Here is a 72,089-nt window from a genome sequence, read left to right as displayed (position 1 = left end):
TGCACACCTGTGCCCCTTTTTTTATCCAGCTGTATTTTTCTGCACTCACGGGCAGAATTTTCTGCAGTCTTTTGGCTTGATTTTGGATTATTTGTTGTAATTAAGCCTGTTCGAAAGCTGTAACGATGATTTATCTTTAAAAAGGTGAATGCATTAGTCAAAAAGGCAATGATCTCAATCCCACCGAGAGTCATTTTATCTCGTCATGCTTAGTAATAGCCAGAGCCAGACGGATTCTGAGTTTATAAGGCTGATACAGATAATAAGGATTTTAAAAATGTGATAATGATATCAGCAGATTTTGATTGTTTTCTTTTTATGCCTGCTGGAAGCATTATGTTTTTGGGTTGTCGGTCTATCCGTCCTTTCTACAGATTCTCGTGAAAGTTATATCTATAGAATGCATTTGGGGAATTTCTTTAAATTTACCACAAACATTTACTTTGGACTTAAGGATGAACTGATTAGATTTTGGTGGTCACAGGTCAAAGTCACAGGAACCTTACATTCGTCTCATTCTTGTGAAAGCAATATCTCAAGAATAGCTTGAAGTCATTTCTTCAAATTTGACACAAACATTCACTTGGACTCAACGATGAGCTGATTGGAATTTGGTGTTCAAAGGTCAAAGTCACTGTGACCTTTCATCCTTTTGATATTCCTGAACGCAATATCTGAAGATGGCCTTGAGGGAGTCTCCTTTAAATCTAGCACAAACACAGACTCAAGAATTAACTGATTGGAATCTGGTAGTTGAAATCAAAGGTCAAGGTCATGATGACCTCATAAAGCATGATTTTGGCATTTCCACAACTTCCTCTAAACAGAGGTGAGAAGAAAGCGAGATGTCTCACACCTTAGCTACCCCGATTAGCTCTGGAAAAAAACAATGTGTTTAATTCTTTTTTAGGGGTAACTGAGTTGCTAGATTTACTAGCCTAACATGGCATTTTACTTGCCCTGGGAAATCAATTAATCCTTGTTGTTAAGCCCTGCCTATACAAAAAGGGTTAGACTTCAAAAACAATGCCATCTGAAGACCTCTTTTGATGCATATCCTGTACATTGATTCATCATGGAAATTTTCAGAAGTCTTGTGTAATCAGACTGGTAATTATAAACAATGTATTTTCAAAATTGTGCTGTCAGAAACCATGGTTGATGTTGGCTATAGCCAAAGCCATGCTTGGGTTATCATTCTTTGTTCCTGTATCTTGGAAATTATTTTTTCTCCTGTCAGAGTGTAAAATGATTGTATGTTGCAGATGATTCATTGTCACTGTGGGTAAGGACAGAGCACATAATATGATGTTGATAGTGCTCCATCCATCTTAACACGTGCAAATGTGGATATAAATACACTGTAGCTGTGTTTAAATTGTCTGCTGAGCTATTTATGCTGAGCTCAATAACCTACTTTTTCTTCTGTTGGCAATTGGTGTCCCCACTTCAGGGTGTTACACAGCACTTCCTGTTTATCTGATTAACCCCAACAGTTTCTGCATTTCTGTGAACGCTGTCTGAACTCTGTTCACCTAATCAGAGCTATGGGTGTACTTAATGATATCTGTATTTCTTTGGGCTCAGGGTTATAAAACTGCCATCAGTAGTAATGTAAATGCATTTTAGTCCCCAGTCTTCCCAATGAGATCTCATTTCTCCGGGATGCACAGTGTGTTAGTCCTGTAGGACTCAGATCTACTCAGAGGCAGCCTTTCTGTGCCTTATTTTTCATGGGGCAAACAGTGTATTATGGTCCTCCTACTGTGCCCCAGGTTTGAGGCTGTTGTCACCATTAATTCTCAGCTCAGCGTAGTGTCGTTGTGGCCCATTACAAACCCACACCTCCATCTTGGCTCTGTGGTGATGCATTGCTTCACACTTCTCATTAATAAATCCCCGCTGCATATAGCTTGGTGGAGGGAGAGACGCTGAAAGTGGGCCACAACAGACGGCAAAGCTTACAGTTGCTGGTCCACATAGGCACACAGAGGCAAAAGCAATTGATTACACAACATTGGAGGGAGAGTAAGACCACCTGCATAGTCTAATCATTGTGATGATTCAATTGTTTGGCTAAAATAACATCCATCTTCCATTACCTATTCCTACTGATGCTGCTGAAAAATGGATTGCTAGTATCTAATCACTGTGTGTCGAGTAGAAAGAGGTTCTGAGATATGGCTCTACATTAACCTTTTATGAGATAACGATGGAGCAAAAGCGGTTGAACGTCTGCAATATAAGTAAAAATAGCATCCAGGTGGGCCTGGACTCTGCAAGACTAGTTTGTTACTTTTGTTGGGCAGCCCATTTTCCAGAAAAAAAACATTGCAACAGTACCTTTCAACAAAATACAGATACTTTTTCACATTCTTATGTAGCGGATATGTTAAAACCGTCATGTTTCAACAACACTGTGGTTAATGTGTGTTTAGGTTTACGCTCAAAATCCACTTGGCCATAATTAGGAAAAGATCATATTTTGGCCTAAAATACCCAGTTTTGGTGGCAAAATCCAAGCGTGAAATGCAGCGATGTCCCTGTAAAAAAAACAACTGTTTATTGGTCGGTACAAAGCAGCCAGACCTAGAGCCTAAGGTGGCGATGGGAACATAACAATAACTTGCTAAAACATGACAAGTTTTGAATAGGTGACACGCCATCCAACATCCCCTCTACCTCCAAATGACAAAGTCAGCTCACACTGTATATTACGTCACTTTAGAAACCTTCATGTTGATACATATGAAACATACTAATATAAGTTAGTTAGTTAGGTTTGCAGAAATGTACAATGCCAATATTTTCTTCCGGTGACTGGGGATGGGTGTGTTGGGGGTACTCTGTGCTCTGTGGAGTCCTGTTGTTTTTAATAGAGAACCAAGGGTTCTTTTCCTGGTTCTTTTCCCAAGTTTGGGGTTTCCTCAAACTATTTCAAGATCTAGCTTCGTTCTGAGTTAGTCTAATTTCCAATTGTAAACAAAAAAAGAATGAAATCATGAGGTACTCTCATGCACAATTGTAATTAAAAACATTGCCAACATTGAAGGGACAATAAGGTCCAGGTAGAGCAAAAATAATTATATGTTTGGTGTTTGTCACACCATAGAAAGATGTGTTATTAATCCCACCAAAAGTTAAATGATTACAATTAATGCAAAGTATATAAAATTAGGTTTCAAAATAGTGAAAAAAATAAGCAGTATTCTCTGCTCTGAAATACTGGGCCATGTCCCCTGAGGGCCTTTAGCCCTTTCTGATATGGCAACAACACTGACATGTCGCAGCAATGGCCAAAGCAGTGTATACATGTTGAATATGTAATCCTACTAGAAAATATCACAGGTTTGGGCAGGCAGGTCGAAAAATGACAAAACAGCATTCTGAGTAAGTTGGTAACAACTTACACAAGTATTGCATACAATAGTCAACCTTCCACCTTCTCATCCCTTTCTCTGTTTCTTTCAAACACAGATACCATGTCTTTGTCTGTGTTCCAATTGTGCTAGTATAATGCATAAGTCTGTGAGCCGGGTTGAGGTGGTTGAGTAACACAACTGTAGGCTCCAGTAAGTAAGTGTTACAACATGCTATAAAGCTGGAGAACCACTGATGCTATGCTCTCTAGTTTTAATATAGTTAGGGGAGGGGTTATGATAAGGATGGCGCCAGAGCATCATCGAGCCACAATTTTAGGGCCGGTCCAAAACATCCTAAACACTAAAATGGTAAAAAAAAAAAAAACAAGTTAAACGGTCCACAATTTAGTACCATATAATTCCCAGTCTTTTCACGTGTTCAGCAATTGTATTGTAACCAGTAAAATGTGATTTTAAATAATCTCTGTTTTAACTTTACCAGTACTTTAACACGTCATTTATAAGTGACAGACCCATAGCTAGCAACAAAACTAGAACAATACAGCAATGATTATAAACTGTCAATAAGATCTGTATCCAAAACACATTATAGGATAATACAGCATTTATTTGGCAAAGGAGGCTCTAATGCTAATGCTACTTGCTAGCACCTGTCGTCATATTTTTTTGCATTGATATTTGGTGGCATTTCCCTTTAAAATGTCGTCTGGCCTCTTATGCAGCCTCTCACACAGGAGCAACTTTTTATAACATTTACATTGTGTTAGGAAAGTGAATAACGATGATGTGCTCATGAATCAGTCACTCTGCCGGATCACGGAGCTTTGAGATTTTCCAGTCTGACATTAAAGTTTTCTGGAACATGTCACATGAATGTTTTTAACAATGTGTTGAAACATTTGTGGTGTTTTTCAGGAGAAATTATGCTTTACCAAAAACTCCTCTCTGGACAGTTGCTAAACAGAACATTTTTACTGCATACCATTTAAATGTTTTATTTAATGTGTGTTACAGTGTGAAAACAGGATTTTAATTATTTTCCCTTCACTTTTGTATGTGGATGCCTGCTACAGGGTTTGTTAGCAGTACGCACTCGATCACAGGTCATGTCATCGTGTCTGCTGGCAGCTAAGTTCTGCTATTTTAAGGCTGCTGCGTTTACAAACTGTAAGTGCAGTTATGAGCATTTGTATTGTACATGTAGTGGCAAAGCTAATTTTTCCTTTGATTGTTGTTGGCACATAAACAATGATGCTTTATGCTGTTGATATAATTAACGATATTCTTTAAATCATTAGATCTAAACAGCTGAGCTGGGTCATTGCCAAGATGCACAGCATAGATGCCAAATATCAAAACTGTGCACAATCTGTAGTGTTATAATATGTAAATCCATTTCAGCCATACAACTGGGGCCAGAATCATAAAACTCCAAATTTAAATCCACGATTAGAACTGATTGTAACCACAAAGACAGAAGTGTGCATAAGTATTTTCTTTTCTTTTTTTTTTATCAGATTCTTAAAACCATGCCCACACCAGATTCTTTTTTTATAAATCTCTGTCATTGTGGTGCCTGCCACATGTGTACAAGCCTCATTCCCACACCCACATTTAGCAATAAATGGATATAGAAACACCCATAAAAATCAGTTTGCATATTGATACTTGTGCCGCTCTACCAATTATCAGACCTGTCACTGAGATATATGATAAAAAACAATACAATGTCAGCGACTGTGTCACATCAGTGAGGTTCTCCAACATGGCCGGAGCAGCTGTCATTACACTCGACTGTGGATATTTGTAGTGTCCAGACCACATATTCATTACATTTCTGCCAAACAAGAAATCTTGATCATAATTATTATTACAAGTCAGAAATATGATCAATGATTGATTCGTAGCGCTCATGTTAAAACAGACTTAAGAAATGCTTCACAGGATAATAAACAATCTCTAATAGAGAGATAATGTAAATAATAGAGCTGCCCCTTGAAAATTGGACATTTGAATCATCAATTGTAGATTCATCAGTCAACTGAGATTGCTTTAAGTCAAACAGTTTTTTGGGTTTTTTTCGCTTGTCAGTGTGCTGTGCTGTGTACCTCTGGGGATATTTTTAGTCCCAGATTTTGCTGCGGAGTGAATGTTCTTGACTTTCATGCTACTCTGTGGTACAGGGAGCTGCAGACGTTCAGACAGAGGCACAGAGGAAGAGAGAGTCTGCACCTTAAGGGTCTGAGATGACAATCTTCTGCTCTCTGCTGAGGAGTGGTGAATTTACAGCTCACACCAACCTAATATGACACTGTCTCTGGCTTTTGCTTCATGTCTTGTCCCTACAAAAAATGCTGTTGCGCATTTCGAATCTATTGTTAGTCACTTTGAACATCCCACTAAACCCGTTCAAACTGATATAGTTCTAAGTTGGGCATAGCTCCAGTAAATAAGAAGAATAATAAAATTAATTGCTTACATGTAATTTACAATAACTTTAGAAATGCTTATTTGATCGACATTAAACAGATCACTGTGTAAACAGCAAAAATAATGACACAATCAGTGAAATTTGCAAACAGTCTAAACACCATCATTTGTCTCTCAACATATATTTAATCTGCTCCTTATCATTTCACCAGCAGCTACAGCTGGTAAAACCATGTGTATGCCTGGACTACAGAATACATGAGGTGCGGTTAACTAGCACAGCAGTTTATGTCTAGGAAAAGGTATCCATCCAGTTTTAGTGCATACACATTGTTTATCTGGCCCCTTGAGTTGTGCTACTTTACATATTCCACTCATGGGAACATCTAGTGCAGTCAGAAAATACTAGGACAGTGATACTTTTCGTCCACCATTCAAACTAAAATGCTAAATCAAATCTGCAGTCCAAGATCTGCAGTAAAATATTCAGCCCAAACCACAATTTTGTCCTTGGCACTGATTTTCAGTACTGTTTAAATTTGCAGTGAATAAATACTGCACCCCAAAGATGCCATAATCACTTACACTCACACATATCAGGGATGAAATGAGATTTTTAAGAAAGAAGAATTTTGTGGTGGATAAATGAGGTCTGTGATCACGTTTGTCTGCACATTTTAAGGTTTTTGAGGCCATGTCCTGAGAAAAAGTCTCATACGGTGAAGATAACAAAAAGGCTTACAGGAGGAGCTGAAGAAACTGTGCAGCTGCTTATAGGAAAAAATAAAGCATTAAACTTTTCTTCAAATCCCAGTTGTTTTGGATGGTGATCTCTCCACCACATTGTGTTCCATTTTCTTTTTCCATTATCTCTATCTCCGCCTGGATCACTTGGGAAGGCTTACCTGTTTCAGCTTATTCTGTATTTGTTCGAATGCAGTCCTGTCAGTAATTCTAAATGAAGCTGAGACTTTTCTTTGTGCTAATCACAAGCATGTGTCACTTGTCACCAGGGTGACTGGGAACCTCCGTGGCAAGGCAATTTGGCACACCAGAGCCCCCAGAATTAACAGTGTGCTGAGTGGCACTGCCAGGACTCCTCCGTGGCTCCCTCACATTGTCACTTAGTGGGATTCACAGAGGCTTCCTCATTATGTCAAATTATTGTGGCACGGCCAGCTATGCTTTTCAACAGTATATCAACTAACATGCAACAGATTTTCAGTGGTGGTATCATGTAGAATAAAGACTGTCAACTAGGTATTTGATCACTAACACAAATTTAACAGACAGAGTAATAGACAGTAAACCTGTCAGTTATCATTGCAACACTGTTAAGTTGTCCATTCTAACACAATGCATATGCGGTTTACAAGAACAGTTGCAGATTTACCTCTAAAAGTTCTTAATATTTTGATAACAATAGCACATAGGTGGACAAAAGCAGTGCCGAATATGCTCTTGTTGGCCATGCATCATGCTTAAAGACTGAGGCTAAAGCTGCATGTCCCAGCCGCTCCAGGTGATGATCCATGTGGAAAAATGGAAATAATAAAACTGAATGTAAATAATAAAACTTCTTCAGTCTAGAGCGGATTAGTCCTGAGAGTATTATAAGGAAAAATGTAAGATCAAACTGTTACAGTATTTTGTAGTAATTATTATTTCACATTAATAAACTGAAAATTTCACTTCTACCTTTACAAGAGAAAAAGTTTTCTGATGTGTTTGGCAAATGTAATGCTATCACAGTGAGGTTGCTCAGATTCCATGAAGAGCAGGACAGAGCTGCTTTGAAGGTATCGATAAGAGGTTAGCTCGTGGGCTTTGATTTGATTTGCAGCCTATATCAGCAGATAAACACAAAGTAATATCCATTCATAGGGCCTAACTTTAGGGGAAAATAATTTAAAAACATATCAGCTTTTATCTTCCATACACAAGCAATTAATCATTCAAGTATGGGTAACACAGCATTGAATACAGTCAGCATATAAACCGCTCTGTCATGTAGACTAGGCCTATGTGTTATGATGAAATGAGATCAGCTGATGCATTAATTGATTTAAATAACAAATGTATTATTTACTGAATTGTAAAATCAGAATATTTTAACTTGTAACCTTAAGCCTTGTAAACAAGGAAAATCACAGCAGGACAACAGGACTGATGTGAATATCAACATATAAAAAATAAAAATGAATCTTACTGATCTACAGCCAGTTACCATAACACAGACATAAACTAAAGTGCAAACTATGGTTCTGCCCCTCTAAAAATGCTGACTCAAACTCAAAGCCTCATTGCTAACATGTTGTTTAGTTGGGTAGCAAGACACACAGAGGTTTTCTGGGTCTTCCTGCAGCATTAATTAATGGACAAACTGAAACCTACATTATACATCTGTTCCGATCGCCAACACCTTGTTGCTCACAGGGCATCCACCATCAATCTCTACCAAATCCAGTTTGATGGACCTGCTTGGCTTAGTTATGGTTTCCAAGTAGTGATTGGACAAGTGCTTTTTGGTAGAGAGGTTAAGAGAATGAGTGAACGTATGTCCCATTGTTATGTAGCTCAAGTCTGTTGAGTAGTAGGTCTATATACACTTTTTTTGTGGATTTGTGGATCTTTAGTCTCTGATGAAGCATTTGCAGCTCGACACTAAAGCCTTTTTTTTTTTTTTTTTGCTGAAGAGATTTAAAGAGTGTGGATTTCAACGCAGGTCTTGCAGAGATGGAAATATATTTTTTGCCCCTCCTTTTGCCTCTAGCTTATAAATATTAAACCATGCGAGGATACAGCATCAGTTGTCTAAAAAGATTAACTTCTGAAGTACAGACATCTGGGGAGACTTCCTCAGCAATTCTGATGAGAGCTGTTTGCTTTTGACTCTTCCCATATACACAGCAAATGCCTAACAGCCTTAAAGTGCCACCACTTATAGCTGACAGCTAGATCATCACCTATTGTAAGTGTGAAAGTCCAGACATGTCGCTCCATCTGTTGGGAGGAAACGGTGATTATTAGTTTGTGTTAGGGTTCTTATCGCCGCTTTGGCTGGCCAGTAAGCCAATGTGTTCAAAGCTGGTAGGATTTATGTGCCTGCATCAGGTGAGAAGAGGTCAGAGTGTTGCATGTGCCTTTCAAAAACAGCAGTGATATCATCATCCCAAAAAAGAGCGATCGCTGATCATTTTAAAATCCATTTTCTCCAGACTGAACCCCGTTGCTCCAGAAATAACAGTGGCCCTGTTTGTTTGATAGTGAATCAGATAACAAGCAAGGGCGCCGATACAGTCGCCTCGTTCCCGTCTTTCTGATCCCCAGAGTGTAACTGACGTCTGTGGCCCAAGCTCAGTTTCTTAGTTTAGAAGATCTTGTTTCCACATGTGCAGGCTGTGCCTGTGTTTCATCTTTCATCCTCCCTCTGCACGGCCCTGAACCGGATAACCTTTAAGAGAAGTGGTGGTAGGGGAGAGAATGGGACAAAACATTGCCCCCCCACAATTGATCACAGAAATATAAGTTCACGCAAATATAAGTCATATTATATTAGACAAGGGCATAGGCTTTGTTTCAACATTTGAGGGGAATCGTAACAAGCGGTGAATCTGGGTGTCCTCCCTCAAGTAATTTTGGGTGCCATACATCTTATCTCATGCTTTGTAGTGAATTTTTATGCTTCAATTTGTGCCTTCTCTGCATTCATTTATGGTGGAAGTGTCATCCTGCTTCAACTATGCTAAGTTGGCTCTTATTTCTGTTGTATGGCAGATTGCATCCGTTGCTTTTAAGGTGCATACTGCCACCACTTACTTACTGCTGTTTAATGAAGGTTCTGAGTCAAAAGGACGGAAGGATTTAGATGTGATTTGGGCCAGCCTAGTGTCAATTAAGGAAAAAAAAATAAAAAACAACGGGCCTGTTTAATAGGTCAGTCAGACAAAAAAAAAAACATTTGTATTGGCACCCCAGGAAAGAAACCGGTCTCCCAAATGGTCAGCTCAGCCATGTGGAGAGGTAATCAGATTTTATCTCCACCTTTATGTTAAGTGGGGACATTTGTGTGTAGTTTGCTCTATGGCTATTGTAAGTAACAGTAGCTTTGTCTTTCACTGTCCACATTGTTATCGTCTATGCGCTGGAGAATAAAAACATTCATTCTAAGTAAGCACAAATGCGTGTGAGAATAGACACCAATTACTCTTATAAAATGTATAGCATGGGAAACAAGCCAAAAATGCACTTGTTTATGTTATCACTCCTAAAAGCTATTAACTTTTTTTTTCGCTTTATAATTCAATTGTGAAAATCTCTACAAAATAACAAATCGGTGACACTCTTAAAGATGAAGCCAAATTCCATCTATCCAGCCAGACAGCCTTTAGAAATTATTGATTTCTGATTGAGGTCCAGGGGTGCGACTAATGATTGTTTTCATTATGGACAAATCTGGTTATTTTCACAACTAATCAATTAATCATTTGGTCTATGCAGTGTCAAAAGAAAAAAAGTGGAAGAATGATCATGACAGTTTATCTGAGCCTAGAGTGACATCTTCAATTTGCTTCTTCCATTCAACAGTCCAAACCCAAAGACAATTTGTTCAGAAATCTCAAATTTAGGTAGCTCAAAACAGTATTTGTGTGTATTTTTTTCTTGAAAAAAAAAAGAGAAAGAAACAACGAAAATAATCAAAAATAGTTAAGTAATTTCCTTGGAATTGACTTACCTATTCACTGACTAATGTTCCACCTTAATTGAAGTCACAGAGTTACATTTCAACCACAGCCACCTTACCAATAATTAGAAGAATTATCACCTCCATCATCAACCTTTCCACCAAGACTTCTTAATTGCCCAACTGGTTGCAAAGTGCATGTTTCTAAGAATATAACTTCAAATGCCAGTACGCAATCTGTGCATTATTCGCTTTTTAGAATTGTGAGCTGATGAAGCCCAAAAAATAATAATATTAATCATCTCAGGCAATATGTAAGCTAAAAAATTGTATCGCCATCGTAGTCTAACTGCTCAGTGAACTGAGGCTATATGGGTAGAGTTCACTTCAATAACATCATAATCAGTGTGCTGTGTGCACAGCTCTTTCTGGAGTTTGATAGAAGTAGCACCTGATTCAGCTGTATATTGATGCAAGTGTGGAAATCCCTCTTTATGTAAAATGCTTGCAGCCAGTGATCATACTCAACCCCGGATGCAAAGAAGAAGCATTAATGACAGTAATGCAAATAAAATGGAAATATAGGGATTATTTGCTCAGGGTGTATCTATCATGTCATACGCAGATAGAAACAAACCTTTTACCGTATCGTAAGCAGGCATAATTGTAAACCCTTCCAATAACAAATATCAAATATTTAGTTGAACTTTAGTTGAATAAATTGACTCATTTAACATCGTATTGATCTGTCATTGAACAACAAGAAAAACATTCCCTATGACTCCCCCTCCGAAGCAAGACTCTGCTCCAAATGTAATTTTTGGTCTAAGGCTCCAAATCATGCCTATGGACTTTCTCTAGGTCAGATTTTATTTTCCCACAATTAAGTTTCTTATTAAAAGGTACATTTTTATATTGAAATTATGAGAATTAATTAATTTTTTTTTTCAAAATTTCCTAGCTTAACGCCCTTTACAACCTTAGTCAGCACTGATGGATGAATTTTCTCGTGCTTAGCACCATGACATTACTTACAGGGTATCATTATATCATAAAAACGATACACTGTACCAGCTGTCTTACACTGGTACAATGAGGGGAGAGCTGCTGTGTAGTCCACAGCTATATTTCAGCCTGACAGTCAAATAAATAAATAAATAAATCTCAGAATCAATTTTCTTCAGAGGTGTGTGTCACACAGTTCATCACGCTCCATCTCTGACCTCCAAAACTGAAGTGAGTGAGCCACTTACAAATGTGACAAGTGTGTAAGACCTTCCTTTTTACATCTCCTCTACTTAAACCTGTATTATATTGTGTGTGGTCAGCTGTGTGTCGGTGGTCCTGAGAACATTCATAAAGGTTTTCTCAGGCACATTTACTTTAAACCATCAGTGTATGGCTGCACAGAGAGGTCCTGTAGGAGGTGAATGAGGTAATGGCTTTATGGTTAGCTGGTGGCGGGAGTACTCTTAAATTTTACTTCCCTAGGACAAAATAAATGTGTAATGTAGTTGTATCTTTAATTTCACAGCCATTCAGGCTGATGGCTTTGTGTAGTGTTTGGTAGTGATTTTATCAGAGATTTGGAAGTCTTCCTGTTTGAGCCTGTAGCCTATTTTGCAGAGAGAAAACCTGATCTTACTTTTTCCTTTTCTTTTTTTTTCGAGAGCAGCTGGCTGTGGAGTTCACTACAAGGAGTCAGGTCAGTTCCCCTTTTATTCTGGCTGCTGTAAAGATACCAGCCCTCTGCCATCTTTGATGAACTAATAATAATAATAATGATAATGATAATAATAATAACTTTATTTATATAGTGCCTTTAAAAACAGAGTTTACAAAGTGCCTTGACAAACAAAGCAGAGCACAAATGGGATACACAGATGCCCTGTTGAACACAAGCAAGGAGAAACTAGGGCAGATAAAATCAAGGATTCAAGGAAACTTTTATGTCATTCTGGCCATGTAAACATGAAGAACGAAATTCAGTACTCAGGACTCGGTGCATCAATAAAATCACAGTACCCAATTTGAATAATTAAAAAACAAAACAACAAAACAGAGGACAAATAATGCAAGAAGCAGGACACAAGGTATCAACATAAAATAATAAGAAATAGACCAAAAACAAAACCAACAGAAACAATAAAAGCAATCAAACCAGAAAATAAAAGGAAATAAAGTAGACAAAACATAAATGAAAAAGTTTAAATAAATAACAAAGGAATAAAAGAAATAAAGAGAGAAATAAAAAGACGACATCACATGAAAGCAAGTCTATAAAAATAGGTTTTGAGAAGTGATTTAAAAGAAGTCTGCCAGCCTTATCTCCTCAGGCAACTTGTTCAGTGAATCTTAAGATGTGAGTCTTAAGACATGGGACTGTAGTGTAACAACAGTGAACAGTGGACTACAGTGAATAGTTAAGAGCCTTAGTAAGTGGATCACAGCACACCTGGGTTAAAACAACACAGTAGTAACGCTGCTGCAGAGTGATAATGACACACGTGGTAAAAAGTGCTACAATCACAGCTGATGTTGTTTAATTAACTGAAATGTTATCTTTACCGCTTTATCGGTAATAGAGGTGTTTAGGGCAGAACAGCATCTACATGCTGCATGTAGGATGTAACCACCCAGAAAGTGATAATAGTACAACCAGCAACCTCTAAAATGTCTCTGGTAAATCCAGCAGAGACCTCATGTCAGGCCACATCTCTGACAACCAGAGCAGCAGTTCTCTTGGTATTTCCCTCACACTTTCACATTTTCCTTATGTACTGGATCTGAAAAAAAAAACAAAAAACTGGGCTAGTCTCCCTGGCACACGGAGCTCCAGAAATACCTGCAGGTGATAACTAGCTGAGGTTTTGTAGCAGGTGTCCTGTCACCTCCGCCATTATGTATGCAGCATACCTGTGGGTGGAGGTGGTAATTAACTGTTGCTTTGTCATTTTTAGAACGTTGCCATGACAGCTCTCTCTGTGCTCTCTCTTTCTTCTCACCTTTATTTTCTCAATAACTGTCAGCTACTTTCAGTGTCGCTCTCTGTTCCGTTTCCCCTGTGTGCTATTACAGTTTTTTTCTTTTTCTATCATCTTTCTTTTTTTTTTAGATTATTTCTCTGGGCTTAATTGACAGGACAGTGTGCAGCAAAGGGCCGAGGCTGGACTCAAACCCGCGGCCGCTGCGGCGGGGACACAGCCTCTGCACACGGGGCGCCGCTCCATCCACCGATCCACCAGGCGCCCCTCATCTTTTGAATATATTCAGCGTGTAGTGTGTCCGTGACATATAGTAGGAAAGCAGTTGCATTGAATCCTCCCACCTTATATACCTGGTGCGTATGTTTGTGTGCGTAGCAGTAGTTTGGGGTGGCCCTGACGGACTGACGGTACCATCCATCATGGTCACATCAGGTCACAAACTCTGCTCATTGGGCTGTGACCTGCAGGTAGCAGCAGCTGCAGCACAGTGTCTCAGCTGTCACCCATCTACAGAATGTCAGCGAGACAATCGCTGTCCACTTCAGTCAGCAGCAGTTTACAGGACATCGATGCAAGTAAAACAACTGGCCTTTTTTTGCTCAATGCCTGCAAATAAAAGCAAATTTTGTAGTGTGATTGATGCTGATATCCAGTTCTGTGGCTGATGATTTACAGGCTTGTTGGACTGCATTTTTTAAGCTTGTGCCACCATGTGTGTATTCACCACTTTTTGAGTTTTTGTCACAGTAATTATAAAGGTCCAGTCTGTAGGTTTTTTTTATTTTTTAATAATTTTTTAATTTTAATCGATTAACTTGCGATGCTTGTATTCTGGGACAAGGACAGAAGTCCAATCAAATGACCTAATCGAGTAACCGTAACCGTAGCTGAACTTAATAGTGCATGTAAACAAACTGACCGTTCCTTTAAGTTCAAACAATTTTTTTTTATATGACTGATATTTTTATAGTCTGGTCTCTTGTATAGTTGAAAGGATTAGTTAATTAATCTATTACAGGGTCTACAACAGGGCTACCCGCTTGAAGTTTTATTCTTTAACCAATGACGCACTTCTTAAATCAGTGACAGCACCGTCTTTTGCACTGTTTACTGTTGATTGTGCAACGATTGTTGGCAGCTGGCTACTTATCATCACTGATTTTCAGGTTGTTGTTATAATATTACTTGTCATCCAATGCTTAATAATTGAAAAACGAAGACAGTAAGAGTGAAAACAATGTTGCTGAACTGTTGCTGTACAATAAGCTCATCTTATATCACCGCTGCGTTGGGCTTGTTTTAAACTGGTGATGGCAATAACTGTGGTATGGTTTGATTCCATGCGGCCAAAATGCCAATGGAAAAACGCTAATCTGGTTCCAGCTTCTCTGACATGTATATTTGCTACTTTTCTCCGTAATCATGTCAACTGAATATCTTTAAATTTTGGAGAATTACTACCAAAAAAATGTTAAAGATGTGTGACCTTGGCTTTGGGAATATGTGATGTGACATCTTCAACATTTTCTTATTTTCATAGACTACATTTATACTACATTTAGTTTAACTACATTTATTTAACTACATTTATTCACTTTTGATAAATGAATCAGCAAATCATTCAGTGATACAGATAATTGTTATTTGAGGACTAATATTCAACTGTCTAAGTTTATGTTGTAAACACTATAAAAAATAACACTTTAGAATAAACTTGAATAACAGGTAGCCCTTCTTCAAACACTGCTTCCTGCACAGCCTTTTCTTTGTGTAGACTGCATGATAGATGGTAATGCAACTTATATTTAAGACCTTCATTTTTGCTTTTTGCATTGTAATGTGTACCTAATTTATAAGCTTTTGTAAGATTTTACAGTATCATGCAATTAACTTCAACAATACCACAGATTATAGCCTCAGAAATTAACCCGCACAATACCTTTCTTATACAGTCTGAAAAAGTAATATTGATATAGGCACTATTTATTTGTTTTCTATTGTATTTCATGTCCTTACCTTATAAGGTGCCGTCCCTTTTATGCATCAGGTACAATTTGTCACATTAATATGATGATTCCCCTTTCACGTCCACTGCCAACACTCCCTGACAAATGTAGTAATAAAATGAAATGGCTGCCCATGGTGAAATATTTAATAACCAGGAGAGCAAATATTAATGTTTGAAAGTAGAAGTGAGATATCATCAAAATGTGAGCATTAGTTTAAGAGGGAGACGACGTTTGAGTGATGATATCTGAGGTCTGTGAAAGCTCTCCTCTGTCTGTTACTGCACTGGAGAAGGAGAACAGAGGGGATGTAGAGCAGACATGTCAGCATTAACATGCTACTGTAAATCAATCATGCTTTTACTGTTTTTAGGCCCATTTTGATGATCGCTTGCAAGGCTCAATCACCTGTAAAGATTTTAAACACCTTCGAATACCTGATGGTTTCTTTTAAATGTAATTGCTTACTAGGTGCTTAAAAGGATAGTTCACCCAAAATAACAGTCCAGTAATTATCTTCTCACCCTCATACCGAGGAAATTTGGTTTTCATTTTCCAAAAAATACTGCAGGAGTTTCAAGGGCAAAGGCACTTTGCTCATCTCCCAAACCAGTGAAGCAAATGGTGACCAGGATTCAAACATAAAAAAATAAAAACATTTCTCCATACTGCATGTCCGAAATATTCCAAGTGTCCTGAAGCCCCAACGTGTCAAGTTGTTTAGAAAATCATCACTGGCATCATGTTTTTAGCCTTGTTGCACTTTGTAGCCTGTAGCTCCTGGTGTGGAAGCTGCGTTCACATTTGCACACTCACCCAAGACTAATGAGAGCTTTAGTAGTAAACATGCTACTGGGAAGTATTCCCCACATACAGGGAGAGACTCATGGAGTTACCAGCAAGCAACAAGTCCCTTTGTCAGATTTAAAACTACTGTATGAAGTAATGGGACTAATGTCTGTCTTTGAATAGAGCATGGATAATTATCACTTTCAGCTTAGGTATGAATGGGAAGATATTAGTTCAATTGCATCAGTTAAGTACTGAGCTCAAGATTGGATAAATGACATTTGGATTGTACTGTGACAGTTTGTGAAAGTTTTGATATCGTTTTTCAGTTGTTTATTGTGGTCCACAGTTTATCAGTAAATCAATATGTTTGCCAGTTTCTGCAGAGGCATGCAAGAAAAACTTTTTTAAAAACTGAATTCAGGGTAACACAGCATGACTAATTGATATAGAAATGGTCATTTTGTAGATGAAGTATTCCTTTAGTTAAGACAGGATTTAATGTTACAATAATAAACAATACATTTTTAAAAAAGTAAAAACAATTGTTTAAAGAAACACATTTCAAGGTTTGAGCTTGTTAAATGTGAAGTTTGCTGCTTTTCCTTCTGATAATTTCAATATATTTTTGATCATTTTGAGGCTTGAACTATTGGTTCAACATAGCAAGCATTGTTTAAAGGGTTGGAAATTAAGTTTTTTTGTCCACCTTTAAGTCCATTTTCCTGATTATGCTTGCATTCTTTTACTCAAGAAAAGGATCTAATTCTTCCTCTACCGCCGCATATAGTGCTCAAATGCAGAGCGATCAAACACAAGGCCACCTCAGATGACTGACGAATGATATAACAGCATACAAATGGTGGCAGCGCAGGACATCACTCTGTGGTGTGATATACAGTATCTGCAGCACCATTACACAGATAGCCAATCTAAATGTTACAAGGCTGTGAGGCCATTAATGTCTCTGGGATGATCATCTTTGCCATCATGGATGTTTTATTGAATTTTGCACACAGCACTGCTAGAACTACACAATAAGCCACTAAGCTCACATCATGCAGACCCAATTCTTCACCTTGAAAAAGCCAAATATGTTTCTAGTGGAGCTAAAACCACTAGGCTGATTGTTAGAAAATGGGTTGCTATTATTGATAATACTCAATAATTAGAATACAAAAATAGCAAATCCCAAGCTCTGAGAAATATGTAGTCAGTTAAGGCTTAGAAAATCAGTCTCCAAAATCGCAGCCGGTCTCCGGCAAAACCTTTTGGTTTTATAATCTGAAATTGCAAATGGGGGAAAAACACATAATTGAGAACAGAGTTGTGCCAGTGTTTTGGAGGACCAATGTTGGATGTAATATACACACGTGATGAGCAGACTAGATATCAGGGATTTACCCATACCACAGGCAGGCTTAGAGCAGCAGCCTATTAGGTTTTCATTGATGTCTTCAGAGATTTAATAAAAGATAAGACACTCAGATCCAAAGCAGTGCGTGCTTACCTTCCTCTGTGTCCTTGGCACGGGCTAATTCTCACTTCATGGTGGCATGTTTATGGTGTGAAGTCCAACTTAACTGCCAGGTTATTGAATTCATCTTTTACCTTGGAGTCTCATTAATTTATTTGGGTGTATTTGGTTGTTGTGAGCAATGTTATAAATTAGTAACTAATACTGTTTTATGACTGTATGTCATGTCATGCCATGTCATGCCATGTAGCCCAGCTAGCGTGGGGCTCCATGGATGGCAACATTGGTCGGCCTGCAACTTTGGTTCAGACTAGAATGTTCTAATTATAATGATAAATAAAAACAGTGACAGATGTTGTTCTGGATGAGAGATGCCGTCTAGTGAGAAGTTTTACACACCAATTAAATTGTACTTCTACAAAACTACAATGAACTTTGATGTTTTTGACTTGCAAAATTACATTTTAAACTGTCAGGCATCATATGTATAATTCAAGGCACAATGCAAACTGGCTGAAAAAAGGGTTAGGGTTTGTCTCTCGTTGTTGACCACTGTGCATATTTTGGGCTGCTCTATAGAGATTCTAATAAGGCTTGCATTGTTAGTATTTATATAGAATATTTTGGCATCAAAGTGATTATGTATATCAATTTGTATTGAATATACAGAATTAGCCAAACACAGATATCCTCATCTGTTTATTTTACATTCCAACAGTTTTTGATTGATCTTAAAGAACACCCAGTTTAATAGTATACATCACAGTGTATTGTATATTGATATTTAAAATTGTATATACTGTTATAGAGAATTTTGTCCATACTCTGCACATTTTAAAAAGCATACAGTCATTGCATCTTTGCAAGAGAATGCAAACATGCTAGCAGCCTTCGCGGTGCACTCAGTCTTAACCACTGGCATTTTCTTTCTAATTGATATGTAAATATGAATTAGAGTTGTTGTTGTTACCATTTATGCCTGCCCTCCTTTGAAAATGAAATGATTTCCCACTACACAGTCGCAGCTTAATTACAAACTTGCTGCTTCTCTGTGGAGATCTGCAGTACAGTCAGTCAGTGGCTTGTGAACTAGTCCATGACCCATTATCATCTCTGTAGTTGTGCGTAACTCTCAAATACAAAGTACGCCCACACCACCTAATGATTGTAACAGCCTGTCATACCCCCGACAGCTGTTCTGCTGCAGTGGATGTCCTGTTAGAACCAGTAGCTTCTCTGTTTTGATGAATTAGTCGGCTGCATAATTTCAAATATCTTTATCTGTCTCCTGATAGCACTGCAGCTCACTTCAGCCAAACAGCTCAGACTACTCACGAGGCCTCCAGAGCAAATAAGAAGGCAATAACATTACATGAGCCTGCAAAAGTCAGTTAATGACAACAATCTAATTATCTTTTAATTCACCCTAAAATATGTCAGCAATCAATGAAGAATTTCCTGTAGAGATCTCACTAACTGGCATTTTATGGTGCCCTACAGAAGAAAATATATTTATTAAGTCCCCATTCACTCTCAGTAAATCACTGGAGCCAGTGTAAGTAGAGTCAGGTGTCTGTCTCTGTCTGTCTCTCTTTCTCTCTGGTATGCATGATGTCTCATTATCGGTGTGCTCGAGAGTCATTGATCCCTGGGAGACGTTAATTACGTTATCAGAGCTTGAGTTGTATCTTTCGATATAGTAAACACAGGAAATGAGGATCTGGGGCTTATTATGTTTACCCTTTTCAGTCATCCACTGGCTTGAGCCTCTGTCTGAACCCTGCCTATGATTTCTCAGAAAATATTAATCGATTGGTGTGCATGCAGTAATAAAAGCTCATTACATCTCGTTCTATGACCATTTTCACTGAAAAAAATAGCTTTTGGTTTCTAACTTATTTTATATTAGGGCTGCGATGAACAGTTATTTTCTTTATCAACCAATGCAAAATGAATTTATCAATTACGCTTTCAGACTCTATCACAGTTTCTAGAGATGCACAAATCCAAGGTTTTCTTTCCAAGAGCAGTCCCAGTACCCAAACTCTGGGTATCAGCTAATACTATGTACATATCTGATATAGTACCAGACTACATTCCAAAAAATGAACTGTCATCAGCACAGTGTGGATCTGATTGGCATCACACCATATGCACATTAACATAATGTAATAATCTCACATTTTTATAAATTGGGCCATTTTAGGTTAATAGTAATTTTACAGTTATATTGTACTACTGTACTAGACAATTGTTGCGTTGTTTAAATGCATTAACCTGAGATTTTTATCATCAATGAGACTTGAGGGCAGACATCACATTCAACTTTAGCAAACAGGCAAATTTTATGAGTAATATACAGAATATATAGAGATTTTTTTTAAACTGCTTTTAATCTGGAACTGTGACTTCTGCTTGATATCTACTCTTTCTTAATAAAGTCAGTGCATCCCTAAAAGGTTCCCAGAGCCCAAGGTTGTGTCTTCAAATGGGTTTTTTTTCTGACAGTCCATCCATGCAGTACAAATGTATTGCATTTGTTTTAGCCATGCCTCTAGGGATGGTCAGTTGTTAAATTTGGTAGTTTCAAGTTTCAAGTTTATTTCTCACATGCACAATCATACAAGTACAATACAAAGTAGTAAAATGCCTTACTTCAGCACAGACATTCATGAATCCTACTGTCTTTGGTGATCATCCAACATGTCCTTTTTAGCGCCACCAGACATTTTTTGCCTTTAGTGAATTATCTTAACAACTGGTGGCTGGATTACTTGGAAATTTCATGCAGACATTCACGGTCCCCAGAGGATGAATACCAATGGATTTGGTGAGCCCCTGAATTGTCATTTTAGTACTTTAACTTGGTAATATTAAGTCAGAATTATTTTTTCCCCATTACTTTGGTTTTTGCTAAACTACGATTGTGAGCATAAGGTGAATAAAATAGTGGAGCCACTGTGACCCCACCAACTGGTTTGTGGGCTCCTGTTTTGAAGCCTCCAGTTTGGCATTTTGACCCTCCAACCTGAAGTGACAATGTTTGGACGACTGGGTGGAGATAACCCTGACAGTAACTGCTAGCTTGGTTGGTTAGTACAACCTAATGCTAAAAAGACTTTTTTGGGGTAAACAAAACATTTTAGTTAATTTTAGTGAACTGAAAACACACTGAAATAGTGACAGCTGTGGCTAAGCCTGTAACCTTTGAATCTGGGGTTACACTATGGCTGCATTAACTAACCAACCTTGTCATTCATTTTGCTTTAAGCTTTTATAACATTTACAGTTGTCATAAATGAGGAATTAAGCTATAGAGACCAAAACTTTTTTTTGTACCAGGCTGTAAATGTTTATTTCTGCAGTACATTTGGGTATTTCAACATGGGTGTTAATGAAGATTGACTTGCTTTTGGAGTCAGCCTCAAGTCACCATTAGAGAAACTGCAGTGTTTTGAACCTTCTTCATTTTTTAGCCCTGGAGTTAACCGCTCAATTGTGAGAACATGTAGCTGTTTAACATCAGCTACATGTTAGGATTGCCACATCATTGCTTGATAGGTAACTTAAACAATTTATTGATTATCAAAGCAGTTGCTGATTCATTTTCTGTTGATTAAATGATTATTCAATTGATTAATCCATTCAGCACTACTTTATATTGTATTAAAAGGTTATGTCATGCAGATGTGATGCAACCTTTTGCACTACAAAAGCATTAATCTGGAAATGACTCGGCCCAGTATTAGCTGGGCTTTTCTGTGTCTACATTAACAAATATGTAATCCAGGGCAGCAGCTACTGTATGAGCATTAGTGTGGATTAGTATGCCTTGCAGCAGTTGTGTACCCGGCCTATCTTGTTTGACTCTACTGAGATTTCTGTCCCCTTGGCTTTTCTGTTGTTCAGCTGTCAGACCAAAGTGCAAATTCTATCAGCAGGGGTTTATTCAATTCAGTTCTTCGCTGCCTGAAACCTGTGGACCAAGAAAATGGAATGATTTTCCCCCTTTCACAGTGTTCACACACCATCCAATTAGGGCTCCGAAACACAAGGGAGAGAGCAATAGGCAGGCAGAGATGTGGGCAGTATAAAAGGACAAAAGACGAACAGAAGTGTGACAGGTTATAGAATGTAGTTAGGGAAGGAAAGAGACAAAAGAGAAGGGAAATACGGTGCTTTTCAATACCATCATAATCTATTGTATATGTGTCTTGTTAAACTGAATTTATGCATTACTCTTGGTCACCGTTTTTAGTCAATCACTTTTACTGCAATTTACACTCAAATGGGAGTTTTCTGTATTATTCAAAAGTCTCTTCAAAAGTACCAAAGCTGGACCAATGTGTCAGCCAATATTAGTTTATTACAGATATTTTTTGTATAATGAAGGCAAATCAGACCATTGCTTTGCTATACTAGGAAGCGCAATTCACACTCCTGAGATAGTCCTACAGCACTGTGTCAACCTATGTAATGGCAGCAACAGAAAGCTTGCTGATTTTTCTAACGTTAACTTTGAGAAAAAAAATATGTGTGTGTGAGTGTGTGTGTGTGCATAAATATATACTCTGTAATAATTTATTGCAAGCACTTGAATATATAAATACCCATTCCTAGTGTATAATAAGTGACAAGAAATTCCTTTATAAAAATGTCAAAGTTGTGTTTGGGATCATCCTGAAACAGTGTCTCCATTAAAAAAGTTTAAACAAGTTTATTGATTTAAAGGAAGGCAAATTTAAAGGATCCTCAATATCAAAAAATGTGTGTACACTATGTTCTTATATAAAAAAAAATTGGAAAAAACTATTGGTAAATTCTTCAAATTGTTTTTAAACTCTTAAATATCTATTAGTTTCATCCACAGAAATCCTGTAAAGGTTATAGTTATAGTTCTTGTTGGTTGGTTTTAAATGCATAGAGTTAAAAATCACAATAAGTCATATCAAATCAGGTCAAACTTTATTATCTCATCAGGGGAACTTTGGTTACAGCTAGGTATCCAAAGCTATTAAATAAAATGTTTTTTAATAAATCACATAAAGCAGCAATCTAGACAAATAACAAGGACAAACAGCACAAAACTGAGATCACTTCAAATGAAGACAGAAACAGCTGAATGCTGAATACGTAAAGTGCTTAGGTGCCAAGATCACATTTGCAAATAATTTACCCACTGTCAGCATCAAACACAGATTTTTGGCAGCACTTGAACACACATAAAAAAGCAGCAGATTTCCAAATGTGTCCATTTTTTCAACTTCAGAACATGGTACATGAACACACATAGGCTATTAGCTATAGGTCAAGCTCAACATGAAAAAAATGGTTGTTTGAAAGGAAGGGGGTAAAACACATTCAGCAACGATCGATATAGTGTTGTATGTGTTGGAGAATGATCATCAGTATTGTAAAGAGTAGAAGATTTAGAGGGTTGAACGTGTGAAAACTCTCATTCCATCCGATCAGGAAACCAAAGTGTTTTCCTCACTGCAGCGGGATCTTGGCTTTGGCTTCATCTGTGATCCATACTTCAACATCAGACACAGTTTCACCAGCATCCTGCTGCTTTGAAGAGCACTTGGTATCAACAGCCCACTCCTGAATGAAGGTGAAATTCAGTGAGCACAGATTTCTGCTTGTTGCTCAGTGTTGCCCCCTTGTAGCCTTAATGGGCAGAACCACTGCACCCTGTGTTTCTGTACTGGGTGACTGAGTGAAAGTGACAAGATAACATCCACTGTTCTTCGCTGTCCTCATAATGGGCTGAAAAAAGTGAAATACTGACATAAGTGTTTTAAGTGTTGAGCTGTCCATCACACTAATGAAAGTCACAGTGTTCAGCAACAGCATTATGACAGTATTTCGGATAAAAGGATAAAAGTAAAAAAAAAGAAAAAAAAAAGTACTGTAGCATTGCGCTTTAATCCAGCTAACAAATTAATTATCCGTGCACGCACAAAAGTATATCTGTTAGGTTTGAGGAAAGGTAGACACAAAATAATTACATTTCCACACGACTTGATTATGTGGACTGTTACAGTCCCGGAATAAGATAAAACAAGCCCTTTTGTTGCTCACTCCTGTGCGTCATGTTTCCCATGAACCTGCAGAAATCCTTTGCTCTCTTTAAATGTCATGGCACCTTTTGAGATGCCAGTGACGGCTGTGAAGAAAGAGAAAAATCCACTTATCTTTTTTTTACCTGCAGTCGTCTCTTTAATGTCAGCTCCTTTTTCTCCTAAATTGACACAGTGGCTGCATTTCAAATTTCTTTTTACTTTTAGTACATACTGCAGCTGCCCTTACAAAGTATGTCCTGTTTCATGCAATATGCACACAACTGGGACATACTACTTCATCATAGCATTGCGCCCTGAGCTTTGACCTTCTTGCTCATATGTATGCTACCTTAGAGATGTAACAAAATGCCATTCTTCCAGAGACGTAGGTCAACCTGGAGAGCTATTTAGTTTAACTTTAACTAGTTATGACTGCATACAGTATACTGCATACAGTATACTATATTCATAGGAGTAAAATTAAATATGCGTGTCAGTTGTTTTATTTTTGTTTTGTGTTTTAAGAATGTACGCATTGTCATTGACTTGACAATGCGTCTCTAGCAATGTTGCAAAGTAATGCAGGTAGTGTAACTAATTCCTTTCTTCGGGGAGTATTTAAGTAAAGTAATGCATAAATCTTTTTAAAAGTAACGAGTAATGTGTAATACATTTCTTTTTCAGAGTAACGACCCCAATACCGTGCCACAGTAGCTCAGAACAGATAAACCAACACTGGCACTAGACTGGGCCATTCGTACTTTCACTTCAGCCACCGTAATTTTCAGCCCCTTTTTTATCAAGAGCATTTGAAAAAAATAAATGTTTTTTTCAAAGTAAAACTGCTTTATCCAGTATTTTTAACAGTTTAAATCACTGAGTTTGTTTGTTTTGAAGAGGAAGAGACCTCTGAGGATATTTTGGCTCCTGGTAAATATCTCCTGAATGTCTGGATCTTAAATTATCAGAGAAAAGTGGTGAGCACACACTTGCAGGTGCTGGGCTTGATGGACTAGCAGTTTTAATCTCCTGGTCCGTGTTTTAGAGGGGAAGAGACCTCTGTGGATAATTGAGCTCCCAGTAAAAGCTTCCTGAACAATGAACACTTGAGAAAGTCCAACCAGAAAAGTTCCAGCTGTTGCAATCTGAAATCCTTACCACTAAATGCCGCTAAATCACACTCAAAATTCCTTGGAAAAGGTAAATATTCTTATTAATACTTTTGGACTGGTCATCAGGTACTTGAACACGCTTTGGTCCATCACTGCAACTTCTAACAGTTGTCAGTGAGCCATGATCTGTTTGCAGCTCATTCAATCTTTCGCTGCACAGAAGATTGTGTGTCAGAATAGCCAGCAAAGCATTCTGGTTTGCAGACTGCACAATGCGACTGGATGCAGTAGAGCATCCTGGTATTTTTTGTATACTGCATCAGATGCACTGTGTATTTGGACCATAGCTTGTATATAAAGATGGACCACATTGATTGACAGCTGTGCCAGCCAATCTATGCACTCGCTTTCAGTGGAGTTGCTCGTAACTGGTCAGACGGGTGTTTCCACGTTATATCCCCCACCGTGGACTCTGGCTCTCAATTACATCACCAGCTGATGGCAGTACCCATATCCCCGATGTTTTAGCTTTACTTAAGCATAGTGGGCTTAAGTTAGGGCACGTCATCCATCTTTATATATAGCCTATGATTTGGATATACTAAATCTTTTTGTGGCATACTAATTAGAGTGATAGTGTGGGTATAGGAATACTCTTAAACATTAGAATATCTTAAACATTGATATGAAATGAGTGATAAATGTGTGTAAACATGCAAAGAGAATCTTTCATAGTGTTTCATAATACATTTGTTCAAGTTCTGGATAATGCACTAAATGAGGGAAGGTACTGTATGAATGCAGCTCCCTTTTTGTTTTAACACCTTATATAGAAAATTGTGCAAGATTTTTGTAACCAGTGTGAAAAAAAAAAAATCTGGTATGTATTCATGACGAAATACCATTTACAGATGACTGCTAGACACTAACGCCTTGCTCTAACAAAGACACAGAGAATCTGCTAACTCTCAGTGAATTACTAAAGCTAATTACCCCTAATTAGAAAGCCTTGATTAAGGTGCAGCTTCTGATTTAAGAGGAAGCCAGCAGCAATGATCCCTGTCTTACCTTCTCTCCATACTAATTGTTCATTTTAGTATTCATTTCCTCTTTAATTGTTCCTGTCAAAAGATCCTATGCATAAATGTAAGCCATTTATGCAAGACAACACCTTGCTCTGCTGATTTCCAACCACTGACATGAAATGAACAACATTGTGGCTTTTTTTTTTGGTTGCACTTAAGTCCTCAAAATATAATTCTTCAAGAAAAATTATTTTTAAAATTTAACTCGCCGCAGCTTAAAATAAACCCTTGATTGTCATGCTCTAGATATTTTTATGTTCTCTTGTGTTCTTGGCTGTAGTAGCAGATTTTTTAATCCTCAACCTTCAGAAAAGAAACATAAATAACTATTTTAAACAAGGGTCAAATTTCCATTAAAAAAATATAGTATGCCACAAAAAAGGCCATAGCATAAAAAAGGAATTAAAAATGTGATTAGAAATGAATGAAAGTATAGTGTGTAATAAAAAAAGGAATAAATATTGTACAGTATGCCAAAAAAAGACGTAATAAATGTCCTAAAAAAAAAGTACAGCCTGCCATAGACGTTTCCTAGTATAACATGCCATGAAAAAGTCTTTGAAAAGTCAAAGTATATGATTTAATTTAAAAAAAAAAATAGTTTAGTACACCACAAAAAAGTTATTAAGCAACACAGCAGCAAGGCAGTAGCGATGGCATATGTGTGAACACCACATGCATGAAACACACTGCTGCTTGTCTTGCGCTTATGCGGCGCGCTGTGTTAAACAGGCCTGACACCCTCCTTGCAATAACATGTTAGTATAAGGAACGAAAAATGCCACAATAGTATGGCAAAAAATATATCAAAATATGACATGTCCAAAAAACAGCTGAATGCCACATAATATAGCATGTCGTGACATGTCAGAAAATAGAATGTTGAAAAAACATCCAAAAGGATCATAGAACTGACCAACTTTTTGGTCGTTTTTTCATATATTTTTTTTAAAGTGCTGTATTATGGTGTTTTTGGTCATTTTTTCGACATGCCAAATTACAATGTTTCTGGATGTTTTTTTGACATTCTGTGCTATGTCCTGTCTCGACATGCAATTTTATGTGGTTTTATCTGGTTTTCAGCTGTCTTTTGGATGTGTCATATTTTGACATTTTTCGCCATACTATAGTATGGCATTTTCGATTGTTTTTTCAACATGCTATATTATGGTGTTTTTGGCCGTTTTTGCAACTTTCTATGCTATGACGTGGTTCGGCATGCTATTTTTAAGTGGTTTTCAATTGTTTTTGGACATATCATATTTTGACATTTTTCACCATACTGTAGAATTGAATTTTTAGTTTTTTCTCTATACTATACTTTAGCCTAAAATGCTAAAAATATTGACTGTTTGGACAATTTTTCCAGCTGGCTATACTATAAACAACCTAAACATGATAGTCTATGACTTTTTTCAGCATTTGGAGCGATCACTTTGTTGATCATTTTTCCCTGTACTATAATATGACTTTTTTTCCCAAACTATACTTTGGTCTAAAATGTTCAAAATACTGATTTTTTGGACAGTTTTTTCAACTGGCTTTACTATAAAAGGCCTCAAGATGCAGTTCTATGGATTTTTTTTCAGCATTTAGAGCGATCACTTTGCATTGAAAGTGGCAAAAACGGCGAAAAAAAAACATAATATGGCAAGTTGAAAAAATGACCGGAAAAGCAAGGGTATAGTGTGCTAAAAATGTCAAAAAATGACCCATCCCAAAACCAGCTAAAAACAACTGTAAACCACAATAAATAGCGTCCAGAAACACGCCATAGCATTGAAATTTGCAAAAACAGCCAAAAACACCATAATATGATGAGTCAAAAAAATCACCCGAAAAGAAAGGCTATAGTATGGCAAAAATGTCCAAAAAATTACCCGTCCCAAAAACAACTGAAAACAGCTTTCAACCACATTAAATAGCGTGCCGAGATACGCCATGGCATTGAAAGTGGCAAAATCGGCGAAAAAAAACATAATATGGCAAGTCAAAAAAATAACCCCAAAAGCAAGGCTATACTATGGCAAATATATAAAAAATGATCCATCCCAAAACCAGCTAAAAACAGCTTAAAACCACAATAAATAGCGTCCAGAAACACGCCATAGCATTGAAATTTGCAAAAACAGCCAAAAACACCATAATATGGCAAGTTGAAAAAATGACCCAAAGAGCAAGGCTATAGTATGGCAAAAATGTCAAAAAATGACACGTCCCAAAAACAGCTGAAAACAGCTTTAAACCACATTAAATAGCGTGCAGAGACACTCCATAGCATTGAAAGTTGCTAAACGGCCAAAAACACCATAATATGGCAAGTCAAAAAAACGAGCCGAAAAGCAAGGCTATAGTATGGCAAAAATGTCAAAAAATGACATGTCCCAAAAATAGCTGAAAACAGCTTAAAACCACATTAAATAGTGTGCAGAGACACTCCATAGCATTGAAAGTTGCAAAAATGGCCAAAAACACCATAATATGGCAAGTCGAAAAAATGACCCAAAGAGCAAGGCTATAGTATGGCAAAAATGTCAAAAAATGACACGTCCCAAAAACAACTGAAAACAGCTTTAAACTACATTAAATAGCGTGCAGAGACACTCCATAGCATTGAAAGTTGCAAAAATGGCCAAAAACACCATAATATGGCAAGTCGAAAAATGACCCAAAGAGCAAGGCTATAGTATGGCAAAATGTCAAAAATGACACGTCCTAAAAACAGCTGAAAATTGCTTAAAACATAATTAAATAGCATGCTGAAATACGCCATAGCATTGAAAGTTGAAAAAACTGCAAAAAAACCATAATATGGCAAGTCGAAAAAATGACCCAAAGAGCAAGGCTATAGTATGGCAAAAATGTCAAAAAATGACACGTCCCAAAAACAACTGAAAACAGCTTTAAACCACATTAAATAGTGTGCAGAGACACGCATTAATATTGAAAGTTACAAAAATGGCTAAAAACACCATAATATGGCAAGTTGAAAAAATGACCCGAAAAGCAAGGCTATAGTATGGCAAAAGTGTTAAAAAATTTCACGTCCCAAAAACAGCTGAAAACAGCTTTACAACACATTAAATAGTGTGCAGAGACACTTCATAGCATTGAAAGTTGCAAAAACGGCCAAAAACACCATAATATGGCAAATTTAAAAAATGACCCAAAAAGCAAGGCTATAGTATGGCAAAAGTGTCAAAAAATTACACGTCCCAAAAACAGCTGAAAACAGCTTTAAACCACATTAAATAGCGTGCAGAGACACTCCATAGCATTGAAAGTTGCAAAAACTGCCAAAAAACCATAATATGGCAAGTTGAAAAAATGACCCGAAAAGCAAGGCTATAGTATGGCAAAAGTGTTAAAAAATTTCACGTCCCAAAAACAGCTGAAAACAGCTTTAAACCACATTAAATAGCGTGCAGAGACACTCCATAGCATTGAAAGTTGCAAAAACGGCCAAAAACACCATAATATAGCAAGTCGAAAAAATGACCCAAAGAGCAAGGCTATAGTATGGCAAAAATGTCAAAAAATTACACGTCCCAAAAACAGCTGAAAACAGCTTTAAACCACATTAAATAGCGTGCAGAGACACTCCATAGCATTGAAAGTTGCAAAAACGGCCAAAAACACCATAATATGGCAAAGTGAAAAAATGACCCAAAGAGCAAGGCTATAGTATGGCAAAAATGTCAAAAAATGACACGTCCCAAAAACAGCTGAAAACAGCTTTAAACCACGTTAAATAGCGTGCAGAGACACTCCATAGCATTGAAAGTTGCAAAAACGGCCAAAAACACCATAATATGGCAAGTCGAAAAAAATGACCCAAAAAGCAAGGCTATAGTATGGCAAAAATGTCAAAAATTGACCCATCCAAAAAAAAGATGAAAACAGCTTTAAACCACATTAAATAGCGTGTCAAGACACTCCATAGCATTGAAAGTTGCAAAAACGGCCAAAAACACCATAATATGACAAATTGAAAAAATGACCCAAAGAGCAAGGCTATAGTATGGCAAAAATGTCCAAAAATGACATGTCCCAAAAACAGCTGAAAACAGCTTTAAACTACATTAAATAGTGTGCAGAGACACGCATTAATATTGAAAGTTACAAAAATGGCTAAAAACACCATAATATGGCAAGTTGAAAAAATGACCCAAAGAGCAAGGCTATAGTATGGCAAAAATGACAAAAAATGACACGTCCTGAAAACAGCTGAAAATTGCTTAAAACATAATTAATTAGCATGCTGAAATACGCCATAGCATTGAAAGTTGCAAAAACTGCCAAAAAACCATAATATGGCAAGTTGAAAAAATGACCCGAAAAGCAAGGCTATAGTATGGCAAAAATATCAAAAAATGGCACGTCCCAAAAACAGCTGAAAACAGCTTTAAACCACATTAAATAGCGTGCAGAGACACTCCATAGCATTGAAAGTTGCAAAAACTGCCAAAAACACCATAATATGGCAAGTTGAAAAAATGACCTGAAAAGCAAGGCTATAGTATGGCAAAAATGTCAAAAATTGACCCATCTAAAAAAAGATGAAAACAGCTTTAAACCACATTAAATAGCGTGTCAAGACACTCCATAGCATTGAAAGTTGCAAAAACGGCCAAAAACACTATAATATGGCAAGTCAAAAAAATAACCCAAAGAGCAAGGCTATAGTATGGCAAAAGTGTGAAAAAATGACACATCCCAAAAACTGCTGAAAACAGCTTTAAACTACATTAAATGGCGTGCAGAGACACTCCATAGCACTGAAAGTTGCAAAAACAGCCAAATACACCATAATATGGCAAATCGAAAAAATAACCCAAAGAGCAAGGCTATAATATGGCAAGAATGTCAAAAATTGACATGTCCCAAAAACAACTGAAAACAGCTTAAAACATAATTAAATAGCATGCTGAAATATGCCATAGCATTGAAAGTTGCAAAAACTGCCAAAAAAACATAATTTGGCAAGTTGAAAAAATGACCCGAAAAGCAAGGCTATAGTATGGCAAAAGTGTCAAAAAATGACACGTCCTGAAAACAGCTGAAAACAGCTTTAAACCACATTAAATAGCGTGCAGAGACACTCCATAGCATTGAAAGTTGCAAAAACGGCCAAAAACACTATAATATGGCAAGTCGAAAAAATGACCTGAAAAGCAAGGCTATAGTATGGCAAAAGTGTCAAAAAATTACACGTCCCGAAAACAGCTAAAAACAGCTTTAAACTACATTAAATAGCGTGCAGAGACACTCCATAGCATTGAAAGTTGTAAAAACGGCCAAAAACACTATAATATGGCAAATTGAAAAAATGACCCAAAGAGCAAGGCTATAGTATGGCAAAAATGTCAAAAAATGACACGTCCCAAAAACAGCTGAAAATTGCTTAAAACATAATTAAATAGCATGCTGAAATATACCATGGCATTGAAAGTTGCAAAAACTGCCAAAAAAACATAATTTGGCAAGTTGAAAAAGTGACCCGAAAAGCAAGGCTATAGTATGGCAAAAATGTCAAAAAATGACATGTCCTGAAAACAGCTGAAAACAGCTTTAAACCACATTAAATAGTGTGCTGAGACAGGCATTAATATTGAAAGATACAAAAATGGCTTAAAACACCATAATATGGCAAGTCGAAAAAATGACCCGAAAAGCAAGGCTATAGTATGGCAAAAGTGTTAAAAAAATGACACGTCCCGAAAACAGCTGAAAACAGCTTTAAACCACATTAAATAGCATGCAGAGACACACCATAGCATTGAAAGTTGCAAAACGGCCAAAAACACCATAATATGGCAAATTTAAAAAATGACCCAAAAAGCAAGGCTATAGTATGGCAAAAGTGTTAAAAAATTTCACGTCCCAAAAACAGCTGAAAACAGCTTTAAACCACATTAAATAGCGTGTCAAGACACTCCATAGCATTGAAAGTTGCAAAAACCTCCAAAAAAACATAATTTGGCAAGTTGAAAAAATGACCCAAAGAGCAAGGCTATAGTATGGCAAAAATGTCAAAAAATGACACGTCCCACAAACAGCTGAAAACAGCTTTAAACCACATTAAATAGCGTGCAGAGACACACCATAGCATTGAAAGTTGCAAAAACGGCCAAAAACACCATAATATGGCAAGTCAAAAAAATGACCCAAAAAGCAAGGCTATAGTATGGCAAAAATGTCAAAAAATGACACGTCCCAAAAACAGCTTTAAACAGTTTTAAACCACATTAAATAGCGTGCAGAGACACACCATAGCATTGAAAGTTGCAAAAACGGCCAAAAACACCATAATATGGCAAAGTGAAAAAATGACCCAAAGAGCAAGGCTATAGTATGGCAAAAATGTCAAAAAATGACACGTCCCAAAAACAGCTGAAAACAGCTTTAAACTACATTAAATAGCGTGCAGAGACACTCCATAGCATTGAAAGTTGCACAAACGGCCAAAAACACCATAATATGGCAAGTCAAAAAAATGACCCAAAGAGCAAGGCTATAGTATGGCAAAAATGTCAAAAAATGACACGTCCCAAAAACAGCTGAAAACAGCTTAAAACCACATTAAATAGTGTGCAGAGACACGCATTAATATTGAAAGTTACAAAAATGGCTAAAAACACCATGATATGGCAAGTCGAAAAAATGACCCAAAGAGCAAGGCTATAGTATGGCAAAAATGACAAAAAATGAAACGTCCTGAAAACAGTTGAAAATTGCTTAAAATATAATTAAATAGCATGCTGAAATACGCCATAGCATTGAAAGTTGCAAAAACTGCCAAAAAACCATAATATGGCAAGTTGAAAAAATGACCTGAAAAGCAAGGCTATAGTATGGCAAAAATGTCAAAAATGGCATCGTCCCAAAAAACAGCTTAAAACGGCTTTAAACCACATTAAATAGCGTGCAGAGACACTCCATAGCATTGAAAGTTGCAAAACGGCCAAAAACACCATAATATGGCAAGTTGAAAAATGACCCAAAGAGCAAGGCTATAGTATGGCAAAAATGTCAAAAATTGACCCATCTAAAAAAAGATGAAAACAGCTTTAAACCACATTAAATAGCGTGTCAAGACACTCCATAGCATTGAAAGTTGCAAAAACGGCCAAAAACACCATAATATGGCAAGTCGAAAAAATGACCCAAAGAGCAAGGCTATAGTATGGCAAAAATGTCAAAAAATGACACGTCCCAAAAACAGCTTTAAACAGTTTTAAACCACATTAAAAAGCGTGTCAAGACACTCCATAGCATTGAAAGTTGCAAAAACCTCCAAAAACACTATAATATGGCAAATTGAAAAAATGACCCAAAGAGCAAGGCTATAGTATGGCAAAAATGTCAAAAAATGACACGTCCCAAAAACAGCTGAAAATTGCTTAAAACATAATTAAATAGCATGCTGAAATATGCCATAGCATTGAAAGTTGCAAAAACTGCCAAAAAAACATAATTTGGCAAGTTGAAAAAATGACCCGAAAAGCAAGGCTATAGTATGGGAAAATTGTCAAAAAATGACACGTCCCAAAAACAGCTTTAAACAGTTTTAAACCACATTAAATAGCGTGTCAAGACACTCCATAGCATTGAAAGTTGCAAAAACGGCCAAAAACACTATAATATGGCAAGTCGAAAAAATGACCCAAAAAGCAAGGCTATAGTATGGGAAAATTGTCCAAAATTGGCACGTCCCAAAAACAGCTGAAAACAGCTTTACAACACATTAAATGGCGTGCAGAGACACTTCATAGCATTGAAAGTTGCAAAAACGGCCAAAAACACTATAATATGGCAAATTGAAAAAATGACCCAAAGAGCAAGGCTATAGTATGGCAAAAATGTCAAAAAATGACACGTCCCAAAAACAGCTGAAAATTGCTTAAAACATAATTAAATAGCATGCTGAAATATACCATGGCATTGAAAGTTGCAAAAACTGCCAAAAAAACATAATTTGGCAAGTTGAAAAAATGACCCGAAAAGCAAGGCTATAGTATGGCAAAAATGTCAAAAAATGACACGTCCTGAAAACAGCTTTAAACCACATTAAATAGCGTGCAGAGACACGCATTAATATTGAAAGATACAAAAATGGCTTAAAACACCATAATATGGCAAGTCGAAAAAATGACCCGAAAAGCAAGGCTATAGTATGGCAAAAGTGTTAAAAAAATGACACGTCCCGAAAACAGCTGAAAACAGCTTTAAACCACATTAAATAGCATGCAGAGACACACCATAGCATTGAAAGTTGCAAAACGGCCAAAAATACCATAATATGGCAAAGTGAAAAAATGACCCAAAGAGCAAGGCTATAGTATGGCAAAAATGTCAAAAAATGACACGTCCCGAAAACAGCTAAAAACAGCTTTAAACTACATTAAATAGCGTGCAGAGACACTCCATAGCATTGAAAGTTGCACAAACGGCCAAAAACACCATAATATGGCAAGTCAAAAAAATGACCTGAAAAGCAAGGCTATAGTATGGCAAAAATGTCAAAAAATGACACGTCCCAAAAACAGCTGAAAACAGCTTTAAACCACGTTAAATAGCGTGCAGAGACACTCCATAGCATTGAAAGTTGCAAAAACGGCCAAAAACACCATAATATGGCAAATTGAAAAAATGACCCAAAGAGCAAGGCTATAGTATGGCAAAAATGTCAAAAATTGACCCATCCAAAAAAAAGATGAAAACAGCTTTACAACACATTAAATGGCGTGCCGAGACACTTCATAGCATTGAAAGTTGCAAAAACTGCCAAAAACACCATAATATGGCAAATTTAAAAAATGACCCAAAAGGCAAGGCTATAGTATGGCAAAAGTGTCAAAAAATTACACGTCCCAAAAACAGCTGAAAACAGCTTAAAACCACATTAAATAGTGTGCAGAGACACGCATTAATATTGAAAGTTACAAAAATGGCTAAAAACACCATAATATGGCAAGTCTAAAAAAATGACCCAAAGAGCAAGGCTATAGTATGGCAAAATGACAAAAATGAAACATCCTGAAAACAGTTGAAAATTGCTTAAAATATAATTAAATAGCATGCTGAAATATGCCATAGTATTGAAAGTTGCAAAAACGGCCAAAAAAACATAATATGGCAAGTTGAAAAAATGACCCGAAAAGCAAGGCTATAGTATGGCAAAAATATCAAAAAATGGCACATCCCAAAAACAGCTGAAAACAGCTTTAAACTACATTAAATAGCGTGCAGAGACACTCCATAGCATTGAAAGTTGCAAAAATGGCCAAAAACACCATAATATGGCAAGTCGAAAAAATGACCCAAAGAGCAAGGCTATAGTATGGCAAAAATGTCAAAAATTGACCCATCTAAAAAAAGATGAAAACAGCTTTAAACCACATTAAATAGCGTGTCAAGACACTCCATAGCATTGAAAGTTACAAAAATGGCTAAAAACACCATGATATGGCATGTCGAAAAAATGACCCAAAGAGCAAGGCTATAGTATGGCAAAAATGTCAAAAAATGACACGTCCCAAAAACAGCTTTAAACAGTTTTAAACCACATTAAAAAGCGTGTCAAGACACTCCATAGCATTGAAAGTTGCAAAAACCTCCAAAAACACTATAATATGGCAAATTGAAAAAATGACCCAAAGAGCAAGGCTATAGTATGGCAAAAATGTCAAAAAATGACACGTCCCAAAAACAGCTGAAAATTGCTTAAAACATAATTAAATAGCATGCTGAAATATGCCATAGCATTGAAAGTTGCAAAAACTGCCAAAAAAACATAATATAGCAAGTCGAAAAAATGACCCGAAAAGCAAGGCTATAGTATGGGAAAATTGTCAAAAATTGACACGTCCCAAAAACAGCTGAAAACAGCTTTAAACCACATTAAATAGCGTGTCAAGACACTCCATAGCATTGAAAGTTGCAAAAACGGCCAAAAACACTATAATATGGCAAGTCGAAAAAATGACCTGAAAAGCAAGGCTATAGTATGGGAAAATTGTCAAAAATTGACATGTCCCAAAAACAGCTGAAAACAGCTTTACAACACATTAAATAGCGTGCCGAGACACTCCATAGCATTGAAAGTTGCAAAAACGGCCAAAAACACCATAATATGGCAAGTTGAAAAAATTACGCAAAGAGCAAGGCTATAGTATGGCAAAAGTGTCAAAAATTGACCCATCTAAAAAAAGATGAAAACAGCTTTAAACCACATTAAATAGCGTGTCAAGACACTCCATAGCATTGAAAGTTACAAAAATGGCTAAAAACACCATGATATGGCAAGTCGAAAAAATGACCCAAAGAGCAAGGCTATAGTATGGCAAAAATGTCAAAAAATGACACGTCCCAAAAACAGCTGAAAATTGCTTAAAACATAATTAAATAGCATGCAGAGACACTCCATAGCATTGAAAGTTGTAAAAACGGCCAAAAACACCATAATATGGCAAATTGAAAAAATGACCCAAAGAGCAAGGCTATAGTATGGCAAAAATGTCAAAAAATGACACGTCCCAAAAACAGCTTTAAACTGTTTTAAACCACATTAAATAGCGTGTCAAGACACTCCATAGCATTGAAAGTTGCAAAAACAGCCAAAAACACTATAATATGGCAAATTGAAAAAATGACCCAAAGAGCAAGGCTATAGTATGGCAAAAATGTCAAAAAATGACACGTCCCAAAAACAGCTGAAAACAGCTTAAAACATACATTAAATAGCATGCTGAAATATACCATGGCATTGAAAGTTGCAAAACTGCCAAAAACACCATAATTTGGCAAGTTGAAAAAATGACCCGAAAAGCAAGGCTATAGTATGGCAAAAATGTCAAAAAATGACACGTCCTGAAAACAGCTTTAAACCACATTAAATAGCGTGCAGAGACACGCATTAATATTGAAAGATACAAAAATGGCTTAAAACACCATAATATGGCAAGTCGAAAAAATGACCCGAAAAGCAAGGCTATAGTATGGCAAAAGTGTTAAAAAAATGACACGTCCCGAAAACAGCTGAAAACAGCTTTAAACCACATTAAATAGCATGCAGAGACACACCATAGCATTGAAAGTTGCAAAACGGCCAAAAATACCATAATATGGCAAAGTGAAAAAATGACCCAAAGAGCAAGGCTATAGTATGGCAAAAATGTCAAAAAATGACACGTCCCAAAAACAGCTGAAAACAGCTTTAAACCACGTTAAATAGCGTGCAGAGACACTCCATAGCATTGAAAGTTGCAAAAACGGCCAAAAACACCATAATATGGCAAGTCGAAAAAAATGACCCGAAGAGCAAGGCTATAGTATGGCAAAAATGTCAAAAAATGACACGTCCCAAAAACAGCTGAAAACAGCTTTAAACCACGTTAAATAGCGTGCAGAGACACTCCATAGCATTGAAAGTTGCAAAAACGGCCAAAAACACCATAATATGGCAAATTGAAAAAATGACCCAAAGAGCAAGGCTATAGTATGGCAAAAATGTCAAAAATTGACCCATCCAAAAAAAAGATGAAAACAGCTTTACAACACATTAAATGGCGTGCCGAGACACTTCATAGCATTGAAAGATGCAAAAACTGCCAAAAACACCATAATATGGCAAATTTAAAAAATGACCCAAAAAGCAAGGCTATAGTATGGCAAAAGTGTCAAAAAATTTCACGTCCCAAAAACAGCTGAAAACAGCTTAAAACCACATTAAATAGTGTGCAGAGACACGCATTAATATTGAAAGTTACAAAAACGGCCAAAAATACCATGATATGGCAAGTCGAAAAAATGACCCAAAGAGCAAGGCTATAGTATGGCAAAAATGACAAAAAATGAAACATCCTGAAAACAGTTGAAAATTGCTTAAAATATAATTAAATAGCATGCTGAAATATGCCATAGTATTGAAAGTTGCAAAAACGGCCAAAAAAACATAATATGGCAAGTTGAAAAAATGACCCGAAAAGCAAGGCTATAGTATGGCAAAAATATCAAAAAATGGCACGTCCCAAAAACAGCTGAAAACAGCTTTAAACCACGTTGAATAGCGTGCAGAGACACTCCATAGCATTGAAAGTTGCAAAAACGGCCAAAAACACCATAATATGGCAAGTTGAAAAAATGACGCAAAGAGCAAGGCTATAGTATGGCAAAAGTGTCAAAAATTGACCCATCTAAAAAAAGATGAAAACAGCTTTAAACCACATTAAATAGCGTGTCAAGACACTCCATAGCATTGAAAGTTACAAAAATGGCTAAAAACACCATGATATGGCATGTCGAAAAAATGACCCAAAGAGCAAGGCTATAGTATGGCAAAAATGTCAAAAAATGACACGTCCCAAAAACAGCTTTAAACAGTTTTAAACCACATTAAAAAGCGTGTCAAGACACTCCATAGCATTGAAAGTTGCAAAAACCTCCAAAAACACTATAATATGGCAAATTGAAAAAATGACCCAAAGAGCAAGGCTATAGTATGGCAAAAATGTCAAAAAATGACACGTCCCAAAAACAGCTGAAAATTGCTTAAAACATAATTAAATAGCATGCTGAAATATGCCATAGCATTGAAAGTTGCAAAAACTGCCAAAAAAACATAATTTGGCAAGTTGAAAAAATGACCCGAAAAGCAAGGCTATAGTATGGGAAAATTGTCAAAAAATGACACGTCCCAAAAACAGCTTTAAACAGTTTTAAACCACATTAAATAGCGTGTCAAGACACTCCATAGCATTGAAAGTTGCAAAAACGGCCAAAAACACTATAATATGGCAAGTCGAAAAAATGACCCAAAAAGCAAGGCTATAGTATGGGAAAATTGTCCAAAATTGGCACGTCCCAAAAACAGCTGAAAACAGCTTTACAACACATTAAATAGCGTGCCGAGACACTCCATAGCATTGAAAGTTGTAAAAACGGCCAAAAACACCATAATATGGCAAGTCAAAAAAATGACCCAAAGAGCAAGGCTATAGTATGGCAAAAATGTCAAAAATTGACCCATCTAAAAAAAGATGAAAACAGCTTTAAACCACATTAAATAGCGTGTCAAGACACTCCATAGCATTGAAAGTTGCAAAAATGGCCAAAAACACCATGATATGGCAAGTCGAAAAAATGACCCAAAGAGCAAGGCTATAGTATGGCAAAAATGTCAAAAAATGACACGTCCTGAAAACAGCTGAAAATTGCTTAAAACATAATTAAATAGCATGCTGCAATACGCCATAGTATTGAAAGTTGCAAAAACGGCCAAAAACACCATAATATGGCAAGTTGAAAAAATGACCCGAAAAGCAAGGCTATAGTATGGCAAAAGTGTCAAAAAATTACACGTCCCGAAAACAGCTAAAAACAGCTTTAAACTACATTAAATAGCGTGCAGAGACACTCCATAGCATTGAAAGTTGCAAAAATGGCCAAAAACACCATAATATGGCAAATTGAAAAAATGACCCAAAGAGCAAGGCTATAGTATGGCAAAAATGTCAAAAAATGACACGTCCCAAAAACAGCTTTAAACTGTTTTAAACCACATTAAATAGCGTGTCAAGACACTCCATAGCATTGAAAGTTGCAAAAACGGCCAAAAACACCATAATATGGCAAATTTAAAAAATGACCCAAAAAGCAAGGCTATAGTATGGCAAAAGTGTTAAAAAATTTCACGTCCCAAAAACAGCTGAAAACAGCTTTACAACACATTAAATAGTGTGCAGAGACACGCATTAATATTGAAAGTTGCAAAAACGGCCAAAAACACCATAATATGGCAAGTTTAAAAAATGACCCGAAAAGCAAGGCTATAGTATGGCAAAAGTGTTAAAAAATTACACGTCCCAAAAACTGCTGAAAACAGCTTTAAACCACATTAAATAGTGTGCAAAGTCACGCATTAATATTGAAAGTTACCAAACTGGATAAAAACACCATAATATGGCAAGTTGAAAAAATGACCCAAAGAGCAAGGCTATAGTATGGCAAAAGTGTGAAAAAATTACACGTCCCAAAAACTGCTGAAAACAGCTTTAAACTACATTAAATGGCGTGCAGAGACACTCCATAGCATTGAAAGTTGCAAAAACCTCCAAAAACACCATAATATGGCAAGTCGAAAAAATGACCCGAAAAGCAAGGCTATAGTATGGCAAAAATGTCAAAAAATGACCCATCCAAAAAAAAGATGAAAACAGCTTTAAACCACATTAAATAGCGTGCAGAGACCACATTAAACCACATTAAGAGGGGTCTCAACATGCTGTTCTATGACTATTTTCAGCATTTGGAGCAATAACTTTTTTTTTTTTTACCATTTTTCCCTGTGCTACAGTGTTGCAAACCCAGCTTGCAATGGGGAAAAGAGAAGTAACACACACACAATCGTTGGAGGGGATTGTGAATTAAGGTGTATTTATTTTTAAAAAAAACAGACTTGAGCATATTAACTACAAAACAGATAAGGGCCGCCAGGTGCTGTCAAAACAATGAAATGACCATAACAAAAACAGGACTCCTTAAAGCAAAAGTGGAACTGACTATCTAAAACTAAGGATTACGGTGACAAATAACTCCAATATCTTGAAAACAAAACCTAACTTACTACTGTAGTGACTTAGTGAAAAAGAGAAAGACAAATGACCAGCACCCCTGAACCTAGTGAAACTAAACAGTGACAAAACCTATGGTGAGTGCAGTACAAAATCAGTGTTTTAATCTTACCCTGGCCCAAATCTGGGACACGCACAGGAATCAAATTCTCTTATACTTTACACAATTCACAAGCAACAACTTAGCAACGAGGACATACAGGTGGTGTCTGCCGCCATCAGTAGAGCACACCGAACTTTTATAACCGCCGTCCCTCCTGGATTGGTGGAGCCCCGCACCGACCAGCTGCATCAATCACCAGCCACCGGGAAGGACACGCCCTCTGGGGAGAGCTGTAACTCAATTGGATGGTTAGACACACACACATAAATACTGTACATCCACATAAGGCGAGAGGAGGGGATTAGAGCTCACGGCTCAGGGCCGTAACATATACTATGACTGTTCTCCCAAAACGATACTTTGCTATACTGTTAACACCTGTTAACATTTTTCTCTGTGCTATAGTATGACTTTTTTCCCCTAACTAAACATTGGACTAAAACGCTCAAAATATTGACATTTTTGGAAAGTTTTTTCAACTGGCTGAACTGTTAACAGCCTCAACATGCTGTTCTATGCCTTTGTTGAGCATCTGAAGCGATCACTTCTTTGACCATTTGTCCCTGTGCTATAGTATGACTTTTTTCCCAAAACTTTTCTTGAGCCTAAAATGCTAAAAATATTGACTTTTTGGACAGTTTTTGCAACTAGCTATACTACAAATGGCCTCAACATAGTATTCTACTACTTTTTATAATATTTGGATCAATTACTTTTTTGACCATTTTTCTCTGTGCTATAGTATGACTTTTTAGCCAAAACTATTCTTTCAAAATATTGACTTTTTGATTTTTTTTTTTTTCAACTGGCTAGACTTTAAATGGTTTCAACATGCTGTTCTATGACTTTTTCAACATTTGGCGCGATCACTTTTTTGACCATTTTTCCCTGTGCTATAGTATGACTTTTTCCCCAAACTGTACTTTGGCCTAACCACTCAAAATATTGACTTTATGGACAATTTTTGCAACTAGCTATACTACAGCTATAGCTATTCTAGCTATATAGTAGTAGTAGAATAGTAGAATAGCTATTCTACTACTTTTTATAACATTTGAAATGATCACTTTTTGGACCATTTTTCCCTGTGCTATAGTATGACTTTTTTCCCCAAACTATACTTAACAAATTATACTATACTAACTATACTAACTATACTTAAAACACTCAAAATTTTGACTTTTTGGACAGTTTTTTTCAACTGACTATACTGTTAACAGCCTCAACATGCTGTTCTGTGACCTTTTTCAGCATTTAAAGCGATCACTTTTTTGAAGATTTTTCCCTGTGCTATAGTATGACTTTTTCCCCAAACTATACTTTGGCTTAAAACATCTAAACAATTGACTTTTTGGACAGTTTTATCAGCGGGCTACACTATAAATGGTCTCAACATGCTATTCTATGACTATTTCAGCATTTGGTGAGATCACTTTTTTTGGCCATTTTTACCTGTGGTATAGTACTTTGTTCCCCAAACTATACTTTGGCCTGAAATATTCAAACTATTGACTTTTTCGACAGTTTTTTTTCAGCTGGCTATGCTGTTAACAACCTCAACATGCTGTTTTATGACTTTTTTTCAGCATTTGGAGCCATCACTTTTTTGACCATTTTTCCCTGTGCTATAGTATGACTTTTTCCCCAAACTGTACTTTGGCCTAACCACTCAAAATATTGACTTTATGGACAATTTTGCAAAGAGCTATACTATAAATGGCCTCAACATGCTTTTCTACTACTTGTTTCAACATTTGGAGCGATAACTTTTTTGACCATTTTTTCTCTGTACTATAGTATGACTTTTTTCCCCAAACTATACTTTGGCCTGGAATTCTCAAAATATTGACTTTTTGGTAAATATTGAGTTTTTCCAGCTGGCTATACTGTAAAAGGCCTCAACATGCTGTTCTATGACTTTTTCAAGCATTTGGTGGGATCGCTTTTTTGACCATTTTTACCTGTGCTTAAGTATGAATTTTTCCCAAAACTATACTTTGGCCTAAAACATCCAAACAATTGACTTTTTGGACAGTTTTTTCAGCGGGCTATACTATAAATGGTCTCAACATGCTATTCTACTACTTTTTGTAACATTTTGAGCAATCACTTTTTTGCAGATTTTCCCTGTACTATGTTATGACTTTTTCCCCCAAACTATACTTTGGCTTAAAAAACTCAAAATATTGACTTTCTGGAGAGTTTTTTCAATTGCCTATACTATAAATGGCCTCAACATGCTGTTCTATGACTTTTGTCAGCATTTGGAGCGATCACTTTTTTGGCCATTTTTCCCTGTGCTATAGTATGACTTTTTTCCCCAAACTATACTTTGGCCTAAACACGCAAAATTTTGACTTTTTGGACAGTTTCTTTTCAACTGGCTATACTATTAATGGTCTCCACATGCTATTCTACTACTTTTTATAACATTTGGAGCAATCACTTTTTTGACCATTTTTCCCTGTACTATAGTATTAATATTTTCCTCAAACTATACTTCGGTCATAAACACTCAAAATACTGACTTTTTGGACTATTTTTTCAGCTGACTATACTGTTAACAGCCTCAACATGCTATTCTACTACTTTTTATAACATTTGGAGCGATCACTATTTTCACCATTTTTGTACTATAGTATGACTTTTTTCCTCAAACTATACTTTGGCCTAAAATACTCGAACTGTTGACTTTTTGGACAGTTTCTTCAGCTGCCTATACTATAAATGGCTTCAACTTGCTATTCCATGACTTTTTTCAAGCATTTGGTGAGATCACTTTTTTGACCATTTTTCCCTGTGTTATTGTATGACTTTTTCCCCAAACTATACTTTGGCCTAAAACACTCAAAATAAGGACTTTTTGGACATTTTTTTCAGCTGGCTATACTATAAAAGGCCTCAACATGCTGTTCTATGACTACTTTCAGCATTTGTTTCCCTGTGTTATTCTATGACTTTTTTCAGCAAACTATACGTTGGCCTAAAACACTCAAAATATTGACTTTTTGGATAGGTTTTCTAACTGGCTATACTAAAAACGGCCTCAACATGCTGTTCTAAGACTTATTCAGCATTTGGAGCCATCAATTTTTTGACCATTTTTACATAGTATGGCAAAATGTCAAAATACGACATGTCGAAAAATCTTCCAAAAGCATCACAATATAGCATGTCAAAAACATGACCGAGCACGTCACAGTGTAGTTTGTCAAAAATGTCAAAATATGACATGTCCAAAAAACACCTGAAAACCACATAAAATAGCATGTAGAGACACAGTATAGAATGGTGATAAAATGTCCAACAACATTGTAATACAGCATTTCAAAAATGAAAACGACATACTGACAACCACTGACAATAGCATGTCAAGAAACGCCGTAGTATAGACTGTTGGAAAAACATCCAAAACCATCATAATATTGTGTGTCAAAAAAACAACCGAAAACGCCATGTTATAGTATGACAAAAAATGTCAAAATATGATATGTCAAAAACACTGCTGAAAACCACATAGTATAGCAAACTTGTTCTCACACTTTTTTCTGTAAATTACCCCCTTTAAAATATATTTTTTTAGTCTGTTATCCTCTCACCTGCGCAAAACATTTTTGGTAGAAAAAATAGTACAACACAGCGCTGTACCATCAGTGTCCGATTTATTAAACAACATTGTATCTGGAAAACGCTTTCAAATTTCAAACTTTTGAAAAAATCATTTTAAACATTTTACATGTTAAGAATCCATTACTAAATTCATGACAATTTCTTTTGTCACCATACAATTTTTAATGCATGCAAATTTTTAAGAGGCATCACTTAACCGTAATGTAATATTGAGTATAAAAGTAAGTTTATGAACATTGATTTATATTTCTACCTAACTTTTTATAATTCAGTTATTTTTTAACAGGTATGCATGCCTGCTATTTTTTAAATATCTTTTCTAAAAATCTCTGTATCTGACCAAAAACTTCATAGTATAGTATGTCATAAGAAATCGGACCAAAACGTCATACTACAGTATGTCGTCAAGAATCTGACCAAAACGTCATAGTATAGTATAGTATGTTGTCAAAAAACTGACCAAAATGTCATTGTATAGAATGTCATCAGAAATCGGACCAAAACATCATAATTTAGTATGTCATCAAAAATCCGACCAAAACGTCACAGTATAGTATGTCATCAAGAATCCAACCAAAAACGTCATACTATAGTATGTCATCAAACATCTGACCAAAATGTCATTGTATAATTTATTGTCAAAAATCTGACCAAAACATCATTATATAGTACGTCGTCAAAAATCAGACGAAAATGTCATAGTACAGTACGTGGTCAGAAATTGGTATTGAGTATGTTGTCAAAAATGTGACCAAAAAGCAAAGTATTATTTGGATAAAACGAGAGGGAAATCCAGGCACTCCAAGAGTATGACAACGTGAAAAATGTTATCATATAGCATGTCGTCGGAAAAATCACAAAAAATGTCATAGTATAGTATGTCATCCAAAAATTCTTGAAAAACGTCAAAGTAATCATAGACATCACAGTACAGTATGTTGTCCAAACTATCCTAAAAACTTCACAGTACAAAGTGTGGTCCAAAAATTAATTAAAATGTCATAGTCTAATATGTCGTCCAAAAATGTATCAGCAACATTCATAAAGATGTCAAAGCATACCATGTCGTCAAAAAAAACATCTCAAAACTGTCACAGTACAGTATGTATTCAAAAAAATCATAAAAACCTCAAAGTATAGTCATTCAAAAATACATACAAGCATTGTGGTATAGTATGTCGTCCAAAAAAATCATAAAACCGTTATAGTGTAGTATGTCATCCAAAATATAAAAACTTTGCAAGTACAGTATGTCTTCTAAAAATCCATGAAAAATGTCATAGTATAGCATGTTGTGCAAAATGGCATAGATTATTTATAGTATATGTTATCCAAAATGCCATGAATAAGTCATATTACAGTCTGCTGTTAAAAATAACATTTAAAAAATAGTCACAGACATATCATCTGTTGTTCATAATAGCATAAAAAATCAGTATAGTTTGACATCCAAAATGGCATAAAACAGTCATAGGATAGTATGTCAACTAAGAGATCATAAAAAAGTTATAGTATGGTACATTGTTCAAAATAGCATGGAAAAATCATAGTACAGTGTGTATTTACAAAACTGCATGAAATGTCATCATATATCATGTTATAAAAATAGTATTGAAAAAGTCATAGTATAGTATGTCGTCTATAATGACATAGAAAAGTGATAGTTTATTATGTTGTTCAAAATAATGTAAAAAAAAAAAAGCCATAGTAGAGTATGTTGTCCAACATGACATAAAAAAGCCATGCTATCGTATCCAAATTTGCTTTAAAAAAAATGATACAGCATACTCTTGTCCAAAATAGCATAATAAAAGTCATAGTAGAGAATTATATCCAAAATTCACTCACAGATTTGATGCCCTCTTCTTGGCCATCACTGTCCTGCAGGGTGAGCGGCCAGCAAAGCCTCTGCAGCCCACCTCTATGGGTTCAAAGAAAGTCTTCCAGTCTCTTTCCTGGAGCCAATCTCCACTAGCTCTTGGTACTTAGGACGTTTCTGTTCATTGGCTTCCTCAAAGCTGACTGTGAGCTCCAGTATGATCTGCTGTTTTGCCACCTCAGAGGTAATGATCATGTCTGGCCGCAGTGAGGTTGCTGTAATGCATTAAAAATAACATATGAAAATCATAATATAGTATGTTGTCCAAAATAGCATAGAAATGTCATAGTATAGTAGGTCATCCAAGATAGTATGCTAGAGTTATGGTATAGTATTACGTCCAAAAAAGAGAGAGATACAGAGAGATACAAAAAATAGTATCTTGTAAAAAATCTTATACTATAGTATTTAGTAAAAAATGTCATCGTACAGCATGCCATTAAAAGTGTGGTAGTATAGTATTTTACCAAAAAAATTACATATAACATGCCAAAAAGTCATTTAAAAAAATGTCATTAAAATAGAATAGTGTAGTTGCCATACAATACCACAAACATATGTCATTAAAAAAATCATGGAATAGTATGGCATTAAAAGGTTATAAGATTGTATTTTAACAGTCTTCTTTTAGTGTTCTATGGTATGTTTCCTCGGTGTCCAACAGCTAAGCTCCCAGGTGGACAAATCTGCTTCCACGTTGTGTAACCAGCCTCATGACAATGACACATTGTTTTAATTTACAAAACTGTACAAAATTTGAAAAATGCTTTTAATTTCTGATCGCAAATAACTTCTTTATTCTTTAGTTCTCAATTTAAACTTAGAATGGTGCTGAGCCAGACGCATATCTGACACAACTTTCCATTTCCTAAAATACGCCATAAAGTATTCAACTCGGATCATTTTGGAGTGGCCTGTTACAGAAATGCTATAATTAGATTCCTTTGCTTGAGAGGCTTGCGGGGTGTTGATCATTGTTATTTCATGAGGCAAACAGTGCTATGTATCTCATCCTTTCAGACTAACCATTTTCTGCTTGCAGACAAGCTGGGTCCTCGAGAAATTCATAAACATAATAACTTCCAAATCTCCATACATTATTCAAGAGCTGTTGTTTTTTAACCTATAGCAGACTAAAGTGCTGATTTGCTTCTATTTTTAAACAACTGCAACATGTTACACTTACTAAACTGCAGATACAGTATTATTAATGTTATCTCTATGCTAACACTATAATCTTGTTATCTTTCACACAGAGAGAGAAATGAGATTTTTGTATTATGGGTAAAAGCAGCATGTCTATCACTAAGCAAAAATAGAGTGACAGCGCCCCCTGGGTTTAACAAAGCAAATATGTCTTAAAATTGACAATATTACATATTATTCTAGTAGTTTTTATAATTTCTGTATGCTAGTGCAAGCATCAGGCCAAAAGGGAAAGAAAGCAAATCTTGGATGTTTTGAACTGGATGTTTTTGTGAAAATGCAAGTCTTCCTTTGGAACATCCTTTAACTTCGAGTTGAAAGCTTATGATAATGTGTTCTTTCATTTACCTTACAGATCCCGTTTCATCTTCAGGAGAAGAGGTCTGTGTTTCAAAGAGTAGGATTCAATTAAAACCTTTAACGTTGTCCTCATTCAGCCACAAGAGTAAATACTCCTGCTTCAGCTTCTCCTTGGGCGGCTTTGTCAGCATACTGTATGTGCATGGGGGTTTTGATGTGCCAGAGAGAAACAGAAGAATAAAACCCTCTTCAGCTTTGTTATTAGCAGGACACAGCAGGCTTTACTGGTCGGATGTTCAGATCCGTGGATATCGAGGGCTCTTAAAGCTCGAGATAAATTTTGCCTGGTTCAGCATGGCTCTTACCACACTTGTTCACGAGAGGATATTATTCAAAACAAAAGACAGGTAAAAACATGTGAACATGTATTCAAAAACAAAGCCAAACATCCCCACAGGTTGTGATTACAGTTGAAAAAAGAACTTACCACTTTGATAAGATGCAAGTTTTAAAAAAAAAATTATTTATAATATGATACAAGGATATTTTGTGCAAGAGGTTGTTGGGGCTGTGAGACCTGTACATTATGAACAGAGCACTTAAAATTTCAGAGCAACCTGAAAGCAGAGCACGGCTACTGGGCCATGATTGTGTCAAACGGCTAACTATCAAGGTACTAGCTGTATTATACAAATGGTTTCCACCAGTATACAATGGCTGTAAAGGATTAGATTACATATTTATATAAAGTGCAAAAGAAACAAACACTCACAGCGAAAGGCCTGAAGTGCTTTGTGACTGAGTGTAAACCCACCACCACATGCTGAAAGCCCTGTCATCATATGGCCGGGTGGTTAGGCAAATATCAAAAATCTTGGCAGGGCAGCATCACGAACAGTTGGCTGCAGAATATATACTGTATTACAAAATGTATGAAAGGGTTACCAATCTGTGCAATATACTGAATCTTACAAATATAATTGAACAGATGTGAAAAAAGTTAGCTAAAATTCCCCTTTTTTACAATTATAAATAGACACTTCTTGTTTTCTGCTCCTTCTACACTGAAGCATAGCACCACTGTCTCTCATTTTTCAACCTTGAATATGAAATAACCTGAAATAATTGAGGAGGTCCGTTCTTATTTCAGCGGAGTAAGATGTCTTTGACATTAAAGATATAAGAAAATATATGCACTGTTAGTGACTAGATTACATGTTTTGTTTATAGTTAATAATTCTGGTTTGTCTCTAATAATGTTTCAAGGTTACAAAAAGCATGTGAATTCAGCATCACAGTCGAGTCTCAAGAATACAGGAGAGCAAAGAGGCATCAAGCGGTCCGTCAGACTCTGTCCAGCAACACTCCGTGTCAACATGCCAGCAGCTGGGAATTCTGGGGGATTATCTAGGTCTGCTGTGAACCCTGTTGAAAGATGACATGAGTCTACAGCAGGGTGGACACATGACTGAAACCAAACACTAGGTAAATATAATTTAACATGCAATGTCATTATAAAATGGATGTTATAAAGCTACTAGATGTTATAGTTAAGTAACTCTGATCCTTACTGAGTTGGTTCTTTTACGTTTCCAGCAGTCTGGATTGAGTCTTTTCTGCTCCTCAGCCAGAGCCTTGGCCTCCATGGTGTACATCCTCCTCTCCTCATTCTTCATCTTCTTCCACCTGTCACCTAGGATAACACTGATGGCTCTGGAGTTTGAGGTGAGACAGCATATTTCACATTATTGTCTTAAACGGACAAAGTGTCACAGCATAGAGATGACGTACTACTTTGTATGTCAGACCATACTATGACATCGTTAACACCATAAAATACTGACATTTTTATGACCTACACTTTTTTTTTTTTTACAACACAGTATCGTATGTCAGGAATGCCATAGTATATAGGTTTTAAAATATGGTTGTGAAATATGTCAAACAAATATATTAAAATCATGGTATTTTGTCAAAAAGTATGCCAAAAAATGTCATAGTATAGTATGTCGAAAAAGTCAATTGTAATATGTCATGAATATGGCATAATTTTTAAAAAGAAAATGTGACATGATAACACGACATATTATAGTATGGCATAGTGTACTTTGTAAAAAGTGTTGTAGTACAACAAAAATGCCATTGTATAATATGTCAAAAAAAGTCTTAGTAAAGTATGCTTTTAAAAAAAAAGGTTATTCACATTACTCATTCTCTACAGTACTTATACTTCATAAGCTTACATCTAACACAGTGACACAGAAATGAATTGCCCTAAATGAGATATTTCTGTTCTACAGAAATAGTTTGATTAAGTGCACTGGATCGTAGTGACTTTTGCATACCTGTTGTCCTTTCCAGGATACATCTGTGTGTACTCCACTCTGTACTTCTTGGCGAAGAGCATGAAGGCGTTCATTGGCCGCTTGCATTTTGTTGGCGTGGCGCCGCCAGCTGTCCCTGAGGTGTGGCTCCTGCTTGACTTGCCAGTCGAGGATTGTGGGGAGCTGGAGCGCTCAAGTTTGTCACAGTCTGGACTGACGGCGCCCCCACTAGACAAGGAGGTCCTGCGCTGACGAGCCATGCTGCTGAGAACATAGACTGCGGACGAGTCTAGTGGGGTGAAGTCGTAACTGCAGGAGAAACGAAGAAACACAGAGACAGATGTTAATATTATGTTTTTATTATTCATTGCGCTTCATCTGCCTTTTTTTTTAATGTCGCAAAATGGCCAAAAAACGTACTGCAGGTTTAAACCTATTGCTTATTGTTGCAAAAATGACAAGAGTGGTGAGAATGAATAAAAACAAAGTTGTGGGCTGGAGAGTTAAACAATGAGCGAAAGCTTGTTACAAAGCTCAATGTAGCTGATGGGGGCTGTAGAGTTATTTGTAAATTCATCACTACAAACAACTACTTTCACACTGTCACTGTTATTTGATACACTGCTCAATGAAAATGTCAATTACAGAAACTTTAAAAGGAATGCTTCACCCACAAAATGAACGTCTGTACATCAGTTAGTCAGTCACTGTTGCCTTAAATTCATTCAGAAAACTTTGTTTTTTGTGCATTCCTCCACAGAAAATGACTAAAATAATAATTTATTTGACTCCCTGGCCCTCATGCTGAGCATGCCTTGACCCTCATGGATTAATGATGAGCTCCAGAACTGGAGTTCACAACTATCAACAGCAAAACATCAGTTTAAAAACTCTCACACAGCCAATGCAGTAAACTCCAAGACTCATTTATCCAGGCGTATGCTCAACACATGTATTTTGCTCAAAAACCTTAGTATTGAAATTTGGCTTTGGAGAAGGCAAAGTGTGAGTTCAGTTTTAAATACCAAGGTTTTGGAGAAAACGCATGTGTTTGGAAAGTTCTGCGCATACCACTTGATTAATAAGACTTGGATTGTACTGCACAAGTTGTGTGAGAGTTTGTAAATGGATGTTTAGATATTTGCTGTTAAACACAGTCCCCAATCAATCAATAAATCAATATGTTTGCCATTTTCTGTGGAGGCATGTGAGAAAAACAAAGCTGAATTCAAGGTACCAGGGCGTGTCTCTTTATCACTCAATGCAAGACGACATCAGTTATAGGGGCTTACCTTCTGAAAGTATCAAAGACAACCGAGTCATCGCAGTTTATGGCTTCTGGGTGGTTTGGTGGCAGGCACACATTGCCCAACTGCATTTCATAGCAAGGGATCCCATGATGCACCACAGTAAGGCTCGGATAAAACGAGCACCACCCTGAAAAACACAGATGGGACATTACAGATTATTTAATTTAATTACTTATTCATTTAATAAAGCTGTTTCTTTAAACAAAAAAAGGTATTTTTAATTTGGCATTTGGCTTCATCTGGTCTTTTGAAGCTTCTACTGGCAAGGACTAGTCACATATTGCAACAAAATCTGAGTTTGGCATTATTTTGTTTGTTTCTTGCCTACAAAGATGTCATTTTCTTACGTTTTCTTTTCAGTCAAAAAACAACATGCAGTCTACATTTGTACTTAGAATAAAACATACTAAGTTTGTTTTTAAAAAATCTTATTTTACCTTTATTTTTCACAAAAAATGGGTGATCCAATCGGCATTCAGCTGTAAGAAGGCCATCATCGGGTGAACCGGGGTCAAAGGTCAGTTTGAGAACCGCCTGGCCAAAAGAAACTGTCTCTTCGTGGTTCACCAACCTCAGCCCCTCAGCACCGTATCTCTGTAAATAAAGTAAAAGACCGATAACAGGAGTGTGTCCTCACCAGCAAGATGAGCAAGTGGACAACACCCACAAAGAGGAACTGGCATATAAATAAAATGGTGCCTGATGACATTTATTTCTATCACCATTGCAATTTGTCAAAGATGCTGTCTGTTTCATTCAAACCTTTTTAGCCTGGCTGCCACCTTGTGGCCATTACAAGCCATTGTTACGTTTACTGACATCATTGAGACCGCAGCACACCCTACTTGATGTCTACCTTAGGAGAGGAGGAGGAGGATGGCATCATAGTTTCATCATCCGAGTCATCATCAGAATCCCCGAGTTCATCCGCTTCCTGCCACTCCACATTAGGACCTCGATGGAATCTCAGGCGAGTTCCTGAATATCAACACAACAATGTGGCATGATGAATACGCAGATGTGTTGATACTGAGAGGAGAATGCTTGAAAGCGGGTGCAATACCTCTGTTTGGACACATGAAGGCAGAATGTCTTTACAAGTGTTTGTAATTCATGCTCGTCCTGATTGTACAGGGACAACCCTTTCAGGAATGTGTTAAAAAAGGACTAGTGTCCCCACAACTACAGCTTCTGACCCAAATCGATGTTTGCTTATCAGATACACACTTTGAGGGCAGAGCCGTTAAGCAGCCAATCAGTACTGTTTTGACTATATTAACTATAGATCTATTCATAAACAATTTGGAAGAGTTTTAATTACAGTTTATGAAATTTTGCAGGATTATCGTTTACTGTTTTAAATACACTTGCCATCAAAAGTGACAGAAATAGCCAACCCCAAATTCACCTTCGTTTGGTGTTTTACCTCGCTTTGTTCGCACTTTTCCGGCCTGCTGCATACGGTCTGGCACCTAAATGCTACCATTTTAATAATGCCCGACCTCACCTGAGCACTGAAAATTCTGAACACAGAAAATAAGAAAAAAGGGGAAGAAAATACAGGCAGAGGGCAGAGTCTGAGAGGGATTACCTCTGTATGAGTCTATACATTGTTTTTCATGGAAATCCAGCATACTATATCTTAAAGATAAAATGAAATTGTGTTTCTTAACTTATGTTTGTTCAAAAAAAAAAGATGTGCTTTAAATTACACATTACTGATGTAAAACATTAACACATTTAAGAAAACATGAATGAATTACTTTAATGTTAAAACAGACTCCCCACTTCAAAACACTGGACTGTGAATTTTGCCTTAAAGCTATGAGGCATAGTTCTGAAGACCATTTTTTTCCCCCTAGAAATTCTAAGAAAAGCTCAGGTTTCACTTACGTGTGTGTGTGTGTGTGTGTGTGTGTGTGTGTGTGTGTGCGTGCGTGAGAGAGAGATGTGTCTGCGTGTACACTGGTTGATGCATACATACAGCATGCATATGAGTGTGTATGCACGCACCTTTAAGGAAGCAATGCCAGGCAGTGGTCGGCCAGGAGTGAGACCATGCCATGTCTTCATCATCAGAAAAAGATGAAGACATTGAGAAAACTCCCGACTCCGATTCACTGCTGGCCTGTTGTATATATAAAAAAGCAAATTAAAAAAAAACAACTTCTAACAATGACATCGGTAAAATAAACATTATTAGTGTACACGTCATACAGAATTTTCAGGAAAATAATCACTTGGTTTACAAGAATAGATGATTCTTGTGTTGTCAAAGGTTGAGGTTGGAAGTGAAGGTTACCCTGACACGCCTGCGCTCCCTGAGGTGGCCTCTGGATGGGTTGGGTGCACTACTGGCTAATGGGGGACGGGCGTAGGAATGTAAACTATTACTGTTGCCAAAGATGTGGACTGGAGATGATCTGGAAAAATAAAAAATCACAAATACATATCAGTGTTACATTTAGTCATTGGTGACTCTTTGTATTTTTCAGTAAAGGATCACTGATATCTATAAATCCTGAGACAACTGCATGTAATCCTGTCTTTCAACACCAGCAGGCGCATTCAACAATATAAGACTAGCTTACCAGGTTTAATTTGAAAATGATTTGGCAATATCCTGGTTATAATGATGTGAACATGATGCATCATTTACTGCAATGATGATGAAAAAGTCAACAGAATTTCATAAGAAATTTCATAACACAATTTCTAAATCATGTGGCTAACGTGCCATTCCTGCTTTGTGGAAAACCCCCAGGGCTACTAGTGTGTACTTAAGCTCTTACAGTGGTTATAAACTATTTGGGTTTGCATCACTGTTTACACTCATTAAACTTTGTAAATTTACATTCACTTTGTCTTGGTACAAACCTCTTATGAGGGGCACTCTTCAACAGGGGGCTCTGGGGACTGGTGGCAATGTTGGCCAGCTCAGTGAGCCAGTTGGTGCTGGGGGAGCAGCTGAGCTCCTGGTGAGACACTCCTGCTCCAACCTGAAATAACTCTGGAGACCTCTGGTCCTCCTCCACCTCCTGCAGCTCTGGCAGGTCATCTGAGGGAAAGTCAAAAGTAACATCCATAATAAATATTGTGGGGAAAAACTAAATTTACTTAAATGTAGCATAATGATTTCTTACTGATTCTAGGAGTTTACCATAATCCATGTGGCACCCAGGTGAAGAGGGCAGGTCCTCGTTACACTTGAGAGGATCAAAAGACTCGTCCATTCTCAAAATGCTTAGCTAATTCCTCTTGTTTTTCCTTTTTACAGGTTGCAGGTCAGTTTACTCAGCTTCCATCATAATATTCTGCCACATCAGAGGGTTTATTGCAAAACAAAAGGGATAGAACGAGAGCTTTCATTAACAAAGTGAAACTGCTGCACATTTCCGTTTCATATTATAAAACAGTTTCAGTTCAACAGTAACCACTCGTAATTATTTTAAATTGAGTTTTACTAATTACATACATACGTCTGACTAAGTTACATGTTTTCGTTAAGACATACTGAACGAGTCCATTGAGTAAAAAAAACATCAACATAAAGTAATACACAAAATCCATACCTTTCTGACCGCAGCAAATTAAAAATACACCAGTGTGTTATCATAGCAAGACATGTCATGCATTGCGTCGACATAATGAAAAAAGTAGGCAACCTTTGGATAATCCTTTGTCTCTGAATCGACTCAGTATAGGCTACCTCTGTGACTAGTCATGTGACCCGCTGCGTGGAGGCCTTGTTTATAAACTAAAAAGCATTTGGCGCATGCGTACCAGAGCTCATTCATTCATAACTGCGTAGCAAAAGTGAAAAATACCAGAGATTCGTTTGTAAAAGTAGCGTATAAAGACTCGAAAACACGAATCTGGAAACAACGTTTAAGGATATCAATGACAGAATAACATATCGTGTGTTGGGTTGAACATTCTGTGGTCTTTTACAGCACGCAAAGTATTAGAAAATCGTCAAAATGTCAAAGAGGCTGTTAACATCAAATGAGTCCATTCATAAAGAACTAACTATTCTTTGCGATCTGACAATCGAGCGTTCGCTGCATACGCTGACAAACCGATGATTCAACATTGCAAACGCGGGTATAAAAATAAAAAAAACGTTAACAAAACGTTTCAAATGTATCATGTCCAAAAAAAAGGCATGTTTAAGCTCGGGCCTACTGCTTTTCTACTCCCCTAAAGCAGCAGCAGTGTCCTCAGTTCAAACCCACAGGCTGTCGGGTCTAACACTGTAAACAAAAGAATGTCAACAAGTTGAGGCATGACGCAACCTATCTGCCCCGTTCAAAATGAATGACACAAAAACACAAAGCATCCTTTCAAATACATTTTTACACGAAACAAATGACATTTTGCCAAATGAAGGACTTGTTTTGATACACAAAACTGCTGTCGGGTGGGCTTGTTAGCACCAAAACAGCAAGCGTCACAGCGAAAAAAACATTGTCGAGCACATTCTGTCGTTCGACGTCAAATAAACGAGTGACAACCCCGTAAAAACAACGTGCTTGAATTGCAAAGACACGTAGCACGCGAAGCTCCATTTAAAATTTGGTTTTAACAGTTCATTTATTCGAAAAAATAGTCGACTTCCCACTTACCAAACCTGTCGACATCAAGAAACTCTCTGGCGTTCACTCGAGGGGTGGGAATGAATGTTTCCAGAGAAAGACTCCTATTGGTTGATCAGAACGTCAATAACAATAATCTAGGCATCCTATTGGTCGATACTGTTATGAAAAACATTGGAGGCGTACTCTAGTTTGTTTATCATCGTATGATTGGATGAAAGTACATGTCTGTTATTTGGAAGTAACAGCTGATTGGCAATAACAGGAACAATACATGGTTATTTTTTTATCTATAATGTTGCAACTTCAGCAAGAAGCACATACTACCATTGCTTTCTAGATCATTTCTCCATCCACCTGCAAATAATTGTTTTAACTTTTCAGTACAAAATATAGTAAATGAACAAATTAATGATTATCAGGAACGAATGAATGGTGAATGAATGACTGAATGGTGAATGCATCTTTTAATGTGTGCCATTCCAAATAGTTGTGTGACTCGCAAATATAAAAATGTTCTTTATTGACATGAAAAGTGAAACATACAATATTTCAAGCCAGTATTTTGGAGTTTGCCTTCAAAAATTACCAGCACTGCCTGCACGAAGGGGGGAATAATTTCAGAATATTGAAATGTTAAACTGGCTTTAAACCGTTTAAGCTGCAGTAAACCACAGATAAAACACATAAGACTTCAATTCTTATTTTTAAAAAGAGAGAGGACAGAGAGAGAGAAGACCCATTTAAGATTTCTGCTTAGAGTGAACATCATAATGTGTTTCCAAACAGTATAAGTTGTTGGCAGAGGTAGACAGCAATAATGGATGCCATAATCATAATGTATATTTCACTGACACAAAAACATGACTTAGATTTTACACTAAAAACGCAGGAAAATCAATTGTTTCAAGACACTGCCTGCCTATACTGACTACAATCTAATGGGGCAACTTATAAAATTAAAGCTGGGTCTATATAATAACAGTAAATACTCAATTTCAAATTGTACAGCAATGTGTTGTATATTCTTACAAAACTATCAGCTATCTCTCTGAAGTTTGTTTTTTTGCAAAAGCATAGTATAAGGCTACCTGCCACAAACACACTTACCAACAATGATACGTGAACACGTGTTCGAGGGATTAAATCTTAATGATAAACAGAAATGTACTTTGTAAAAATGTTTAAGTACTGCCAAGTTTACATTCTATCGTGATCAAAATGTGAAATATGTTATCAAATCTTTAACAAATTGTTAATCCTTCTTCATGTTGGCACACTTTTTGTGCCAGTGTGCCTCATGCTGCCAGAGATTACAAGAGATTGTGACCTATTTGCTCACAATTATCCAGTAAGAAATAAGCTTTGGCATCCAGTTTTAACAAACAATGTTTAGATATTCGTAAACGATATTATACTGTAGGTGTAACTGTAACACTGTGGCGAAAATGTGAGTGTCAACAAAAGTGTTCAATATACAAACAAATAATGCGGCTGACACTGACGAGTAAAATGTACGCTTACATTTTTAAGGTGAGTCGTGAAAAATCTAATTCAAACAAGCTTTAAGCAACGGTGCTTTGGCTCACTTCACTTTCATCATAACACTCTGTAGCAAACTAAGCGAATCTTGTCTCATGGAATTCTGACAGTCTGTTTAATTAATCTGAAACACAAATGTAGTGGATATTCACATTTGTTGTAAGAAAAGCTTTTTAAGTGATTGGGGGAAAAACATCCATACAAGCCTGTGTTTTTTTTTCCTTTCATCGATTCATGGTCCATCGGAGCTGACTCATGCACTTTGTTGCTCAATCTCAGCGCTACTTCCAAACAGGGTCACCAGCTGCTCCTCATAGTTAGCAATGTTTCTCTTCATGATGTCCATGCATGGGCCCAGCAATCTCTCAAAGGCTTTGACATCCATGGCTGAAAAAAAAGAGCAGAGGAGTCGGACACAGTTTAAAGGTCTGGTGCGCAAGATTTAGGGGGATTTACTGACATCTAGTGGTGAGAATTGCAGATTGCTACAAGCTGGTGGGTCTCCGGGTTAGAATTCCTTCAGTGATTTTTAGCAGGAGCCAAATGATCAGCAGATGTCTCTTCCTCTCCAGAACAAACTGACCAGCTGATTAAGGCTGGTAAACACACTAAATAAAGCAGGAGCACATTACAAGGTAGTGTTCCTTCTGTGTTGTTTGGCAAAGCATCTGCTAATGTTTGTTCAATTTTAATGTTTGCTCCAGACCGTCAGGAGGTTTTGACCAGGAGCTGAATTATGCACAGAGGTGTCCTACTCTCCAAGACAAACAGAGCAGGTGATTTCAACCAGTAAAAAAAAACAGTGAATTAAGTAGTGGTAGGTTAAAAAATCAGTTTTTCTGACGCTGCTCATTGCGGAGGGGCTACTAACTACAGTGCACAACACGAAAAAAGTGAATGGCCCTATCTAAAGCCGGTGTTTGGTTTGTCCAATTTGGGTTACTGTTGAAACATGTCAGCACCAAAGGACAATCTCCATAGGAAAGAACCCGCTGCCCATATCAATATAAACAGCTCATTCTAAGGTAACAAAAACACAAAAATTCCTATATTCAAGTGATTATTATTAAAGAAAACATACTTATTACATTATATTTCATTTCTGCCAATTTATCTCCCTAAATACTGTATACTGGACCTTTAATTAGGGTTAAAGACAATAATGTAAAATAATAATTGGTATACCTTTAAGTTTACATATGAGCTGCAATATATGAGTGATCACAAAAATGCAAAAAAATATACCCAAGCATTTGACGCTTCCCACAGCATAGGCTGATGCAGCTCTGGGCTTGTTTGTGACAAGTGCCAGCTCCCCAAAATACTGGCCCCTAGAGCATGTGGCAATATCCACCTCCTCTTCCTCCTGGTCTGTTTTCGTCTGACAAGAAAAGAAATGAAAATTTAAACATACCAGGACACACAAACATCTTTTTTTCAATAATTAAAAATTAAGGTAAGAATGAGCAAACACACCCTGCTTCTTTTCATGGTGATTCTAACTTGACCCGACTCAACAATGTAGAAGCAATCTGCTAAATCACCCTGAAACACAAAGCACAAAAGAATAAGCGACTCAGTCTTTAGAAATGCTCCAACGCAGCAGAAAATGATCAATCTGAGAACAAATCATACAAAAAGATTAATCACCTGAGCAATTATCTGCTGTGAATCACTGTATACCTTGGTGGATATTACATCCACTACCTTCATTCTCTCTGACAGCTGTGGATAAAAGAACAACTGGTTGAAAATGGTTTTACTCCAAATGTGTACTGCACTTTCTTCACAGTGGGGAACAAAACTGATCTTAACCTCTAATGACGTAAGCAGTGGTAGCGTTTCAATGAATGCCTCATACAGCCTCCTTTTCTTGGCATTGTTCTTCACTATAATCCTCCTGAATGTCAGACGATCCTGAAACACAGATTAAAGACGAGGAAAACAATCAGGTTCATGCTTCAAGACACAATGCCTGGCTCTTTGTGTTGTTATATGTACGAAAGGTTAAGTCAGGTAATGGGACAAATAACATTTTATATCTTGTGCACTTTAAATATAAAGCAGCCAGTCGCCAAGGATGTTATGGTATTTTCAATGGAGAGATGCTTCACCTAAAACAATAATTTTGATTAGTCTGAGATAACTAGGATGGGCTGAGCAAAGATTAAAAATAAAATTTTATAAATGGCCCTAGAACTTGCAAGGAAAGCCATGAGGCATGTGGATTTTTGCTTTTTTTATAATAAGAGTGTTGCAGCTAAAACAATAAGGGCATAAGACCAAATTTGTTGTAGGATGTTGTATTTCATGAACAGTTTCACTTATATAAAAATATTTTCACAATACACTTTCCTTTTTATGTGAAAGGATTTTGCATGAGTACTTCATGCATTCAGGTAAAGGAACACTTTTCTGAAGTGAAACCTGTATGTTTTTAGTCTACCAGCGCCCGTAAAATCACAATATATGCTAAAGAGTGCCACCCTGTAAATTACAGGCCACATGTCCACTGTAGACAAAATTGTAGCAAGAAAACAGGCAGTAAAAGAACAGGCAAAGCATGGCTGAAAAGTTGATAGTAGTTCGGTCACATTATATTTTTAGTGAACTGATAAATAGATTTATACAAACAATCACAACTGCCCAACTTTGCCTTACCAGCTATCCTATTTTATCTGAACACAGCAGAGATACATGACAAGTTGTAAAAGTATATATATATATATATATATATATATGTATATATATATATATATATATATATATATATATATATATATATATATATATATATATATATATATATATATATATATGTATATATATATACTTAGACCCTCTCTTTTCTCTTGCAAAGCCTTGAAACAATTTTGATGATTCATGATGCAGAAACAATAATTCAAGATGTGCACACTGTCTGGCACTGCCGTTATTTTTAATGTATTTTTTTTTCTCTGTAAAAGTCCGGAAAATATTTATTTACATTTTCTCTACCATTCAAGACTATTCTGGTATCCTTTCACAAAACAATAACTCACATGGAACATTTTGCAGTAGGGGTCACTGTAAACCTGCATGTAACTAAGCAGAGCATCTCCTGCACCGCACAACACCACTCAGGATCATTTAAGCTGCATAAACCATTACGCCATCCTGCTGCTCTCAGTGACTGACCTTTAAAAAATAACAGTCATGTGCTATTGCTAGACAGATAGATAGATACACACTAAGCTGTTATAATAATAATTCCTGTCAGATTCATGCATTCATAAGGGTTTTAATCTTCAGCCATCAGTGTTATTTACTGTAGATTAAATGTGTTTGAGGAATAGGCTGATTTATCTTTACTAGTTATATGTTAGAATTGTTATTTTTGGATATATTTGAAAACTGAAATTATTAAATAAGACTGTGGCGCCCTCTAGCTGGGGAAAAATAAAAATCCCTGCCAAAGGAGTAGACATGGCTCCAATGTTGTGGTGAAGTGATCAGTATGGTCAATCCTAGGTCGTAGGACTTACTGGTGGAGCTTTACTTAAACTGCCACAAAGTATACTGTATAAATCCCAGATTGAAACCAGACCTAAGTAAAGCTCCTGCTATGTATCAATGCTGTAGGTTTGGTTTCAAAATTTGGGGGAACTTGTGAAACAGGGTGTTTGAGGGTCCTCTACAAGGACATTTTGAGTGTCAAACAATAAATTTACTTAATTCTGGTGCATTTTTATGCACCAATTTGTGCCCTTACTGCATTCATTTATGGTGTAAATGTTAATTGTGTCAAAATTAAAGTCCTCTGCCACCTTCGTGTTTTTATTGGTGAGGACAAATGCACATGTTGTAAATATTGAGGGAAATTGTCCCTTGCATCTTCCCTGAAATCTACTACTTCTCTGAATTATACTACTATTTGTCCAAAGTCCCTACAGCCGCACTGTCCCTCATTCAACCAGGGGATTGCTGGTTGAACGGGGCTGGCTGGTTGTTCACACACTCAAACACACAATACAAGTAACCAGGTCAACAGGGGATACAGCTGCAACCTGCCCCGTTCACACACGGATGACATAACAGAGCTGTTACCCACAGTTTAAGGACACGACCCTCACCGAGTCACTGATATACAAGCTGCTTCACAGAGCAAGCAGCAACTGAAAATTCACAACAGCTGTTCTGGATACAGTTCCTAAAACACTTTGATGTTTTTGAACCAAAATGTTGAAATTTTATTTAAACGGCAATGCAGAGGAAAAACTGTTTCCACCTTGACTTTTCTCTTCTCCTATACAGACACATTCAGCTGATCTGAAGGCTGCCCTCACTGAATGGGCCACAAATCATTTTTTAATGAGCCTGTATTACTTTTCTTCGTATTCGCTTTGCACATTCATTAGCTTTAATATGCATTAATGAACATGCAAATTCATATCCAGCGGCTTGATTAGAGCAAGCTCACTTTTTGCTTCATTCAGTGGGTTTTTTACAGTACGTTATATCAGTCAGACGACATGATCTCACCATATGGTGCCAACACTGCCACAGATAAGCTGGATATTTACTGTAAATCATGACAACTGACAGCACAGCGTGTTATAAAAACCTGAGCGTGGAGCCAACTGTGCTCCTGCATGAGGATTTAATGGTTTACTCACTAGGCACCAAAGGGCTCCAGGCGAGGTGGCGGTTATTGTGGCTGCCCTGGGGGTGTTGTACATCAATGCAAGTTCTCCAAAGCTGCCTCGGTTGTCATAGCAGCCTACCAGCTTCTCTGTGCCATCAACCTTCACAAAAATGTTAAACATCCCACTGAATGAAAAAAAAACACAAAGGAAAAAGAGGCAATCAGAGAAAATATTAACACATGGCAGCATGGGTGGATTAAAAGACAATTGGGCCCTGGACACAGGTACGCAAAAGGCCCCACCACCTCTCCTGCATGGAAGCAAGACAAACAGACTTTGTGGTAGTTTGCATCTGTCTGTAGTGGTTATGCATCTTTTTTTGATTAAATGATTCTTAGTTTTGCATCTCCTTGTGTTTGTTTTGTCTCTTTGAGGCAATTTTTGTCTCTGTATGGTAATTTTGCATCTTTTGGGTTTGTTTGTTTGGTTTTTTGTCTTTGTGGTAATTTTACATCTTTTTTGGGTGTTTTGTGTCTCTTTGTAATCATGTTGTGTCTAATTGTGGTAATTAAGCATTGTTTTTGGTTGTGTTATGTCTCTTTGTAGTCATTTTGTGTTTCTTTTTGGTGATTTTCCTGAAACTCTGGGCCTCTGGGCCTGTTCAACAATCCATCCATGCATGGAGCCCATATTGTTGTGCCCTTAAGTCTTATGTCAGCAGGAAGCATTCATTTTACAGATTATTCCACAAATATATTCATTTTGCAGTTGCATATAACAATCAATGATCTGTGCGTTATGTTGTAATAGCCACATAAAAGAAAATCACCTTTCAATAACATAAAAGTTGTCCCCATCATCATCTTGATCGATGATGTGCTCCCCTTCAGTGCAGAATTTCTCAAACATGGCATCCAGCACCTGAGACATCTCTTCCTGCAGTGGTACAAAATGTCATTTAAATGTATAATTTTTATGTTTTTACACAATCATGCAGAATCCACTCAGCATGCTATTTCAGCTATTTGAAAATAATCTTTACAAATCACGCATGGTGCACTGAGCTGTGGTAAAACACTGCTGGCCTCAGGCCATGTTCTCCTTTGTGTAATTTAAGAGATGGCAGAGCACAAACCAGAGGAGCACAGACTGCTTATGGAATAATCCACTCACCGGATCCAAATTCTTGAACAGAAGAATGTCCCAACATGCTTCCTGTAGTCTCTGTCTCTGTTCATCGGTTTTTGGGTGGGTGACCTGCAAATTGAAATACAGGTCTTGTGACATGACCCGATAACGTACGTGCAGAAGGCTATATAATATTGACTGTTTGATTCAGATTCAGAGCTACAATTCATTCTTCAAATATCAACCTCAGCATTAAAACAGGATCTTTGTGGTATGAAACACAGTTTACCCGTGGCTCTTTCTCCTCATCATCTTCATCAGGATTAAACGCTTCAGCACACACTGCATGACAGAGATCAACAAATTAATAAATTGGGTAATCACTGCCAGACAGCAAATTCATCCAAACATTAAAATTTCTGCCTAAAGACAGATAACATTTTAAAACAATATTTTAACCCAAACACCAAAGAATACAGCTTCACATCTATGTGACCCAGCCACACAACTCTCATCCCACTCTAACAACAAAAGCCGAATCCCAAGGATGATTCAGCGGCATTTCATGCAATAAATCTTTCAATAAACAACTTTTCTCGTTTTAAGTGTGGGGCTTTGGGGGGGGGGTGCGAGGATGACGGTGGCACTCATAAGGCATTTCCTTCCAATATTTTAATGGCAGGATAGTGTGGTCAAAACAACATTTTACTTGAATTAACCGTGTGTATTTAAAAACACTTTATATTTGAATTCACTAATGCAAGAACATTTACTCTGATTCTGCAAAAATAAAATGCTTAAACCCCTGAAACCTTGTTGATAAAATATATATACTTGATTACATTATTTTTTATTAAACATACAAGTAATATAAAGTAATACAAAGTGAAGCATATATATGTTTTGAAAAGGAAATGAAAATGTGTAATACATATAACTTTTTCAAAGATTTCTAAAATAACATGATTGACAAATACAAACCTGAGTTATGAACACCAGTGTGTGCATATTAATCTCTGTTTTTGACTTATATGTCGATGTGATAAACATATTTTGCTTTGCATGTTGCTTACAGTTTCATTATAGAAATTTAAAAAGAACAGTACAAAACACGTTTAAAAGAGTAGGTGCAATAAACTCTGGCACATTTTTTCAGTCAGCAATACTTGCTATGGTTTGTCACTGCTTCAAAATTAATGACTTAATTTTGTCACGTTGTGTGTGTGTGTGTGTGTGTGTATTTGTGTTGTATAAGTTTGAAAATGACCGAAATAAACGAAATTAAACTAAACTTGAACATTCTCTCCATTCAGACTGTCAAACATGCATATATCAGTCCAAATACTACTTAGTTATTCTTGTACAGCCAAAATCTTACTGTTTTCACAAGCAACAGATTATTACTAGAAGTAGTAGTTGTCTTCCTCACCCCGCCCACGTCACGCACTGACATTATTAACCAGACTTGAGACAAAGTGGTTTCACAAACTCTAATAAATCAATACTATTATATTAAAGTAAAGACAGTGAGGAGACACAGATGGAAAAATACTTGTACTGGAGACAATCTGACGTAGCCTGAGTCCTCATGTGTCAAATAAGTTTTAAATGTTTCCAGCACTGACACTACCCAGAGTTTTCCTCTTGACAGGACAGACTTTAAGCAAGAAACAACTCACCTGATGCTCTTCTGATGAATCTGTTTATTACCGGCGCTGCAAAAGCATGAAAACATATATTAATACTAGATTTACTTTATCTCACAGTGATTGAATCTTAACTAAAATGGGTTAGATTGAAGTTTTTACATCAGTAGGACATGTGCAGTGTACACCCAGCCCTGTCCTCATTAAGGATCCATATTCATTTGGGTAAAACCTGAATAAGGACAGCTGCTTTGAAGTGCGTTTGAATCAAATTCAAATGTAAAACACGGCATAAAGTGCTGAGCTTCCACACAATTGTCTCAGCATGAAATATACATAAGATAGGAGGTGTCATCCATTAATGGGCTGCCTGCCAGTGTTGTCTGAGGAGGCTCTTTGGAATATCATTAAAACAAAGCACTGGAGGTGTGATGGGGACCAAAAATTACAACAATAGTTAGTTTAATGACTGAATATAGTGTCCTTATGTAACCAGTGCAGACAGCCTTGCAGACCCCACCACTCATTGGGATGCTGTGTCAGAGCTCTGGGTTGCTATGCTACTTGCTGCACCTTATGGCAATACTGCACTGACCATTGTGTTGTATGTGACTACAATTTCGGATGCACAAATTAGGGTGGATAAAAAAAAAATCCCTTGCATTGCTTGCATCATGGCACAGGTTTAATTTTCTACCTTTGTCATATTTTAATCCATGATCGGGGGAGGCCCACAAGGCCTGCACCACATATTCAAATGACCTCGAGCTGCAGGTCTGTCTAGGAAACACAGTCCTTTTATTTGCAGCTGCTGTGCCTTGATGCTGTCTTCTTATCACAAAAGCGTGTCTGCACAGATAAAGACACGTTTCATTAAGCATCATTCAGCCCCAATGACCATATATGGCAAATGACAGAGCCGTGGTGGATGCAAGGTGGCGAGCGCTGGAGCATCACTGCGCCCAATGTGTCTCTCCCCCTGGACCGAAGGTGTGCACAGCGATACATCCTCATTATTAACAAAAATTAACAAAATCCACTGTCATATACATCTAACATGACATAAAGTGCATATGTTCGCCTACCTATGAATTCCTCGTCATCGTCGTCCTCCTCCTCCTCTCCGTTCTCCGAATCGATCTGCATGGCTTCGTCAATGAAATTGACCGCTTTTCCAGGTCTTGGGGCCGAATTTTGGTCATTGCCAAATGAGGCCTCTTTGGTCTCACTTTCCTTCAGCTGGGTGAAGTACTGTAACGCAAACTCGAGCAAATCCCTGGGCTGATTCCTCAACACTTCCACGGTAAAGCTCTGTAACAGCTCCGTCAGTCCTTCAGGAATTTCTATACTCATTCCTGTTATCAGTCTATGGATGTGGACAAAACCGGTTTGCTGCGAATCTCCCCAAAAGAATAATCAAAAGCACACAGATGGAAAAAGCCGAAATCAGCAGGCGGGTGTAGTCTTGCCACCCAGTCAGTCAGCGAGCCATCCACCGCGAATCCTCTCTTTTTCTTGAATGAAAATGGCTCTGGATTTTTCGTCCCAGCATCTTCTGCTGCTTCTGGCTACAGGAAACCCACGCATGTGACCCAGGAATCCATGGCAACCACCTATCCAGGGATTGCGTATGAGCAGCAGCAGCGCAGAAACTGCAGTCAGACGCAAAATACAAATGATGGGAAAGAAAAACCCTCGGGTGGATCAGTCAGATCGATTTTCACCGAGAGAGACGACACGTCGGATGTCTGTATTATGTCTCTTGTCAAGTTTTAAATTTCTTGTTTTATGGCCATAAATCTTATTTCCACAGAGAATGTCTCAAAATATTCCTTTGAAATAATTCAGAATCTTGTGTAAAAAAAGGCTTATAAAAGAGGAAAAAAATCGTTACATACAGCAGGCAGTAATAACCTTGCTAAATCTTAAAAGGATATCACAGATAAAAAATAGCAGGGGAGGCTAGATATGGTTGTAACAAAGGGGGGATGGTTGTAAGAGCAACACTTTCACCAAGAAGGTATGACATATGAGTCATGTGATGCATTTATTGTATGACCCCTTCCTTTCTGACCTTGCATGCTGTGTGAAGACGTGCAGATTTTAAAGCCAAAACACTGATCTACAGGTAGTTGGTTTTTTTTCTGGGAACAAGTCTATATTTTAAATAATACTGATACATTTAAAGTTGATTTATGTAACTTGTACAGAATTAGAGAGTTAGTCTCTGGGGGAATACACGAGGCATTTCATCTTTGCTCATTTTAAACCACCATTTTAAACAACAGCTGACAGGAGTGGGGACAGTTATAACAGCTTTTTGTGTGTGTGTGTGTGTGTGTGTGTGTGTGTGTGTGTGTGTGTGTGTGTGTGTGTGTGTTTCAGCTAACCTCAATGACAACCTCACACATTCCTCTATCTCTCTTACTTCTTTTTCCAGCATATCAGGGGACTTGTTGAGAAAAACTGACAGGTGTGTTTACACACATACTAAAATCAGCATCATATAGGGTGAGGCAGGTAAAGACAGTATGGTCGGTGCCAAATTTACTCTCTTTCTGCCATGTGACATTGAGCAGATACTGCGAGAAATGACAAAACCTCCAAGAAAGAAGATCGACACAGCTGTGTGGGCTATCACAACAGTCAAAAAGTTTTCTGTGACCAGCCAGTAAACGTCTCGACTGGTTATTTTACTGAGACAGACTTGTATTTTAGACTCACTCCACGTTAGGTAGGCTACTAAGCATCCAACAGGCACAAGTTAGTGAGTCAGGAACCTGTTATTAGTGTATTAATTCTTTGTGTATTTTTTTTTTGATTGTTTAATTTTTAATTCCTCACTCTTGTTGTTACAGCTTGCCCTAAGTTATGTTACAGCTAAGCCCAGTAGCAGGGAAGGTTTTAACAGTGGAACTGCTTGTATCTGATATGAATTAATGACTTCTGTTATAAAGCTGCAGAAGTTGGAAACATTGCTTTTTGGAGTAGACAAACGATGGTACTTTATATCAAAATCTGAGCGCTCTAACACAAAAATTCAGCTAGTTATAGGTAGTGAGACAAAAAGTGTTACAACAATACCCGGTCTTCCCTACACTTTTCTGGTAGGGGCATTTCTAGAATTTGAGAATATTGGGGGCTTGGTCTGGATCTGTGTCGCAGGGTGCTGGGGGATCCTCTAGTACATTTTTTATGCTTTTTATGCACTCTGGCATCTTATTTATTCTTGAAACTATTTTTTTTACCTTCCAGATTTATTATGATTTGTACTGTTAAAAATATCAGTGGTTGTTGGTAATAAGCAATACTAACAGAAACAGAATGTTTTACAAACTGCTTTCATTGAATATTTGTTGACTTAAGTTGCAAAAATAGTTAAATTTGCAATGTTGATCAACAATGTCATATTATTTTTGAGGAATTAATGCATGATGAAGAGAGTGCCATATTATCGATCTGGGGCTTTTATAAATTATTATGCCTATTCTTAATTTCAAAATATGTATATTTAGCCTATATATATTTAGATCGGGGGCTATGCATAAAACATTCAGGGCTGAAGCCGCGGACGCCCAGGCCTAACAATGTAACTGCATTTTGGGATTAAGAAACAAAATTTAACTGATCTAATGAACAGGATGAACAGTGAAAACTAGTCTTGAATTCAAACCGGCACTCCAGCTTATTTCCAATGATTAATTACATTTCTAAACTAATTAATAGCCGTAAGACAAAGGCTCATTATAGATGGAGTGTCCCTTTTATAGCGGCAGCAGTTTCGGCCCTATTTCTTGCTCTGGAGGTAGAAAAATGTATAAATCTGATGCATATTTTTAACATCATGGAGCTTTCAGAACATTGTGGCTTCCAGGCAAATACAGTATGCTGCCAGCAAGCTTCATTACAGGATGAAACATTCAGAACTAAAGTGACACAATATGCTTGGCCCAAAACAGGTTATAAGTGATTCAGTCATTTGGTTATTAAAAATCTGGCTAGCTATTGGTGATTTAAATAGGTGAAAAAAGCTTCTGAGTACAGTGGCTGACGCAAAAAGGCAAAAATGCGAATGGCTTTATCTAGGGCCAGTGTTTGGTTTGTCCATTCTGGGCTACTGTAGAAACATGGCAGTGCAACATGGCGGACTCTTTGGACGAGGACCCACTTCGTATGTAGACATAAACTTCTCATTCTACAGTAACAAAAATTTCTTATGGTCACATGATTATACATCATAGAAAATCAAATTATATTATATTCCATTTCTGTTGATATTTAACCCTAAAGCCCACACACTGGGCCTTTAAACCTGTAAAACTGGTAAACCCCTCTGTGTTCTCAGCTTTTACTGCTCAGGTTACTCATTTCAGCTTCAAACATAACACAGGTATACAGAGAGAAAAAGAACAAAAGAGAGGAGAGTTCATGACTACATCCTTAGGTGATACATAAAAAATAAAAGTTTGTTCCACGTAAATTTCAAAAGCATTAGCAAATGAGTGAAGACTGTATGACAGAAGGAAGGGAAATCAAGAAATCTGTTTTGGGGGCAGCAGAAAGTCCCGTCACCAAACCATTAAGTCTCTTGAGACTGCCAAACGTGCAACAACCCTCTTTAGTGTGCCACATTATAGAGATTATTATGTTGTGTTGGAATTTGATGGTGGTGAGCAGAGGGCAAAAAGAGATGAAGGAATAATTCTTGCAGCGTGAAATCACTTGATGGGGAAAAAAAAAATGACCAAAAGAGCACAGCTATTATCTGCCATGGTAGCTCGGCTATGAGACCCTTCCCCCTGCTGTGGCCCATATCTGTCACTCTCTATTAAGAAAGCACAACATTTTCTCACTCAGGCAAACATATGGGAGTACATGCATGGAGTGACCAGTAATGCAACACTGCTGCTGCTCCAAACTCACCACTCACAGGGTACAGGCTTTCACAGTGAGCCGATCTCCACAGGGATTTAATCTGGATGTGTGCAGTGAGACCCCTTCATGGCACCTACAGTAAGAAGACATCAGAGACAGCTGTTAGTAAGGAACATACAGCACATCAGCGCTGCTCTCTGAACCGTACATCCTGCAGACTGTTAATGCATCTCAACAGACAAATGAAGCTTGCAGCTGTGGCACCTGAAAGTTCAAAGATTATCCTTATGTTGCAATAAGAGTTTGGATTTTCATTAACAGAATGCAACACATATGCTTCACATCAAAATGTAGACAGAACACACAGGACGCATGTTCATATGCAATTTTAGTGCTTGAAAGTGTTTTATGAAGTAAAAAAATCATTCCTCAATCTCTTCAAGTGTCACATCTAGTTTCATTTATATTCACAAAACATTGCTCAATATTCAGTCTGTAATATGAATTAATTAATTATTAATATGATCAAATATTAATATAAAAGAAGATAAAAGAGATCACCAAAGTTCTAATATGCTTTTGTTTCCATATAAGGTTTGCTGACTGTACATTATTGTAATTTAAGTGGGATCCAGCCATGCCATGGTAGAATTACAGATAAAGGTAAAAATACATCAAATAGTGCAGCAAACAATGATGCAGGAAGAAAAATGCTGCATGTAATATAAACTTACATGTACACAAGGAAGTACAGCCCTGAAAAATAATGAACAGTATGTGGTTTACTGTATAGACAAGCAGGACGTGGACATTGTTGATATTTGGAATAAGGCTCAGTATGAACACAGTACAACAGGAGGTGGTCAATACTGTGTTTGAAGATAAAATTAAGTTTGAATGACAAGAATGTAAGTCACAACTCCGCCAACATTTTACACATCTACGGGAAAGGTTCTGAATGGGTAGCTCACCCACATGATGCTGAGTGTTTCATTATTTTCTCAGCAGCTCATTTGTGCTATAACACCAAGAAAATACACTTTTGGTGGTAAAGAACGTGAAGAGGATGCTTCTTTAACAGACCCCTCAAGCCTCTTTTTTTTAAAGATCATTTTTTGGGCTTTTATTGCCTTTAGTTGACAGGACAGTGTGAGTGTGAAAGGGGTAGCGAGCCCCCAGGCCTCTAACAGTTTCACAGTTTGTTTATGGTATAAATGTACTTAAGACATCAAACAGAACTGCTTATGATATAATATATTTACATAGTTCCTATTGAAAGTAATGCACAATTTCTTATGCCTAAATAAGATCAGATAAAATCTTGAAAAAACACCACTCACCTGGTATTTGGACTTAGACTGAGGTGCTGGAGCTGAATCGTTATCAACAGCGAAAAAAAGCACATCCGCACACTCAAAACCATGCAAAAATCACGTTTACTGTGCAAGCTTTCGGCCAGAGAGCTTCTTCAAGGCGTTACAGGTACATCAGCGGTATGAGGAGCTGGATTAGCCTCAATGCAGGACACCTGTGTCAGTCACTGAGTCTCGAGTAGCACGACATCAAGGGGATTGAAGTCCTTGAAAAAGTGACTACAGAAAGAACACAGCGTCACTACAGAGACAGTCAAACACCAAGTGCAACATATTTACAAAATGTGCAATATTTACAATGGATCTTGCTCAGCAAACATGATTTTAGCATGGATTTGATTGTGGGGATGTGGTTTTTTCACTATGCCTAAATAAGACAAATAAGACATTTCTTCAACACTTGCTCATTTACTGTATGAGACTGATACAAAAATATGACTTTAAAGACACAGAAGTGGACTGAAATTGTGATTTGACTACAAATGTGGGATAAGTTATTAGTTGTGTTGGTTATAAGCCATATGGTTCTTACTACAGTACCCCTTTGAAACAAAACAGGTGTTTACTACACTCCCACAGTAATAATGTTGCTGTTTTGGGGATAGTTTGAAGACATATGGCTGAATATTATGACTTCTATCAACTACAAATATTATGAATCCGTAAAAGTTTTAGCATTATGCCTTTTAGCAACAACTACATAACAAAATTTGTCTGTGTCTGTAAACTTAAATATCATGAACTACAGTAAACATACTGTTGATATAAATTCAGTTTGCAGTTTATTAAGCATGCCTTGATAAAAACTAAAGCAGTCCAATACAACAGTTCTGCAATAAACCCGTCATGAAAGTTACAATGATACGGTTTTTGTAGTAACTGTTTTACAGAGCTGTTGATTC

General features: G+C 37.0%; 2 protein-coding genes across 4 annotated transcripts; both read right to left on the bottom strand.

Annotated features, from left to right (window-relative positions):
- Nucleotides 1-48,177: 48,177 nt before the first annotated feature.
- hbp1 (HMG-box transcription factor 1) lies at nucleotides 48,178-56,112 on the bottom strand. 3 transcript variants are annotated; one of them, XM_042495887.2, is made up of 11 exons: nucleotides 56,029-56,112; nucleotides 54,564-54,717; nucleotides 54,281-54,461; nucleotides 53,706-53,826; nucleotides 53,417-53,531; nucleotides 52,260-52,381; nucleotides 51,841-51,997; nucleotides 51,386-51,530; nucleotides 50,115-50,402; nucleotides 49,341-49,482; nucleotides 48,178-49,194 (listed from the first exon to the last, which is right to left on the bottom strand). In XM_042495887.2, the coding sequence occupies exons 2-11, from the start codon at nucleotides 54,634-54,636 to the stop codon at nucleotides 49,177-49,179; spliced, it is 1,362 nt and encodes a 453-aa protein (XP_042351821.1). In that variant the 5' UTR covers nucleotides 54,637-54,717; nucleotides 56,029-56,112; the 3' UTR covers nucleotides 48,178-49,176. The 3 variants fall into 3 exon arrangements, with proteins under 3 accessions (XP_042351821.1, XP_087936544.1, XP_042351822.1); XM_088080418.1 differs by lacking the exon at nucleotides 56,029-56,112 and adding an exon at nucleotides 55,069-55,953; XM_042495888.2 differs by lacking the exon at nucleotides 56,029-56,112 and adding an exon at nucleotides 54,976-55,952.
- Nucleotides 56,113-56,504: 392 nt separating this feature from the next.
- On the bottom strand, nucleotides 56,505-71,645 carry prkar2b (protein kinase, cAMP-dependent, regulatory, type II, beta). Its single transcript, XM_088080420.1, has 13 exons — nucleotides 71,155-71,645; nucleotides 69,863-69,947; nucleotides 66,025-66,591; nucleotides 64,973-65,008; nucleotides 63,583-63,635; nucleotides 63,339-63,422; nucleotides 62,995-63,101; nucleotides 62,196-62,349; nucleotides 59,356-59,457; nucleotides 59,191-59,265; nucleotides 59,017-59,085; nucleotides 58,786-58,921; nucleotides 56,505-57,927 (listed from the first exon to the last, which is right to left on the bottom strand). The coding sequence occupies exons 3-13, from the start codon at nucleotides 66,290-66,292 to the stop codon at nucleotides 57,794-57,796; spliced, it is 1,218 nt and encodes a 405-aa protein (XP_087936546.1). The 5' UTR covers nucleotides 66,293-66,591; nucleotides 69,863-69,947; nucleotides 71,155-71,645; the 3' UTR covers nucleotides 56,505-57,793.
- Between the last annotated feature and the right edge of the window lie 444 nt (nucleotides 71,646-72,089).

The sequence above is a fragment of the Plectropomus leopardus genome, chromosome 7, assembly GCF_026936395.1.
Source record: "Plectropomus leopardus strain MGB_pleo_1.0 chromosome 7, ASM2693639v1, whole genome shotgun sequence".
NCBI classification, from domain to species: Eukaryota; Metazoa; Chordata; class Actinopteri; order Perciformes; family Serranidae; genus Plectropomus; species Plectropomus leopardus.
Note: the sequence above shows the minus strand (reverse complement) of the source record. Positions and strands in the feature narration are given on the sequence as shown.

Bases quoted from the DNA above. Each gene is read 5' to 3' on its own strand.
- hbp1 (XM_042495887.2), bottom strand. From the start codon at position 54,636: ATGGACGAGTCTTTTGATCCTCTCAAGTGTAACGAGGACCTGCCCTCT. The intron at 54,462-54,563 runs GTAAACTCCTAG...ACTTTCCCTCAG, and splicing joins TGGGTGCCACATGGATTATG to ATGACCTGCCAGAGCTGCAG. The intron at 52,382-53,416 runs GTGCGTGCATAC...GTTGATATTCAG, and splicing joins CTGGCATTGCTTCCTTAAAG to GAACTCGCCTGAGATTCCAT.
- prkar2b (XM_088080420.1), bottom strand. From the start codon at position 66,292: ATGAGTATAGAAATTCCTGAAGGACTGACGGAGCTGTTACAGAGCTTT. The intron at 59,086-59,190 runs GTGATTAATCTT...TTTGTGTTTCAG, and splicing joins CACAGCAGATAATTGCTCAG to GGTGATTTAGCAGATTGCTT. The intron at 57,928-58,785 runs GTATATTTTTTT...CTTTTTTTTCAG, and splicing joins GGGAAGCGTCAAATGCTTGG to CCATGGATGTCAAAGCCTTT.